The sequence below is a fragment of the Leopardus geoffroyi genome, chromosome B4, assembly GCF_018350155.1.
Source record: "Leopardus geoffroyi isolate Oge1 chromosome B4, O.geoffroyi_Oge1_pat1.0, whole genome shotgun sequence".
NCBI classification, from domain to species: domain Eukaryota; kingdom Metazoa; phylum Chordata; class Mammalia; order Carnivora; family Felidae; genus Leopardus; species Leopardus geoffroyi.
The window spans coordinates 51,268,049-51,328,996 of NC_059341.1; the positions used below are offsets into that span (position 1 = coordinate 51,268,049).

General features: G+C 34.9%; 1 protein-coding gene and 1 pseudogene across 5 annotated transcripts; one reads left to right on the top strand and one right to left on the bottom strand.

The window, feature by feature from the left end:
* The first annotated feature begins 20,335 nt into the window (after positions 1-20,335).
* Positions 20,336-21,721, top strand: LOC123591793 (annotated as a pseudogene).
* A 4,916-nt stretch (positions 21,722-26,637) lies between these two features.
* On the bottom strand, positions 26,638-43,769 carry RERGL (RERG like). 5 transcript variants are annotated; one of them, XM_045463582.1, is made up of 6 exons: positions 40,162-41,672; positions 39,059-39,115; positions 34,987-35,060; positions 34,575-34,723; positions 31,949-32,111; positions 26,638-26,685 (listed from the first exon to the last, which is right to left on the bottom strand). In XM_045463582.1, exons 1-6 carry the CDS (start codon positions 40,211-40,213, stop codon positions 26,665-26,667), a joined length of 516 nt encoding a protein of 171 aa, XP_045319538.1. In that variant the 5' UTR covers positions 40,214-41,672; the 3' UTR covers positions 26,638-26,664. The 5 variants fall into 5 exon arrangements, with proteins under 5 accessions (XP_045319538.1, XP_045319536.1, XP_045319534.1 ...); XM_045463580.1 differs by lacking the exons at positions 26,638-26,685; positions 40,162-41,672 and adding exons at positions 42,387-42,410; positions 43,234-43,769 and having other exon boundaries at positions 31,499-32,111; XM_045463578.1 differs by lacking the exon at positions 26,638-26,685 and having other exon boundaries at positions 31,499-32,111; positions 40,162-41,660.
* Between the last annotated feature and the right edge of the window lie 17,179 nt (positions 43,770-60,948).

The window sequence follows — 60,948 nt, forward strand, 5'->3', positions numbered from 1 at the left end:
ACATTGTTTTCAAAACTCTTGCCTCTCTTATAAAGGTATAAAATCTGTGTAGCGTGAAGGGTATGTGTGTATTATGTGTATGTGAATGTGTTCTAAATGGCACTTGTCTGCCATTAATATAATTACCTAAGTCTCCTTTAATTACTGCAAGTATTCTATGCCTTTTTCCACCCTTTTACTTATAAGTTATGTGTATTTTCTTTTTTCTTTTCTTTTCTTTTCTTTTCTTTTTCTTTCTTTCTTTCTTTCTTTCTTTTTTTTAATGTGCGGATTCTTCTTTACAATATACATGCTGGGTCTTGCTTTATAATGTAATCTGACAATCTTTGCTTTTAACTAAGATATTTAGATAATTTTAATTTAATGTGTTTATATATGTGTAAATTTATATTACCTTGCTATTTATTTTCTATTTGTCTCATCCATTTTTTCTCTTTTCCTCTTTTTCTATCTTTAGATTAACCAGTATTTTTTTTATGAATTCATTTTATCTCTGTTTCTTTCGTTACTTTCTTGCTTGGTCTAGGGTTTATAGTGTACAACTTTAACATGAAGGTATAGTCACCTTCATGTGCTATTATATCACCAATAACGTCGTATAAGGATTTCACATCAGTATACTTCCATTTCTCTTCTCCTGGCCTTTGTGACATATTTTAATGTCATATATTTTATGCTGCACATGTTATAAACCCAAAAACACATTACTATTATTTTCACTTAAGCAATTACCTTTTAATGAGATTTAAATAATAAAAAAGTACATATTTATCCATGTAGTTATTTCCAGTGTTTGTTACTCCTTTGTGTAGATCCAGATTTCTGCATGCTATCATTTTCTTTCTGATTGACAGGTGTGCCAGTGAGGAGTTCCTTTCATTTTTTTATGTCTGAAACAGACTCTTTTTTTGGTTTTCCTCTGCAAAATTTATTTTTGCTGGATATAGAATTCTATGTTGCCAGTATATTTTTTTTCTTTCAGTATTTTAAAGATGCTGCTTCAATTTCTTCTTGCTGCATCACTCCCAGTAAGAAATCTATCAGTTTTAGCTCCATTTTCTGTAACATGATTTTTTTTCCCCTTCTGGCTGCTTTTAAAATTCTGTATCACTCATTATCAACAATTTGATTATGTGCTTTGGTTAATTTTCTTTATGTTTCTGTGATTAAGATTTATTGAGCTTCTTGGAAAACATGACAATATATTTTATCAAATTTGGAAAATTTGGAGCTATTATTTCTCAAATATTTTTTCTGCCTCTTTGTTCTCTCCTTTCTTTTGGAAATCACCTTTATACATATACTAGGTTTCTTGAAGTTGTCCAAAGTTCATTTTTTACAATTTTATTTTTTGTTTTTCTCTGAGTATTTCATTTTGGAAAGTTTCTGTAGCTGTGTCTTCAAGTTCTCTAATTCTTTTCTCCCTCAATGTCAGATCTGCTGTCAATGACACACAGTGTATTTGTCATCTTCAAAGTTCTATTTGGGTCTTTTTATTATCTTATGTGTATCTCTACTTAAGTAATTTAGCACAACTGTTTTTATATCCTTTTCTACTAAAGCTAACATGCTTGTCCGTTCTCAGCCTTAATTGCTTGGTATTTTCCCCCCTTTTAAGGCTTATGTTTTCTTGAATCTTTTTTTTAATGTTTATTTATTTATATTTAGAGAGAGAGCGATAGTGGGAGAGGGGCAGAGAGAGAGGGAGAGAAAGAAACCCAATCAGGATCTGCACTGTCAGCACAGAGCCTAACATGGGGCTTGATCTCATGAACCTTGAGATCATGACCTGAACCAAAATCAAGAATCGACACTTAACTGACTGAACCACACCCATTTTCTTGAATCTTTGCACACTTGATCATCTTTAATTGGATGCCAGACTTGTGGATTTTACTTTGTTGGGTGCTGGATTTTTTTTTTATTCCTACAAATATTTTTTAATGCTTATTTTATTATTTATTTTGAGAGAGAGAGAGAGAGACATAGTGGCAGAGGGAGAGGAAAGAGAGAATCCCAAGCAGGCTCCATGCTGAGTGTGGGATTAGCAGGGCTCCATTCCATCACCCTGAGATCATGACCTGAGCTAAAATCAAGAGTCAGAGAATTAACCGACTGAGCCACTCAAGTGCCCCATATTCCTAAAAATATTCTTGAGTTTCATCCTGGGATACACTAAGTAACTCACAAATAGTTTGATCTTTTTGTGCCTTGCATTTTAAGTTTGTTTTATAGGACTAGAGTAGTATTTAGTTTAGAGTGAATTATTCACTACTGTTAGACCCCTCTCCATTCTCTACCTGTGAATTATAAAATTTTCTAGTCTGACTGGTGGGAATAAGCACTATTCCTGGCCTTGTGTGAGTACCATGTACACTTTCTCTAATACTTTCACGTTTCTGTCCTCTCTGTGAATAGTTTCCCCAGACATGTCAATTGATCACTGTTCTGCTGACTACATCTAAACACCTTTTTTTTGCCTTTAAAAAAATATTTATTTATTTTGAGAGAGAGAGAGAGAGAGAGCAAGCAGGGGAGAGGCAGAGAGAGACAGACAGAGAATCCCAAGCAGGCTATGCAGCTGTCAGTGCAGAGCCTGAAGCGGGGCTCAAACCCACGACCCATGAGATTATGACCTGAGCCGAAACCAAGAGTTGGATGCCTAACTGAGCCACCCAAGTGCCCCTATGTCTAAAGACCTTTTAAGAGTTCTTTTGTGCATTGTGTAGCTTTCTTCTCCTATTCTCTATTTTGTGAACACCAAGTGATTTTGTTTTGCCTTTTTCTAATGGCCAATGATGGGCATATTTTCAAATGTGTATTTTCCATCTGTATATCCTCTCTGTGAAATGTCTGCATGTATCTTTTGCCCATTTTCTAATTAGAATATTTTGTTTTCTAATATTGACATTTGAAAATTCTTTATATATTATAGATAAAAGGATTTTTTTCTCAGATATGTGACTCCAAAATATACTCTTCTGTCTTTTCTTTCTTGTAACAGAGTAAAGCTTTTTAATTTTGCTGAGATCCAATTTATCAGATTTCTCTTTTATGGATTATGATTTGGTAACAAGCTTAAAAATTATTTGCTTACCCATAGGTCCCAAAGATTTTCTCCTTTTTTTTTTTTTAGAAAATTTATGGTTTTTAATTCTACATTTATGTTCATGATTCATTTTGAGTTAATTTTTGTATAAGGTGTGAGATTTGCATTGAGGTTCTGTTCTTTTTTCTTATGGATGCTCACTTGCTCCAGCATTATTTATTGAAAAGGCTCTTTACCACTTGAACTGCATTTTCATCTTTGTCAAAAATCAGTTGAACATATTTTATGGGTCTGTTCTGAGTTCTCTGTTAGGTTGTATTGGCCTATGTGTCATCAAATTATGATTTGATGATAGTAATTCGGTTGCCTCATCTTAAAATGGCATTTTTTTCACAGAAATGAGGAATGATCTGTGCATCAGAAAGAGATATACATACACATATACATATACATATACATATACATATACATATACATATGTATATGCATACACATATACATTTACATTTACATATTCATATACATACACATAAGAGTTAGGATCAAAAGAAGTAGTTTCTTCTTATGGAAAATAATTACACAAAATAAGTGTGCTGATCATCGTTCCTCTTATGCTTTTGCAAAACAAAATTACCCTATAAATCTGATGCACTTTGTATATAACACTATTCCTTCAGAATCCTTATGTTATTTTTAATAAACTTAATTTAAATAAAGTCACATGGAAAGTATATAGTGTAATAGCGTACAGCTTGATAAATTTTCAGAAATGAAACCATAAGGTAACTGGCACCCACATAAAAAAATGAATTTATTATCCAAACCCCCAAAACTCCTTTTATTGTCTTCCAGCTACAGTGCCCAAGTTTATGCACTCTCCTCACTTACAATAGCATATAATGTGCATAATATGTGTGTACACTTTGTGTTAGGCTCCATTCACTCAAATTATATTGTGAGATTCCTCCATGTCATCACTTTGTGTTACTATGTGTAATCATCCTTTCATGTCATTGTGGGTAAGTGTGGTTTACTCATTGTTATTATGGTACCCTATTCCATTGGATGAATACACCATAATTTATTATTCCAGTATATCTGAACATTGGATGTGATTTCAAGTTTGTGGCTATTGAGAAATTGCTGATATGAGTATTCTTATTCATGACATTTTGTGTATAGACATGTTTAAATCAATATTTACAAATCAAATCAACAGCAGGTGCCATTTTTTTCAATAAGTCTTCATCAAATATATATTTCTGTTTTGTACAAGTTATTTGTAGAAATTTTCTTTCAGGTTAAGGAAGTATCCTTCTATTCTAGAAGTTTTTTTTTTGTGGATTGATTTAGAGGGTACACTGTAGAAAATGTATTGGATTTGTCAACTATCTTTTCCTTTTTTTTTTTTTTTAATGTTTATTTGCTTTGAGAGGGAGAGAGAGAGACAGAGCGTGGGTGAGGGAGGGGCAGAAAGAGAGATGGAGACACAGAATCTGTAGCGGGCTCAGGGCTGTCAGCAAAGAGCCCGACTTGGGGCTTGAACTCATGAACCATGAGATGACATCAGACGCTTAACCCACTGAGCCACCCAGGTGCCCCTCAACTATCTTTTCTGTAAATGTCAAGCTGATTGAACAAGTTTGGTCCTTTTTTTAATGTGATGGATTGTATGGACTATTTTTTCTGTTAAACCAACCTTTCAATCCTAAAATAAACCTTAGTTTGTCAGTTTTTCATATGTGTGTGTGAGTGTGTGTGTGTGTATCACATATATAGTAAATTTTAAGGAAATGTTCATACTATATATATATATATATATATATATATATATACTTTATGCACATATATATTTCTAAATTTTATGGTTATTCTTTTGCTGAGATTTATTTTGCCTTTACTTTGCTCAGCAACATTTGTTAGTAATTTTCTTCTTTTAAATTCCTTTGTCAGGCTTAATTGACCCGAGAAACTTAGGAAGTGTTCCTTAGTGCATTTGTGTGACATTAGAATTATTTTAGGAGTCATATCATCCTTCCATTTGCTTTAACTTTTTTCCAATTTCCATTATATTTCCTTCAATGACCCTTTGGTTATTTACTGGTATTTTTTTCATTTCTGACCCATTGAGAATTTTCTGATTATCTCTTTGATTAATTTCACTATAATCTGAGACCATGCTCTCAATAATTTAATTTATTTTTTTTAATGATGCAGGGTATAGTTAACTTGGGGAAGTACAATATATGCTCTTCAAAAGAATCCACATACTATCTGTATGTCTAAAAGTTTGAATTTCTTACTTACAATAAAGTCTTCTACATATTTCCTCATTTTTTGTTTTTTATTACAATATTCCATTATGATTGTACATTTGTCTGGCTCTTTTTGTTTGTTTCCTGTCAATTTTTATCCTTCATATTTTGAATCTGTGTTATAAGCGTATAACAATTTAAAGCCTTCTTGCTTTAAGTCCATTTTGTCTGGTGTTTGGCTTTCTTCTAATTAGTGTTTTCATGATTTGTTGTTTTCCATATTACTTCAATCACTCTGTGTTCTTATATTCAGTAGATATCTTTGATTGAATTCCAGACATTGTGTTTCTAAAATATTATAGTAATTTGTATAATATGTTTCATATGTTATTTTCTGTAGCTAGAAAAGCTCTCTCTTTCATTTCATAGCTCACATAGAGAAGTGGTTGATCATCTTAATCTTACCAGACATTATGATAAATCAAAGCTGGGTTGAAGTTCTAGTAAGGCTCAATCCATCTCTGATTCATACTGCTTCCCAGGTTGTGTTCTGTTTTGGTTTTGTTTTTGTTTTCAACTAAGAATACTATGTATTCTGTGCATCTTTCTTCTACCAGTAAAAACCTCTAGTCTCTATCCTCCTGAGAATGGTGAACACTCTCATGTTCTTCAAAATTTTTCTGCTAAACTTTTACCCCTGCACTCCATGTAGCTTCAGCATTTGGCAAATGTACTGAAGGAAATTTAGCTATGTACTTGAGTCTCTAAATTCCCGTCCATAATTCTTCTGTTTTCCCTGTCCTTTCTCATCCAGTTGCTTTAAATGCCTGAGTCTAGTAGACGCCCCAGGCTGTAAGCACTGAAGAGCCATCCCTTATCTCTGAATTTTCCTCCCTTCAGAATTCTCTCTAGTTCTTTTTACTTCAGCAACTATCTACTTCCTTCAAACAGATTCTTTTTCTGAATTTTATGCTATATATGTTTTATTCATTTTTATTTTATTTTATTTTATTTTATGTATTTGATTTATGTTTATCTATACTAGATGGGAATGCTGGTCCACTGATAACTACTCTCTCCACATTGGAGCTGAAAGTCCCTACCATAGAAATGTGTATGTAACAATATATGAAGTTCATATTTTTCTTTCATCTTCTCCTGGAAAGGCATGCTCTTTTCTAGATTTTAGTTGTGTTTTGAACTTTCATCTACTCCATTTATATAATATAATTATTGTTTTACACTCTCCTTATTTGTCTAGACGCAACCACATTTACAATATATCTGATGCATTACTGTTAAATCGTGGGCTCTCCTTCTGGGACCCTTTTTTCTCTCTGCATGATAAATATGAATTATAACTAAGTGATTTTTCTGCTATGTAACTGCATGAGTGTCTAAGTGTCACTTTATTCAAATTTGAAATCTAAATGAGAAATAGACAAGTGTAAAAAATATTAATGGGCACAAGCCCTCAGAGTTGGTTTCAGAACAAAAGACAAGTCGTATTCAAAATTAAACACAATATTGTTTGTCTATGTCTTTGGTCCGAGAGCTTTGGTGTTAGTTTGCAACTCTGAGACTCCATGAACTTAAAAGCCAACTTTTTTCTCATCTTTTTGTGAAACCAAAGCTAATGATGTTGCTCTTTAAAGTGCAGCTGAATCCATGTTAATAGAGTGCAGATTATTATGGAAGCTATAATAATCACAGAGAAATTGATAATGACTTGAATCAGTGTCTGGCTTGTTAATTGTAAAAGCTTTTACTATAAAAAGAAATTATTTAACAACTGCACTTAACTAGTTATGAAGTTTTATTAGAAATGGAGATTAATGGTTCCTATGGTGTCTAGTGCAGGATATAAAACATCATCGTGTATAAAATAAAACTGTGGTATTAAGATGTTGATAATCTATAACTAGGTAAAGATTTGGAAACCATAATGTTTCACTTTGCCTTCATGTTTCATATATTTAAATGATTTTATTGACAAGAATACAGTGAAAGAAGCTTTGTGACTAACAGAACCTAATATTCAAGTATTACCCTCTCCAACACATAAGATTCACTGAAATAAATTATATCTCGATTCTACCGGCTCAAACATTTTAGAATCCCCTTTAATATAGAATAAATTGGATACTTTTCTATTACTTAGAAAGCTTAAAATTTGAAGTCTCTCAGGACAAGCAATTCACTGACAAAACTTCTCCTTTTAGTGTAGCTTCCTGATATTAGACTTTTACAGGAAAATTTATTCTAATAATGAAAAGTAAGTGAGGAGGTAAGAAACATGTATTGACCAGTTTTTGTTTGCTCTACAGTACATGAAGTACTTTATATACACTCTCTGATTTAATGCCTCCAAACCTATGAAATAGACATTGTTACTTTTATTTTCAATATGTGACAATAGCAACAAAGAAAGGCAATTTACAGCTAGTAAGTGTGAAGCTCTAATTTGAAAAGAGGTGTGTCTAAATTTTTCCACCCAGTAAGCATTATATGTAAAAGTAACAGAGACAAATAGAAGGTGGAAAGATTCAAAGAACAGGGGGCAATGAGTGCAGAAAAACAGCCTCAATATCTTCACAACCTTCTGTGAAGCAGCTCTCTAGATCCCAGAAATCCAAGGATCATTTGTTTATTTTTTTCACATTTTTTTCTTTCAGTTTTTTATACGGTCCATTTACTCCTTAGAAGCATCCATCGAGAATGAACTAAAAGAAGTGGAGTGGAGAAAGAAAGAGAAAGACACACACACAGAGAAGAGGGAGTGTGCGTGTGCTTTGGGTATATTTAATGGGGTTCATATGACTAAAGTATTTACTACCACCCTAATACCAAGAATTAACTTCAGTTGCTTCTCAGGGGCTTTGCATCCTGTAACTAGATGAGGTCCAGTAGGTTGGCATGGGCATATAAGGTAGACAGCATTTCAGGCTATGGTAAGGATTATTGACACTATTCTAAGTGATGGCTAATTTGCAGTTTCACTCCTGTGAAATCTTTTGTGCTCTACCCAATGAAAAAACAATAAAGAAAAGAAAAGAGGATATAAAGAAAATGAGCAAAGGAAAGGAGAAAAAAGAATAGGAAATTAAAGGGAAAAAAGGAAAGGAAACCAAAAGAAGAGAAAAATTACAGGCACAAGGCATTTTTATACCACTAATATGTCATGGACAAAGAGCAAACTTTTTCCTCCTCACTCTGCTTTTTTTTTTAAGTTTATTTATTTTGAGAGAAAGAGGGACAGAGAGAGACAGGGAGAGAAAGAGAGAAAGAATCCCAAGCAGGCTCCACAGTGTCAGCGCAGAGCCCAACTTGGAGCTTGAACTCAGGAACAATGAGATTATGACCTGGGCCAAACTCTGGAGTCTTGACACTGAAGCGACTGAGCCACTCAGGTGTCCTACCTCTCACTCTGTTTTGCAAGGAAGTTTCTAGCTGAAACTATTGAATCATTTGTGAGAATGGATGCTGACATTTGCCTTATCAGAGAGTGATTAATCAATCTACAAAACAATATAAAAGAAAGAGGAGAGAATATTATGAAGTTGGAATTAGTGTTTTCAGAGAGAAAAAGATGTTTTGGATGAAATCCAAAATGTTAGTCAGGGCTGCGGACTTCTGTAATGTTTAGGACTTCAAGGAAGTTAGCAAAGGTAGGTGGACTTTTAACATATTTGGCTCTGTGGCAGGTTGTATACTTTCTTTTATTTGCGAACTTATTTGCCAACTTATTTAAGAAATTTTAGGAAAAATATTGCTTTTCAGTGCTTTATAGACTCCAAATTGATGACTCTTTTGAACGTACGTGCTAAATGAGTCTCAAGATGGAGTGTCACCTACACCAACAGTAGACCTAACACATCAGTTGTATGTGTTTTCACTGGCAGTGAATTCTTTGAGAATAGGTCAGATGCCATGGTGCCTATTTTCTCAATCCTTCCTGTTTTATACTAGAGGTGACATGATTCCTTCCTGCAGGCTTAGGTATATCCATGGGTAGCCCCAACTCTAACCTCAGTTTATAGGAATTTGAGAGACTATCAAGGGTTTCTTATTACTATGTGAGAGAATGACACATGCATGTAATCTGTTTTTATCTAAAATTTGCAGTTGCTTATGTAACTCACTATGTCTTCCTCCTTGTGCAGCTAATGACTTTTATGTCAAGGTATTTCTCCTAGGAACTAGTGAAACTGTTAGGTCCTAGTATGTGTGAAACCATAAACTTGGAAGCATACATGCAATAGCTACCACAAAACTACTTTTTGCAAGTAGTATGTGCATAAGATTTAATTAAAACCTAGTGAATGTATGGATTACGTGAGTGCTAGGGCATCTGTTCTATTTTTAATTCCAAGTTCTCAATTCTTAAAGAAATATATATTCCACTAATAATAAAACCACTCTTATTTCTCGACTACAGTTAAATTATTGGTTGGTATAGTTTATTTTGTGGCAACCACAGTAGGTGTTCATCTCTTTTATGGTTGCGTTCAGTGAGTACTTTTATAAAAGTATTCCACTTGATCTAAGTGTCTTATAACCTTAATTTTACTACATAAGTATGTGGTCCCAGCTTGAAAGGATGAAAGAACACTGAGGCCTAGGAAGAGAAAAGAGTTTCATTCTAAATAGCAGAGAGTTATTCTTCCCAAGCAGAGACAGCCATCCATTACCCTTGGCTTCTCACCCTCACTTGTCAAAGCATTGAGTACCCTCTCCTATGTGCTTCCTAATCCCCATATGAGATACATACGCCATGAGATTATTCTAGTAATAGCAGCTAATGCATTTTGCATGCTTTCTGGTAACTCAGTAGTAGCAAAGAAGGCATCTAGAATTGTTTGTTCTGTCTTATGTATGGATACATCCAAAATGAAATTACATTTTAAAGGAACTTTCTTGCAAACACTGTCACTTTTAACTACACATAATGCAATCATCCGTTCACCACTATAGCAGTTATACTACTACAGAGTGAGGAAGGAAGTGTTTTATCAATATTTAAAACTGCTATTAAGCAGCCAACTCTGGTGCATCAATAGAAAGCCAAGAATATGACAACCAAAATACTAAAATTCCTTACTCTTGTATAGCGCATTATGCCATTCAAAACATAGTCTCACTACTGCTCTCCTTAATGCCCAGAACTCCCATGAGATACAGGAAAAAATCTTATAAAAATGGTGACTTTTTCAAGGTGGAAAAAGTTCTAAAAATCACCTGTACAATATTGTACTTTTAGTTAACAATACTGTACTAACTTAAAAGTTTGTAAAAATATAGATTATATGTTACATATTTCTTAACTGAATAAAAAAAGTGAGTGACTTGTCCAAAACTATATATTAGTGATAACATTAGAATCTAGTACCCTGCCTACTGAAAATATAGTCCCTTCCTTCCTTCCTTCTTTCCTTCCTTTTTCTTCCTTTTTGCCTTCCTTCTTTTCTCTCTTTTTTCCTTCCTCTTCCCTTAATTCCTTTCCTTCAACCATACCTACCAAATTTTAAGCTACAATTATATTTTGTCTTTACCCCATCTTTTTTTATTTCTAGAATCTTCATTAATGTTTATCAAGGGAAGAGACATTACAATGTCATATTTCTCTGAGGAATACAACAAAAATGTAATTATATAACTTTGCATTCTATGAAATAATAATATCGATTATTATTAGATGTTTGTCAGGTGTCAATCACTTCTTAATATTTTTTTCTGAGCTAACAATTCTATGGAATTAAGAACTATTTTTATTGACATTTTATATGATGCTTAGGCACAGAGATTTTGAGTAACCAGCCCAAGGTCATGAAACTAAACAATTAGGGGCATCTTAACTCCAGACTCTGGTCTTATAACTACTACTTTATATATTAAGTCTATTATCCTTATCATCATTATAATAGTACATGCACTCCATAAGAAAACAAACAGTAAACAAAGAAATATAAAATACTGATCTTTGTTTCCATTTCAGACCTCCACTTCATTTCCATAGGAATATGAGCCTTCTTGTGTGTTTGTCAGAAAAATTGCAGGTATTAATACAGACACACACACACAAATACACAAACGTATAAGATTTCACAAAAGTGTATGTTGAATAAAGCTATGTCTTCTTTTTATACATATAGGAACATTCTACACACACTTTTATACCTTCTATTTTAAATTCCACATATTTTCTGAGATCTCTTTTTAATGGCTTCAGAGTATTCTTTTACCTCTTAATAGATATTTACATTATTTTAAAGGTTTTACTATTACTTTACACAAGTCTCTTTGTGTACATTTGCAAACATTGCAGAATAATTACTAAAAGTTGAATTACTGGATGAAAGATAATTTGTGTAAATTTACACAGTCATTAGTACATGTATTCCCATTTCTCTATTGGTAAACACTGTATGTTATTAAAATTCTTCACACAAACACCTAATAATGCTTAAAATGTATTTAAAAGTATTTAAATTTACAAGTGGGAAGGTAAGAAAATGTCATGTGAGAAATTATCTTAATACAAAGGTAGCCTCCAAGTACAAGTATGCCACCAGACAAGCTCCCCCAGAGATCAGGGAATGGAAAGGCTCACAGAACAAATTGAATGACTTGAGTTAAATTAGAGCACACAGCACAAAGCTGAGTGACAGAGATGGGTGCTTAACTGGCTTAGGATATAATGCAATTAAATCAAAAGGGCACTACCTGGCTCTTGGGTGTGTAGTGTTTGTGGTATGATGACGGGATGGACACAAGGACAAAAACTGACGTTTGAATGTTTCTTGCAAGGGCAGAGGACTCATGGGGCCATGATGGCAGTCATCAAATGTTGGCTGAATTAAGATTGCAAGGATATTGAATGTCTCATGTATATTTAGTGTGTCATGAATATTTAGTGTCCCAGGTGCCTCATGTATATTTAGTGCCTTGTGAATATTAGTTAGGTATTTCTGCTTTCTCCCATCCCCTTCTATATTCACAGATATATGATCTACTTTATCTTTCTAAGCCGCACAGGTTAAACATGTAAGTTATTCTATTCACTTTCCTTTCTTCCGTAGCAGAATGAATATTCTCAAATGTAGAAAATGAATTTTGTAGTAAGAAAAAGTCCCCTAAGGACCAAATGCAGAAGATATTGTAAAACCAAAGAAATAATGGATAAGCAAAGATACTGTTATACCTTCAACAGTACTGGAAATGGTATAAGTTGGAAGACTTACCTAGCAAGTAATTTGGCAATAAGTATCAAAAATCTTAAAACATTGCAATCGTTTGACTTTTTTCCTATTCCAGAATGTTATCCTACCTGTATAATAATCTTATGAAAAACTAGGTGTATCATAACACATACAATTGCAGTATATATTATAACAAAAATTGAAAAAACATAAATATGTGACTACAGAGCATTCATTAAATAAGTGTTAATACACACAAAATAAAATGACCAATTTAAGATGATTATGTCAAAAAACTATTATCACATTGATGGTTAAAATAATGAAATATAACTTTATAATTCACTTTGTGGAATTTTTAATTATATAAAACTGAAATAAGAAATAACATTTATGCTAAATACACACATCTATAAAATTAGTAATATAAATTAATTGGATAATTAGTTGAATACCTTAAAATTTCCTACTAATCCCATTAGATAAAAACAATTTGTAAAATGAATCCTGAAATACTAAGTATATCATGGCAAAAAAATACAAATATTATTTCAAAAGACTGAGTTGTATGTGTGTACCTCTTTGCATCTTGAAGGAGTTGAAGAGGAATAATTGCCCTATGTATTATTTCTATCTTGCCCTGTAACATCATTAGAAATTTAAAAGTTCCAAGTAGTACATTTGGTCCTTACAATATTCCACTGAAATAATGAAAGAATACCCCAGGGAAAGTAAGAGCTCTTACCACAAAGCCAGCTTTGACTAAGAATTGAAGTAAATGTGATCTTTATATTTTTAAAAATTAGAAACATAATGAATAAAATGCTGCCGATAATTCTGACCCAGGTCAGAACAAAGGGTCTTATGGAAAAAAAAAATTCTATAGTTTTAAGTATAGATCTACTCAAAAACATATTATTTAAACTTCAAAACAAATTTTTGCATACATTTCCAGTGTGTAATCAAGTGGACTGTAACTATGCATAGTAGAACAAGAAAATCAGAATTCATTTCTCCTTTCCACATAAAAACATAACTGAAATAACTTAAACATTAAAAGAAAACATTGTAGAAATTTAAACTAACCTACTTTTTGATAGAGTTTGGACTGTTCTAAATCTGAATATTTAGAGAAAAATCATAGGACTGCACAAAAATTTGAAAAAAGGGAATATACATATATTTTCCTGTCCACTCCCTCTCTAAATTTAATAATAATTAAACAGTTATGTCAGAAAAAAGTGAATAATGAGGAGTTATATAAAGCATTATTGTGTTTTTAATGTGATTTTATTTTTTAATAAAATGTACTAAATCTACACAATACCATGCACATAGAGAAAATCAGATTTTTCAGGCATAGACTCTTGATACATACTGACAAATTAATTTCCTGTAAAGTTTAATAAATGTGTATACTACCAGCAAGGTGCAGGAAATGCCAGCCTCACTATCCTGGTTTTTTCACTGAGTATTATTCTCATCTTAACATTTACCCATGTGATAGACCAGGCTGAATCTTTTCACTATTTTTATTTTAATTTTTTTTTGGTTACTAGAAACTTGAATAATTTTTGATCTGTTTGTTCGCTGGTTATTTATATTTTCTTCTTTGTGAACCTTACCCATTTTATATGGAGTAGCTGCTGTATTATTTTCCTTTGATTTATGAGACAACATCAAGTATTGAAGACATCACATTTGTTACATCAAAAGAAATATGCTCTGGAAGTTCACAAATGTCATCTATTTCATATCACATATCAAATATTTAAATTTTTATTACATTCCTACTCATCTTTAACTGTATTTCTTTTGCAGCTCTAGACTTTTATATTTTTTTAATACATATGTGAGACAGAATACTTTCTGATTACTTCTGTGCAAAGGCAGACCTATATAATGTCTTTTGTTATATTTTGCAATATTTCTAAGGATATAATAAACTTTAAATTAGAAGAATTTGCTGTAATTACTTTGTGAGATATTTTGATAATGCAGAAAAAAGAGCAGGGCATTTTAATATCAAGCATTGTTCTACAACCTACCACAGTACGTTATGAAGGCCAAGTTAAAATTTCTGTATCTACTTTATACAAAGTGTTATTCTATACTTGAATAATCCTGAAATTTAATCCCTTCAACAAATGTTTATTGAGTATTTATTACATTCTTAAACTACACATGTTAATGTCCTGAACCATTATGGACCTCACAATATTATTATGGACAAAAATACATATATCAAAGATTAATTTTTCCATGTATATATTTATAAAAACCTGAGTATATCTATAATAGAATAAAACCAGCATGATTAACAAAGAATATTTCATGTGTTAAGAGAAAGTTACAAAATAGCCCTTGTGATGGGGCACCTTGGTGGCTTAGTTGGTTGAGAGTCCACCTCTTGATTTTGGCTCAAGCTGAATCAATCCCTCACGGTCGTGGGATTGAGTCTTGCGTGGGGCTCCACACTAGGTGTGGATCCTGCTTAAGGTTCTCTCTCTCCCTCTCTCTCTGTCCCTCTCCCCTATTCGCTCTCTTAAAAAAAAAGAAAGGCCCAAGTGCTATGTGGGAAAGAATAACCACCAATACTATAGGGAATGAGAAAGGAAAAACAATAGCCAATTTGACTAGAGTGCGCTGGAAATGGTTATGTGAGAAGAAATTGAGCAGAGTAACTAGGTGATGATATTCCTCTTCTAATAAAAGACATAATGATCCTGAGAATATTAAGTCTCCTTTAATTGTAAGAAAATCATATCAGTAAGTTAACATCAGAACACCAAAAGGAAATAAGGCTTAACCCACAATTGGAAATCAGGATTGTAAAACTGCTCTGAAATAAATGCAAAAATAAATAACGATAGATGGTATCAGTCATCTGTAGAAATATTCCAGGGGTTGTAAACATGAGATCATTTCCAGATCACAGATGACAAATGGGGCAGCCTAATCTTCATCGTTGTTCCTTAAGCGGTTTTCCAAAAATGAAGATATTTTAACATCTTTCAAAAACTAATATGTGTTATTATAAGTTTTCACAACAAACGAAGAACTCTAAAGAAAAGTAGATGAAATTTTCACTGAAATAATCATTTATTTTTTATTTATTTATTTTTTTTAATTTTTTTTCAACGTTTATTTATTTTTGGGACAGAGAGAGACAGAGCATGAACGGGGGAGGGGCAGAGAGAGAGGGAGACACAGAATCGGAAACAGGCTCCAGGCTCTGAGCCATCAGCCCAGAGCCTGACGCGGGGCTCGAACCCACGGACCGCGAGATCGTGACCTGGCTGAAGTCGGACGCTTAACCAACTGCGCCACCCAGGCGCCCCTGAAATAATCATTTAAATCCAGGTAGAAGTTTTATCTTTATGTGGAATGTGACACTTAGGGAAGCCAGAGAAGACAACACTCTGTAAGTGATTTTTCCCACTCATGGTGCCCACACTGGGAAGACGGAAATCACAACTTAAATTATGGGCTTCCTGAGAGCAAATGTGTTTATGCACACCTAAGCCTTACAGGGATACTATAAATGCTCCTGGATTCAATGCTAACACTGTTGGCTGGCTTTCTGCCTGCCTTTTAAAATGCTCATTTCTTAGTCTCCTTAGAGAAGGGTGGCTTTATGTGCTGGCCGACCTGGGTCAGAACCCACTTATGCCCATCACCTCACTGTAATCATTACCAGTGTCTCCTTTCACTCTCAGAGGGACCAGTTTGGAAATACTATATGGTAACAGTTTTAGGTACTTCCTCCTCCCTGCCTGTTAGTGCTCTTAATGTTTTGCTGTAAGCCTTCTTTTCTTCTCACTGTATTCAAGCATTTGGATATTAGACCTTGAGTTTCTTCTATGTGCCTCTGCCTTTTCATCCTACAGTCTTATACTACATACTATAAATACATACTACAGAGATTTGTATCACAAACTCCAAAATGTTATATTCATCTGCCTATTGGACGTACCTACATAGATGTTCCAGAGACATCATAAACTCAAAATCCAAAACTGAAAATATTCTTTCTTTCTACCGTATTCGCTGACACCAGCGAAGAATACCACAATCCATCCCAAGTTCCAGGCCTCATCTCAGGCCTCCCTATCTCTTTTGTCATATAAGCAACTATCGATCCTGCAAATTGTTTTTTCTGTGGTTCCCTAATCTGCTGCTTCACTGCTTCTTACACAGTAACACAGCAATTAAAAATATGGGCAGCTGAGGGGCATCTGGGTGGCTCGGTCAGTTAAGCATCTAACTTTGGCTCAGGTCATGATCTTGCGGTCCGTGAGTTCAAGCCCCGCGTCAGTCTGTGCTGACAGCTCAGAGCCTGGAGCCTGCTTCGGAATCTGTGTCTCCCTCTCTCTGCACCTCCCCCACTCGCACTCTCTTTCTCTCTCTCTTAAAAATAAATAAACATTAAAAGAAGTTGAAAAAACATAGGCAGCTGAGTCTGACAGATGTGGAATCTGAATCCTTGTTTTACCACTTGCTAATTATATAAAGTACTTGATAACTGAGTTGAGGTTTTCTGTTTTGTCTGTATAAGGATAATAATTGTTCCCACCTACCTCATAGGGTAGTTTTAAAATTTAAGTGAGAAAATACTTGTAAAGCACTTTTTATGGTACATAGTAGCTCAGTACAGGTTAGCTATGGCTTTTAATATTGTTTTAATTATTATTAGTGCAACCCATGACCATCTTGGGGCTGGATCATTACAACCACCTCCTTCCTGACTATGGTTTCCCTGATTCCATTCTTTTCTGCACATTGCCCTTATTTACACTACAGGTAGAACAGTATTTTAAAAACACAAATATGTGCACATCATTCCCCTGCCCAATGGCCACCCACCATGTTAAGCAAAAACACCAAATCCCTTATCGTGAAGCCTAGGCCATCTTGACCTGTCTCTTGCTTACCATGCCAGCTTTCTTGATTCCTTCTTTAACAGAAAAGGTGTTTCAAGCTCCAGTGAGCCTAAGAAATACTAAAAAAAATATTAAGACTAAATCCTAGGATTTGCCCACAGATTTTAATTTAGTAAATCCAGGGTGGAGCCCAGGACTCTGCCTTTTTTAAAGTTTTTCTTTAATTTCCAGTTGGTTAACACACAAAGTAATATTAGCTTCAGGTATATAACATAGTGATTCAACAATTCCGTACACCGGACTCTGCACTTTAAATTTACTCTATCCCCTCACATCTACCCCCTTCCCCCAGGAGATTCTGCTATAGGGAACATAACTTCAGAAGCCTTGGTTTATGTTGTATTAAACTCCAAACGCCTTTATCAGCATTTTTTGCCTAACTGCCTCTTATTTTTCACTCACCTTGGCGGTCACTGTTTTTCAAGGAAGCAGTAAGATGTTGAGTTTCTTTTATTACAATTCTATGCAGAAGAGCAAACTTCTGATATTAACTTGGTGTCTCACACAGGTTTTTGTGTTGAGAAAATAAATTATTGACTAAAGTAACCACATGTCTCAGTCTATATTAACACATTGTTATCTTAATATTTCCGTTTCTCTGGGGTGCCTGGGTGGCTCAGTCAGTTAAGTGTTGACTTTGGCTCAGGTCATGATCTCACAGTTTGTGGGTTCAAGCCCCACGTCAGGCTCTGCGCGGACTTCAGATTCTTCTCTCTGCCCCTCCCCCACTTGCTGATGCTTGTTCTCCCTCTCTCTCTCTCTCTCAAAAGTAAATATTAAAAAAATTAAAATTTTTTTTTTCTGTTTCTGATGGGGCTTCCCTAAAATCTGAATACTATCAGACAAAGCAATGAAAGTGTAAATTAACATTTACAAATGAAGTGTAACTTTTTAAGTTGAATATCTTTTGAAGTATCACCTAAAAACAAAACAAAGCAAAAAGGACACACATCTCTCTTAAGTTTGGCTTATTTTCAACAACATCTGGGATGAAACAGGACCATTTCTTCTCCATATCCAGTGACTTTGTAACTTTTAGAACAGCAACAGTGTTTCTGTTTACTGAAATAGCCATTTAAGACATAAAACTTAACAGAATAAATTTTACCTATTGTTAGTTTTCCCGTTTGCAACAATAGTAATCCTTCATGTGTCCTTGATTTTATTTAAATTTTACTTTTTGGGGGTTATTCGGTGGCTCGGTCAGTTAAGCGACTGACTCTTGACTTCAGTTCAGGTCATGATTTCGCGGTTTGTGGCTTTGAGCCCTGTGTCTGGCTCTGCATTGACGGTGTGGAGCCTGGTTGGGATTCTCTCTCCCTCCTCTCTCTGCCCCTCCCCCATTCTCTCTCTGTCTCTCTCAAAATTAATAAATAAACCTTATTTAAAAATTTTTAATTTTACTTTTTGATCTGTGCTCATTTTCCCTCAGGTCATAGGTAATTTGATTGTCAAGTACATGTCTGTGTGTCTGTGTGTCTGTGTGTGTGTTAGAGAGAGAGAATTCGTACGTGTGTGATTTATTTTTTTTTAACAGCTTCCCGGTAAAATCTCAGATTTTGCTTTTATTCTCCCTACATTTGACAGATATAAACATGAAGATAAGAATCATGATAGGCTGTTGAATAGTTTATCTGTTTGTAGTTTAGCTTCAAATATATGACTCTAAAATTCAGAATAGATACATCACTTGGTGTAGTTCAGATAATTGATTCATAAGTCAGCTACATCAGGCAGTTTTTGATGGTATCTTTATAAATAGGCTGGAGCTTTCAAATGCCTGATGGTATCTCTCATGCTGACATGAAAGGCATTTAGAGGTTGGAATATGCTACCCGTACAACTTGTATTCTAGATACAGTTCATGAGGCCTATTAACTTCCTATCGTACAAGGAACAAAATATCACTGAAACATAATAAATTTAACGGTGATATAAGAAATGCTTTTATAATTGTGTTTTAAAAGGAGCAATGTTAGATACTGACTTTTATAATAGATATTTAGAAATATAAGCATAAGCAGTTTTCATGTTTAAAACAAAAACAAAAATAATAATAAATAAGAAGATTAAAAAGTCCAGAGATATAGCCAATGTGCATAGTGCTAAGATGGTTTCTCATCCATTTGTGAGTTAGATCGAGCCTGCCTTTGCAAAGTGCCATCACTCAGTCTGTCTTCATAATTCCAGATGCATGCATACCTCTTTTTTATCCTGAAATTGGGTAAATAATTAAGAGTTTTGTAGTGAGATATTTATCAAACAACTGTAAACATAAAAGATTCTGGGCTAGTAGCAGTATATTAAGCATTTATTTGGTAATTCTAAGCAGGTCTCCTGTATACGTTGTGAATTTCTTTATATGTATTTATATACATATAAATATATGTATATATATTTATATACATATAAGTATATATATTTATATATGTATATAAATATAAATACATATATTTAATGATGTTGGTATTTTTTAATGCTTTGTTTCTTTTTGAGAGTGGGGGGAGGGGCAGAGAGCGAGGGGGACAGAGCATCTGTAGTGGGCTCCTTGGTAACAGCAGAAAGGCCGAGCTGGGGCTCAAACTCTCCAGCCACGAGATCATGACCTGAGCCAAAGTCAGAAGCTCAACCGATTGAGCCACCCAGGTGCCCCTCTTTATATTTTTCAATTAGGAAGGCCAAGCATTCTACAACACATATTATGCCATCATTCTCTCTCTGACTGCTGTCCTATCCTGACCTCCCTGTCAGCTCTCAAACACACAGAGGGTTTTTTCACTAGGCTTGAAATACTTTCTCTAGGTGCTGTCCCCCCACTCTACTCTGTACTATAAAAATAGGCACCCAGCCCCTATAATCCTAGAAAGTATGTATATTCCTTTGAAAGAAATGGTAAAGTGCCACCTCAGAATCTGCCACTTTGGCACAGTAATTACTTTGAATTCAAGGCAGGTAAGAAACAGGTGAAAGAGGGGACACTCAAGACCTTCCTTTTTCTGCCAAAAAGTGCGTTAGCAAATAGCATCTAAATATTGACAACAGGAAACACACTGGGGAGGAACTCTTCCAATGTCCCAAATGTGCACAGGGTTTTTTTGGAACAGGAGAAACTCTTGGAACATGAAGCCCGAAATTATATCAACGGCTGGGAACAGGTCTTCCCAGGCTCCGTGTGTTGGGAGACCTTCCACCGGAGGCTGGAGCCGCAGCTGCACCCGGCGTCCCACACGGGGGAGATGTGCTCCCCGTGTTCTTCCTGCACCCAGCAGTTCACTAAGGAGGCCTCGAAGAGGTACGTGATCAAGCTGCAAGGAGCTGCCAAGCTCCATGCCCGTCCCGTCTGTGCCAAATGTTCATGTCCCAAGAGAACTGCAGCTGCGTGAGCCTTTTAAGCACTGCGGGGAGAAGCTGTTTCTGTGCAAGGAGTGGGGCCTCCGGCAGAAATGGCCCGCAGATGCGCATGAAGGCCAAGCGCAGGAACGAGAGGCCGTGTGTCTGTGAATTCTGGAGCCACGCCTTTCTCTAGAAGGCCGGCCTCGACCCGCACCTGAGCACGCACACGGGCAAGAAGCCCTTCCAGTGCCACCTCGGTGACAAGACCTTCTGTACCCCAAGCCAGCCCGGACAAGCACAACTGTACCCCCATGGGGGAGAGGCCCTTCAGGTGTGAGTTCGGCAAGCAGCGCTTCCCCTAAAAGGGATCCTGCTGAGGCACATGGCCCGCAGCCACCAGGAGGGTCGGCCCCACTTCTGCCAGATGTGCGGGAAGACCTTCAAAGTGGTGGGGCAGCTTCACGTGCACATCAGAAGGCCCAAGGCGATGAGGCAGTTCAAGTGCGCCAAGTAGGTCCACCTGCGGAGCACACGGAGCTCCGCAACCAGGTGGAGAAGTACAGCCCACAGCAGCTCGAGCCCTGGCACCTAGTCACTGAAGACCAGGTGAGGATGGTGGTGGTGATGCTCCGCCTGCAGAGCTGGACCGGGGCTCGGTGGAGGCCCCTAAGTCCCTTCCCAGGCCTGCCTGGCCTTACAGCTCCCCGGCCAAAGACTGCGGTTGGAGAGCTTTGCGAGACCAGGAGACATGCAGCTCAACGCCGCTGAGGACTGAGGCACGGGGCTCCTCCTACCCATTACAGCCCGCATGGTGCCAGCCCCCAATAAACCACATGGCTTTGGGCTAGGGGGGAAATGTTTTGCTTTTTCTGTGAATGCTTCTCTCCTGGTTTTCGCTCAAAGGATCTGCTCGAGAATGCCAAACCTAATCTTCTTTTAAAATAGCCACCACTCTGGGGCGCCTGGGTGGCGCAGTCGGTTAAGCGTCCGACTTCAGCCAGGTCACGATCTCGCGGTCCGTGAGTTCGAGCCCCGCGTGGGGTCTGGGCTGATGGCTCAGAGCCTGGAGCCTGTTTCCGATTCTGTGTCTCCCTCTCTCTCTGCCCCTCCCCCGTTCATGCTCTCTCTCTGTCCCAAAAATAAATAAACGTGGAAAAAAATAAATAAATAAAATAAAATAGCCACCACTCTTGGGGGCTCAACGGGCTAAGCCTCGGACTCTTGATTTCAGCTCAGGTCATGATCTCACAGTCTCAGTGCAGGTAGTGGAGAGCCTGCTTGGGATTCTCTGTCTCTGTCTCTCTTCTCCTCCCCTGTGCTCATGCTCTCTCTGTCTCATGAATAAATAGCCACCAGTCTTTCACTGCCCCTCCTGCAGCATGCCTGTCCTTCCTGGCTGACTTCTCACCGTAGTCTTCATGTATTTATCATTATCTGACATCCTGTATAATGTACATATTTTGTTTATCATTGTGTCTTCCCACTAAAATACAAGCTTTACGAAGGTATGGACTTTTATATGTCTCATTTGCTGCTCTATCCCCAAAGCTTAGAGCAACACCTGGCCCATAACACATTGTCGATCAATATTAATCACTTTACTTGTTTTTAAAATGTGTTTTACAGATGCTAGGTTCCACACACACTAGGCCCTAAAAGTTTCACTAGTTTCTCAGAAAGATACTTTGACATAAAGGTCATTAGCTGCACAAGGAGAAAGACATATTGAGTTACATAAACAATGGCAACTTTTAGATAAAGAACATATTATTTGGGGGAGGGGGTCTCTCACATAATATAAAACTCTTGAGGTCCACTAGCTAATAATCATTTGGTATATTTCTTTGCGATCCTTTTTTTGTGGTACTTTTGTCCTTAAGTGAAATCATACTTAACCTGTACTTTCATATTTTACTTTTATATTTATTATCAAAACATAAGGGGTGCCTGGGTGGCTCAGTTGGTTAAGCGACCAACTTCCACTCAGGTCATGATCTTGGAGTTCACGAGTTCAAGCCAGATGTGGACAGTTCAGAGCCTGGAGCTTGCTTCTGATTCTATGTCTCCCTCTCTCTCTGCCCCTCCCCTGCTTGTGCTCTGTCTCTGTCAAAAATGAAAAAAAATTAAAAAAAGTTATTCTCAAAACCTAGGCATCTTCCTGTATAACTCAAAACCACTTGTAGAAATGATTTAAAATGTCTATATATTTTTCAGTAGTATTGAAGGAGGGTATTGTGGTGGGGAGAGCTGTTTAGAGCCAATTACATTTATTTGTGAATTCTAACTCAGACAATAATTGGCCTTTGATCTAGATTAATCTTTTTAATTATATTGAGGTGTATAAAAGATTCAACCATGTAAAATAAGATAATATCTTCTTTGCAGGGCACTTTATATATTTAAATAAAATATATTTAAGCCATATAGCATGTATGTACTCAATACATACATACATACATAGTATGTACTCAATAAATGATTATATAGTCTACATATCATAACTATTTTTATATCATAATTATTTTAAACATATTGTTAGACAATAATATTGTTAAATTCTTTCTCTGCTCTAACAAAGTCTACTTGAAATAGTTTGTTTTTCTGATTAATCATATGATTAATCATAGCCTAGATTTCCACAAATGTCACTTCAGTCATTGATAATAAATAATATCACATACCTCATTCTATGCATATAATTAGACTTATCACAATTTCTTTTATAGCCTTCTAGTTCCTAAATTCTTCATTTTGATTATTCTCTGTTTTTTGGAATTGAAACTTTGATAATTTTTAAGTAACATTGAGTGTATTTTTTCAGAGCACTTGCATACCTGAAACTATCTTTCTTTTGTCTTATTTTAACCAGAATTTAGCTGTCTTTATAATTAGACTTTTGCAAAACCTTCCCTCTAAACTTTTTAGACTTTTTACTTTTCTTAACTAACTTCTGTTCATACAATTGCAAAGAGTTTAAGTCATGCTGAATTTTTTCAATTGCTTTTACTTGTTTTTTTTTTTCTGGGAGACCAGAATATGGTTTTTTTTGTTTTGTTTTTTTTTTGTTTTTTTTTTAGTTTATTTATTTATCCTGAGAGCGGGAGAGAGAGCGGTGTAGGGGGAGAGAGAGCTGAAAAGAAAGAGAATCCCAAGCAGGCTGGACACTCTCAGCAGGGAGCCTGACAAGGGGCTCAGACTCATAAACCCAGAGATCATGACCTGAGCGAAAATCAAAAGTCAGACGTTTAGCTGACTGAACCACCAAGGCGCCCCTGGAATGTTTTTTTTTTTTCTTTCTGAAACACACTGAATCATATTTGAGATGTAGAATTTTATCTCCTTACACTACCAGGATAAGGACTATTGCTTCTATATTCCAAGAATATGTATTATTATTATTATTATTATAGTTAGATTCTAATCTTCATATCTATAATATTTATACTATATGCTTTTTAATATGTTCATTTATTTGACTGTCTTCATGTTCTTAAAAAATCTTCTGTTTTCTATCAATGCCATTTAACTGATTTTCTGTAATCCAATTTGACTCTTCATTAACAAAAATGAAGATTTTAAAGTCTGCTCTAGACTTCCAATTTTCATTTTCATTTTTAAAATTATCTTCAGACATATACCTTCCTCTTTCATATTACTATTGCTGTGTTTTTGTCTTAAGGAATATTTTCAAAAATCCATTATTTTTTATGTATGTGTAAGGTGGGGGGATTTAACTGTGTTTTATGTTTCTTGATCCCTCTAAAAAGAAAGATGTCTATGGCCTGGATTGCCAACATATGGTGCACCTACCTTATCCTATCTTCATCATCCTGTCAATCATTATTTTGGGAAGGGAACGGTGTGCATTCTCCAGCACTCTGGCTGTTGTGTTCATCTCAGCATAATTTCTATGCATAACCAGGACTGATTTAGTTGGCTGTGCTCTTTGAGGTGGGAGGTGGTTCCTAAACTTGCCATCTTCATATTACAGGGAAGAAATTATATGTAGTGAATAACATGACACAAATTGTTTTGTTTTGTTTCCATTAAACAAATGCTACACACACAAATAATAGTAAACCACATCCCTGAGCCTCTGCCCTAACATTTCCAACAACCAAATCTCTATCTCATCGGAGTTTGCCTTTAATAAGCACTGTTCTGGCCAGTCCTGCTTTTGTTAATCTTCTGTGAATATTGATTGATTGATTGATTGATTGATTAATGTTTATTTATTTTGTGAGAGAGAGAGAGAGAGCAGAGCGTGAGCAGGGGAGGGTCAGAGAGAGAGGGAGACACAGAATCTGAAGCAGGCTCCAGGCTCTGAGCTGTCAGCACAGATCCCAACGTGGGGCTCCAACCCATGAATTGTGAGAACATGACCTGAGCCAAAGTCGGATGCTTAACTGAGCCACGCATGCGGCCTTCCTATTATTATTATTATTTTTCTAATGTTTATTTATTTTTAATTTAAAAAATTTAAAAACACATGCCAATGTGTCCAAATTAAAGTTTTTTTTCATAGATACCACTTACTAGTGGTTCTATAAAGGTAAAATAAAATTACTAAAGCTATGTTGTTTTATATTTTCCTTATGAGAGGAAATTATGTTGTTTAAAGATATTTTAATAAATATTTAATAAAATGATCTTTGATCATTAATCAAAGTTCTGGGTTTACCTTTCATCATTTTCCATCAACAGTGTTTGGTGAGTGTCCTCAAATAGATAATTGACACAGCAGCAGGTGTTACTAACGGAAAAAGAAGTAACCAAAGCATTTGTTGCTCTATTCCTGATTTTTATAACATTGAATATCACAAACTAACATACTGATTTTAACAAGTAAAAATGTAGTAAGAGAAAATACATTTTCCAAAATATCTTTTTTTCATTTTACATAGTTTCTTGGTTACATGTTATTCACTGTTATAAAATAAGGTACCCAAATTGCGTATATTTTGGTTTTGGTACAAAATTCCCCTTTTGTGAACTTTTCTCCTAGATTTAATTTTCTAATACTTTATAGACATCCACTAATTCTTCTTCAAATTCTGATGTTTGCTAAGAACAATGGGGACATTATCTCATTCCTCAGTTATATTTCAGTTTCATCTGAACTGTTCAATCTCATTTTTGTCTCATGCCCACTTATTTTAACTATAATGCTGTACTAATGAACAACTATTCATTTTTTGTAACTACAAACCTATTGTTCTAACACTTATATGTATCCAATCATTCCCCATGGGATGGGATCCATCCTGGAATCTGTCCCCAATTTTATAATTTTGAATGCAACTTTTCTCACATATACCAACCCTCATTTTTTCTCTTATTTTGTTGTTTCCTTTATTTCTCTGCCTTTAACTCACTTGATATTTTGTATTCCTTCTGACAGAATGGGTTATTATCTGATTAAATAATAACATATCTATGAAAACATTATTTACGTATATGGTAGTATATCTATATACATATACACAAAGACATGTGTTAATCTTATCTACAAAATGTTAAGCCTTAAAAAGACATTATTAAAATAATAAATAGTAATTTAGAATGCTCAAACCCATAATTTTTAAACTACTTTTTAGCAGGGTTTGCTCAAAACCTCTCTTATTGTGGAGAATGACAACGTAAGCAAAATACACACTTCTTATAGTCTAGGCTTTAAAATTTTCTGACAAAAGTCATCCAACTGGTTATTTTTAAAAGACTTTTTGTTTAGGGGTACCTGGGTGGCTTAGTTGATGAGCATCCCACTTCGTCTCAGGTCATGACCTCGCAGTTTGTGAGTTCGATCCCCGCGTCGGGCTCTGTGCTGACAGCTCAGAGCCTGGAGCCTGCTTCGGATTCTGTCTCCCTCTCTCTCCGCTCTTCCCCTATTCACACTCTGTCTCTCTCTCAAAAATAAATAAAACATAAAAATTTTTTTTAAATAAAGAATTTTTGTTTGAATGAATTAAACATTCTACCTCCAAACCAACCCAAGAATTTTAATTCCTAGATGTGTTTACATGTAGAACTGTACCCAAATCATCCAAAACTAAATAATTGATTACCTTGAAAATAAATTTATGTCTGGAAAAAACACCAGCTTAACTTAATATCTGTTTGAATGTTTCCAAGTGTCTAGATATTAGTCATCTTTAGTCCTATAGAATGGTCTAGACGCTACAGCAGTAACTCATGGTCATACTCTCAAATAATGGCAAGTAATCTCATATCTTACTCTTCTTCAGTGGTCTGGTTTTTTTCTCTTAATTCTTCATGCCTTAGTGGTTCCAGGATTATTAAAATGTTGGTAAAATTCCACATTGCAACTAGTACTATAGAGTCTTCTAATTCCCTCCTTGGAGGAACTTACATTCCCATTATTAAATTGTATCTCTATCCAAAAGAAAAAAAAAAAAAAAACAATCTGTTTGGTAGTTTATACATTTGAAAATTATGATGACCTTCTTCTTTACTTTGAAATAATATGTTGTCATTATAAAGTATATTTCCAATTTATAGTGTGTCTTTTTTTTTCTTTGGGAATTTAAAATACTTTAAATAATTTGGGCTTTGCCTGATTCCCCCAGAATTGTAGAGTATGACTGATAACTGCCTTTAGAATCCTTAATAGCTAAATTACAATTATTATGCAAAGTCCTACAATAGACAGTTATATGGATTATTAAATGACTTTGCCTTTTTTGCAAACTATAATCATTTTCCTTTATTAGCTGAAGGATTTCATAATTTAAGGAAGATGAGAAACCTATAAGTCACGCTTTCAAATAAGGAACATGGATATTGCAAACATTAAATTCCCCCATAAAAATGTTAAGGCATCATTAAACTAGGTTCAGATTAATACAATTCAGTCAACTCTAGATAGATATCTCCCATAATAAGCTGAAACAATACCTAGTGATCTAAGATGTAAAATATTTTACTACAGCCAATTTATAAACCTATAAAACATACAGGTATCATTCAACCTCTTTATTAATAGTGCATGCCTTGTATTAAATCAAAACCATTTTAAAGGCCCCTCCCTTTTGGCATTCCCTTCCTCAGCTGTTGCCCCTCATTATGTGTTATCTCACTGAAGCTCATCCAAAGTGAATGACAGCATCTTTTTTACTAGAAGCAGCTTAGGCAATTCCCAGCCTAGTGATACAGCTTAACTATCTCTGAGATTTATAGACACACTTGCTATCCTAAACCTACAATATTCTATGGTCTCATGTTGATGTATTTGTTTCTCTGTAAGCAGATGTGGTTTTCTCACTTTGGAAAACTATAATTTATTACTTTTTAGGTTCTTGCAAGTTGCTTTACGTGTGAATTACATTCATAAGAAAACATACTGCGACAACTTCAGGTTCTAGACTGTTTTGAAGTGGCTTAAAGCGGGTTTGTTCTTTTTTTCACATTTTTCCCCGATAAGAAAGCCAAATATTTTGTATTGTCTGAACTGCCAAGAGTTTTAATAAGTTATCTATTCTGGTTATCTATTATCACATAACCCCAAAACAATGGTTTAATAGCCCCCAACAATGGCAATTACGCTCACGAATCTGCAATTGGGGCAAGATTATGTGGGTTAACTCATCTCTACTCTACTTGGCATCAGTTAGTCCAAGGGTAGAGGCTGGATATGCTCATATATTGAGTGGCTGTGTGGTTACTAACCCTGTGTGGTATCTCCAGCCCTGTGCCTTCAGGGCAACCAGATTCATATATGTTGACTCATGGCTCCCAAAGCTAAATCCCAGGGAGGAGCCGATGGGAACAGGTGAGAACAGATGATGTAGGAACAGATCAAGCTCAAGCCCCTTTCCCAACCTGGTCCCCTTTTTTCCAGGTTTGGTAAATTGAAAAAAAAAAAGTTGTAATAGATTTGGTATACAACATAATGATTTAATATATATATATATATATATATATATATATATATACACACACACACACACACATACATATGTATATGTTGTAAAATGATTACCACAATCAAACTGCAATCACATTAATTAACATATCTATCACCTCACAGTTATCTTTCGTGTGTGAGAGAACATTTGTTTGCGTTACTCTGTTCCATTGACTCCTTATAACAAGATGTGTCATCCCAAGTCATCTTGACAAAAATATCAAGGTACAATAAATAAAATTGTAAAATATATTCAAATATTTGTATCCTTAACAGAGGAATTTTGAATTCTGACTCATCACAGACAGGTATGTATGGATTAAACTATTAAAGAATTTTCATACCATATCGACATTAGAGTTCTTGCATACCACATAAATTAACATGTTGTTTTTCCCACCAAATCATCCCAAAAGAATCTTTTTTGAACTGGGAAAATAATTTTAAAGAATGAAGACCAAATCTCTAAAAAGGAAATTATAGGAATTAACGGAATAATTAGAACAAAATAAAACAAAAAATTAAAATATAATGGTTAAACTGATATATATATATAAATATATATGTATATATATGTTTACCTATGTACATATATATATGAAGACAATATTGAAACTATAAAATATTAATGAAATCCTTGCAAACAGTTGACTAAAAAAGCATAACATTGAATTTGCTAGAATAATATTACACAATAAAATTTATTTCTAATTTACATAGCAATCCAATCTGAATGTACCTAGTTGATAGAAATCTTTCCTAAGCTTGAGATATTAGTGCCAGCCATAAGAGGACTGTGCCTCATTACACAGAGGTTACCATGAAGTTCTTTAGTAGAAGGAAATTATCCCATTTGCCAGTTTCAAGAAGTGCACTATGTTGTCTACCTTTTGTATGTTATGAAAAGTGGCCCATGGTACAGATTTCTAGGCAGCAATCAGTGGTTTTGCCAGTTAGCTAGAGATCAGTACGAAACAAAACTGGGTGATGATGACAAAAAGGACCAGAGGAAAAAATGTGTGAATGGATCTCTTAGAGAGAACATAAAATATTCATATCTTTGTGTATCATGTTTATGCCCGTCAGAGAGCATTCACCAAGGAGAAGTCACTTTACAACCAGAGGGACAGGATGACCTGTCCTGCAGATATCAACCTGCCTCTTGGCCATCTTTGTGCTTACAACAACGATCCAGGATAACAGTGGTCATAGTGGCATGGATGGAAGCAATGCATGGGCTTATAATATGGATTTTGCCTCAATATAACTGATTGAATATGTCACTTCTAAGTTTCCAACCAGCCACTATTAGAAATGGAACCTCTGCCCTGGATATAGCACCGTTTCTTTGTGGGCTGAGTGGGTGGGTAACAGGAAACAAGTTAAACACTGGTATCCAGGGGCACCTGAGTGGTTTAGTTGGTTAAGCGCCCAGCTCTTGATTTCGGCTCAGTTCATAATCTCATGGGTTCGTGAGTTTGACCCCAGTCAGGCTCTGTGCACACAACTTGGAGCCTACTTTGGGTTCTCTCTCCCCTCCTCTCTCTGCCCCTTCCCAACTCCCACCCTATCTCTCTAAAAATAAATACATAAACTTAAAAAAAAAAATGCTGGCATCCAGATTCTGCTGTTCCAGGATTCTTTCAAGCAGCACAGTTTGATGACAACATTCCTACTGCCGACTCTGACCTATAGAGCACAGTCACTATTAAGCTTCTCAAAATTGTCTGTGTCCCCTCACCAGTGCATTCCTCACTTTGTTAGTAAAGGAAATTCCTCTGAATTGTCCCAAGCACCACCATTACATGGTGGGTTCCTGGGCAAACCTACCATATCAATTCTAACTTCCCTACCTTTATGATTGTTCTGAACTATTTTGTATTCTACCACACAATGTTCTATTATTTCCACTACTTTTACTCCAGTCTATCATCAAGGCCAGACTTCTAAGGAACAGCAAAACTACACTGATGAGCTCTAGATGTCCCTCCTATAATGTGGAATCACAGTTCATGGTGACTAACACCAAGTCAATGAATTCTCTCCTATGCAGACTAACGTTCTGTGTTACTGGTCCCCCACTTGCCTACCAACCTCTACTCAAGATCTTCTTCCAGCTTCACCCCCAGATTCTCGCTGATACATGTTAACTGGGGTACGTAGCACTGCTTGCACTCCCACTTTAATTTCTGGGAGATGTAACCTTAATTATCAGTGATTTGGCTGAAGTTAGGCCGAGGGCCCCAACTTAAAAGGCAGCGAGGCCAGCGGCAGGGGCACTGAAGTACAGAGGGTAAACAGTTGATTTCTGAAGGAAACTGTACTCTGAGAAATCTGAGAAGGCCCAAAATGTTTGTCTAATACAATATTTCTTTCAAGGCAATAAGGTCTTCAAGGTTATATGTGTGCCAACCAGCTTTTACTTTTCCCCTGTGATGTATGGATCTCTATTATTCACTAAAAACAACCAATCCTTTTTATATGAAAAGGATCTTAGCTGCATAACTTAATTTGTGCTAACTACCCTTCTTATATGGAATACATGGAAGGCAGAATTTTTCATTATCAGACCAAATACAAACTATACTTACAGGCAGAGATTTCAACTTCTTAAGGTCTAAATTATAAGTGAAATAAGTAGTATGAGCAGTAAGTAATATGAAGATGTAAACGATATCAAGAACTCACTGAGTTACTGGAAAGGCACTTTAAAAATTAAATTCATGCATTTCTACCAAATTGATGAAATATAACTACATATTTCTTTCAAAGAAATAAATATAATAAAAGTAAACTGAGGCCTGTGGAGGTAGTTTAATAAAATCATTAAGCAGTTATACAAGCAAACTATACAGCAATGCATTGGTAAGTTATAGCGAGTGCCATTTTGTGTAATAAGGAAAAGGCTGGGTGTGAAGCATGAGTGTACAAGATACAAACAACCAAACGGCAAGCTATATATTTGAAAACACAGCTGTGGTTTATGTTCAGTCAGTTCATATCTCTAAGAGAACTATTTTTTTTAATGCATACAAAGGGCAAATTTCATTATCATGTGAATATTTAAAACTCTCTGATATAATAAATCCCCTAGGATTACATGTCTGCTAAACAGATTTCCGTCTCTTTCCAAATACATTATTGATCAGTTTAGCCATTGATTTAGATCCACTGGATCTTCTCTTTTCTTTGAGTTTGAAGTTTGTCAGGATGTCCTTGATAATTCTGATAAACATCATCTCTACCTCCAGACACTGTTCTGCTGCAGACAATTCACAGAATTGGCAGCGGTTATCCAATGCCAGCTTTTGCCCTTCTTCCCAGCCAACCTCTCGCACATGACAGAGATCTTGCTTGTTACCAACCAGAAGCACCGCTGATTCCACAGCTCTGAAATGTAGAAGACAACTTTGGCAAAATTATTTTACATCTCTTTTTTTTTTCATTAGTAGGTTTATATAAAAATGAATTAAGGACAAAAAAATTATTGTGTGTGTATATGTGCTTCTTATTTACAAAAATTATAGAATGTGGTATGTGACACAGAAGTAACAAGACTATTAAAGCATAGGATTTGCATTGATACAAACCTATTCTTGAATAATGGCTCTGTTTACCAACAAGGCATGATTATTAATTTTCCCAAGTTCCATTATCCTATATGTAAAACAATCGTGAAATAGCACATGTTACACAGAATTCTCATGGAGATTTAATTAAATGATGTACATAAAAATACCTAGCACAGTCAGCAAAAGATGCTTACCAAGTATTATTTTTCATTTCCTTATCAATTGAAAGAGAAGGACTAACTAATGTGTTTTTACTGAATAGCTACTATAATTGAACAATTTAGATATAATTTTCCTAGGGAAAAATATTACTCAATACTCATTGCTGTTTGTTCTTTGTTATTATCCATTATACCATAGTCTAGAGATAAATGTTATAATCTCATGACCTTGTGCAATTTTTCTACTTATTTAAGAAATATGTTTCCAGAGCTCCTGGGTGGCTCAGTCAGTTAAGCATCCAGCTCTTGATTTCGGCTCAGGTCATGATCTCACAGTTTGTGGGAGTGAGTCCCGCACCGGGCTCTGTACTGACAGCACAGAGCCTGCTTAGTATTCTCTTTTTCCCTCTCTCCTTGCCTCGCCCTCCCTGTCTCTCAATATAAATAATTTTTTTAAGAAAAACATTTCTTTGTTATGATAATGTCTTCAACAAATATCAATACTTTTTCCTTGGTTACAGAGACAAATTTCTAAAACAGGGTTTCATTTGAAAGATAGAGTAAGACAACTCGTCCTTATAAATGCCATGGAACTCTGCCAAGTTATCTACTATAGGGAAGAAATGAATAAATGCAGTCTTCAACTCTATCTATAAAGATACTGTCTTTAGATTCTGCTAAAAGTCAGTTTCATTTGCATGATGGTGTGTGTGAGTGGTGAGGGGAAAAGCACTATGTCTGTTAGACTTTTCAGGGTATTAATATTTTTTCTATAAAATTCAGAAAAGTATTGTAAAGGATTAATGGGGAAGGATAAGTGAAATATTTTGAAGGGTGACTCATAATCAGATGTAATTTTATAAAACAGTAACATATTTTGCTATCCTAGACTATCTACAGATTGAGAAGTGGAAATACTCTAAAAATTACTTAGTACATTAAGAAGATTGCCTGAAAAATGTCAAGTATAGGTGTTTTCATTTTTATGTTTTGACTATTCTTAAGTGATTCTTTTGATTTGGAAGAATAGTGAAGGAATTTTATTATTATCCCTTACCTAAGTCATGCTGCTTAAATATGAGGCATTTAATGCTTAAAACAATGAAGTTCAAAACAAAAATCTGTAATATGAGAGGAAATCAGAGCTGCAAGTTACCTCAGTAAAATCAAATCCTTTCTCCTACCATGTTTCTATCAGTTTTATAACCAGAAAAATGAGGTCTAGAGATTAAAGTGGTTTACCTAAGGTCAATCAGATATAAACAAGAATTTACATCAATTGACTTCAGGGAAACAACCTTTATCAATCATTATCCCATGGTTTCTTGATAGTGGGCATTTAAAATAGATATAAAAACACATATACCAATTTTCAGTAATAATATTGTGCTTCTTGCTTCCCAGATTAAAGTGTTATTTTGGATTCTAAGGGCAAATCTTATCACGAGCACAAAGAATCCTTTATATCAGCATGTCAAATAAAAATAAATATTTTAAATGGGAGAGGCTCAAACAAAATAATAAAGAAAATGGGAAATTCATATGTGTAAATGTATATCTAATAATACAATAATGGTTTAAGGCAGGTATGCCTTCCCTCATAGTTTCTTTGTGTCAAGACAATTAACAATGGGTAATCATTGATCAGTTCTTTATTTTCGGAGGTGAAACAGAGAAAAATGTATTCTCATACTTAGAATTCGTAATGGTTTGATTATTCAGTCTATTTTGCTTTGATAGATTGAACAACCCAACGACAAGGAATTGGATGCCAAATGTAACAAATTTGGATTTATTTAATATCCTTAACATTTTTGTGGGAATGAAAAGAAAAGGTTGAAAAGTGAACTATCTTGTGTACAGAGAACCATTTTGCAAGTGAGTGTCATGTTAACAATAGAAGCTGTCTTGTAAAATAGCCATTTACTCAGAGCAAGTAACTGTTTATGTCAGCCAGGATATAAAGTATTCTCATCTTATTCCTTTTACTACATGTGTAACTCCTGTGGAATGGAAGGTGAATTGTTCAGGGCTGTTAAATTTTGTAATTGGAAGGCTGTATTAAGCTCTTTCTAATGATGCTTATAGCTATGATGATTTACTAAAAGGAAAGGCAAGAGGAATGGAGAATATCTTACCTTTTACAATGACTAGTTTGTGGCTCCCGAATTCTGTAGACCAGTGCTTTTGCAAAAGCAAATGAGGACCTGTCACTGATGTCATACACAATAACAAACCCATCTGCCCAATGCAGTTCACTTGTGAGGGAAAATTTTGCTTTCTTTGGCTGAAAATAAATCAAGCAAATTGAAACTGGTGGGATATTCCACCTGTATTTGACACTTCAGACAATTAATTAATGGTAACCCATTTTATCAAAAAATAGATAGATATTGGAGTTTATAATATTAAAAATAATCTCTTAAATTTTAATTAAAATTGAGAACACATTTCAGTTTTAAGACTGGCAACTTTACATTTACTCTTACCCAATCTTCTTCAAATCATGATTGAAAAAAAAAAAATAAAATAATACTTTGTTTTACTTACTTGAGAACAAGGGTCATATATTTCTAGGTTCAGTTGCTTCCCTTCCAAATACAAATGCTTACTATAGATAGATTCTGCAAAATATACATATATTCAGTGCCATTATGGAAATACTCTAGAATTAAAAAAAATAAATTCATATTTGTATTACAGTCTTGCAAATTCAACTGGTCAGATTTTAGTGGAATAGAACAGTGGCTTTTTTTTAACTGTTAGTGATCAAATACATGCATGTTATATTTGCTCATATATATATGTATTTCTTACAAATAAATTTTTCCACCATATCTATTCAACTACATGCTTTTGTGCTTATCTACTTATCTTCCATCTTACAACTATGGACGAATTATCTGTGTTTCCAAGGCCAATCCATTCATCATGAACTAGTTACCATTTCCTCTGATCTACTGAAAGACATAACCATACCAATTCCACCTCTCTCTTCTGCATCATAAACTGTTCCTCTCTACTATATCATTATTAACCGCTGAATTTCTCCTAACTTAACAATCCTTTAGAACCCCCAATCTCTTCAACTATTGCCACATTGCTCTCCTAGCCTTTTAGTAAGTATCTACACCTCTGTGTCCAATTTCTGTTTCCATCCAGCTCTTTGAATCATTCCAATCAGGCTTTAGTTCCAAGAACTTAAATAAACCTGTTCTTATCAAGGCTATGGTTTTAGATTCAATGGATAATTCTGTCTTGAGCTTATGAGTCCTAGTAGAATTAATAGAGCTGATCCCTGCTCCCTCCTTATAATGTTTTTTTCTTTATTCTTTGTTGCTCCGTATTAATCTTTTTCATTTGTCCCACCATGTCTTCTCACACTCCAGACATGGGTCTAGGTTATGGATCTCTTCTCTATCTATACTCCCTGGCTAATCTCATTCGATTTTTATACAACAGTTATTGCTGATGAACCCAATTTATATCTCCAGCCTAGACCTCTTCCTTGAACCTCAGACACAAACAACTACTGCTATCGGACACCTCCCTTTAGATACTTAATAGACATCTCACCTTGAAAATACTTAAAATGGAATCCCTGACTCCCCTGAAAAGATTGTATCTTCCACAATTTTCTGTTTCATTAAATTATATACCCATAACTCCAATTTATCAGGTTAAAAGCCTTAAGTCATCCCTGATCCTTTCTTTCTTTTACCTCCCATATTTATCCTATTAAAAATTCCTTTTAGGGGCACCTGGGTGGTTCAGTCGGTAAAGTGGCCGACTTCGGCTCAGGTCATGATCTCGCGGTCTGTGAGTTCGAGCCCTGCGTCGGGCCCTGTGCTGACAGCTCAGAGCCTGGAGCCTGTTTCAGATTCTGTGTCTCCCTCTCTCTCTCTGACACTCCCCTGTTCATGCTTTGTCTCTCTCTGTCTCAAAAATAAATAAATGTTTAAAAAAATTCCTTTTATTCTATCTTTAAAGTATATTTTGAATTTATCTGTTTCTCATTATCTCCATTGTTAGTACTATGATCCAAGCCATCATTAGTTTTTATTTAGAGTATTACAAAACCTCCTCATTCATCTCTCTGTTTTACCTCCTTCTTAACTCCCTTCTTGTGCCTAGTCTATTCTCAACACAGGAGCAAAAGTGAACCTTGTAGCCAAATCATATCCCTTGTCTGATCAAATCTTTCCAATGGCTCCCCATCTCACTTGGATAAACCAAAGCCTTTAAAATGCCTGAAAATGTCCCTCTTTGTTTAGTCTCCCATCACTTCTATGACTTCTTTGGCTATACTCTCTCAAATTATTTGCACACAAACTACACCATCCTCCATAGCGTTCCTCAACTTTTTTCAGAAATTCCCTCCCTCAGAATTTTGGTAATTGTTTCTTCTGCCTGGAATGTAATCCTCCAGATACCTTGATGGCTCAATTTCACCACCTTTATTTCTCTATCCAAATATCACCTTCTCGGCAAAGTCTACCCTGACTACCCTATTTTAAATTTAAATTTTAACATACCATATTAGTGCCATTCCCCCATGATATTTTCTTTTTCTTTATAGCAGTTATCATCATCTGAAATAACTTGTACTTTTTTTTTTTTAATTGACCTTTCCTTCCAGAATATAAATCTTATGGGGGCTTGGATATTTGTCTATTTTGTTCAATACTGTAGCTTCTCTATCTAGAAGAATACCTGGAACATGATAGGTGCTCAATAAATATTTTTTTAATGAATAAAAGACTTCCTTTCTGTAACTGTTCCTCCAGAGTTTAATAAAATACCTATCTCTCTCCAAAATGGCACACTGACAAAAAAATCATGACCCATTCTGGCAACATAACCCATAGTTAAAAATATATAGCAAGATTTGGGGAGCTGACTTCAGGGGTTAAGGATGCATTTTAAAATCCTTTTAGGTTACATTTAATGAAATTTGTTATAGTTTCATTAAACCTTAAAATATGTTTTCAGACAGTTCCTTGTAACTTCATAGGTTACTACTGACTGTGAACCCTACAAGTTCCTTCTAGACATTTAAACATATCTACTCAAAAATCAAAAACTGCCAGCTGGGGTCACTAACTCTTAACTTTTTAGAATTTTATTATTTCCCTTTCTGGTCTTACTTACAAGATGGAATCATTTTCTGCCAGTTTTTCCTCGTGCAGTGATGATCTTTTTGCTCATTTGTTTGTCTTTTCAAAATGTCTCTAAGTCACATATTTTTTAATGGAAATGTACCAGCCTGGAATGTATACACTTCATTTGTTTATATAACTATATCTTATAAAAGATTAAGGTGATTTTTGTTGTTGTTGTTGCTGTTGTTATTTTTGGGTGTGGTTTTATTTGTGTTGGTTTGGTTTTGTAATTGTGGAACATCTTCTCCTGCCTGACTCTTTGTGTTATATTGACTTTTTTGGACAGAGGTTTTTCACCTGAGAATTTAAACAATAGGAATTTCTTTTTCTATGTATTTCTTCTATCTTTAATCAGTTTTCAAGCACTTTCCCTAAAATATTCCCAATGTCATATGGATTGAAGTAGTATGTTAGATACATGTAGAAAGTAATACAATATAATACCTTAACATTAGTTTCTAAAATTCTGGAATAATGCTACCTCATGAAAGGAGGCTTTCTTGCTTGCTTTCTTTCTTCCTTTCTTTCTTTTTTTGGTGGAGGAGATTATTTCTTATGGAAAAACACGTTTTCAATTATAACTTCCTCTTAATCTAAGTAAGAGTTATTGCACAAAAAAATCAAAATCATTCCCCTTTCTTCCAATTCTCATAATTTTTTTATACTCTGCTGTTCTTGTTTGAAAAACATAAAGCAAAATCACTTTTCCCTCATGTCTTAAATCAGGTGAGATATTAGTACTAATTAGTACTAATGTTGATTATTAATATTAGTATTAATATTGATTAATTGCTGAGCCAAAAATATACTCAAAACTCTGGCAAAGTTCCTCACTTTCTATTAATGCCTCACTCTGATATTTCCCATATGTCATGCTAATTCTGAACAAAATAAATTTAGAGCAGAGTTAGTAAAATTATTCTAAGATTATATTAAGACACTTGTTTTAGAATTTCTCTGAAACTTAGATAAGCAACCTAGATAATTTTGATATGATCTTTAATCAAGGTATAATTTTCCCATTATTTTCACATGGGAATAAATTAAAATAAGCTTTATTTTGTAGTTACTAGTGCTTTTATAATTAATATGTCTTCATCTTTCAACAAATGTTTATTTAATTTCAAAACTGTTTCATGGTTTACAAAAATATTCACACTGACACGCTTCACAATATTAGGAGAGGGGGATCTTAGTTTTAATGTTATTCTAATTCTAGACTGAAACAAACTGACTTCCTAATCCATCTCACTTAACATCAAATTGGGTGAATTTTACCATAAAAGCACATTCTACTCAAGTACCTATTTTGATATTTCCAACCAGAATCTGAATAAACAAGTTGCTGAAAAATGCAAAAATGGAAAATTCTACCAAAATGCCCCAGTGACCTTAATTGTGGTTTAATTAAAATGATGAAATTTTAAAGGTTAAAAAAAAAGTCTAAAGTGGTGACTTACCAAAATTAGAAGCATATTCTCCAATGAATCGCTTGGTAAGAAACCTTACTGTAAGTGCTACAAGACAAACAGGCTGGACTTAGGGTCTTTTCTGTTTTAGGATACAGATAACTTAGTTATGTACATAAGGTTTTATCTTTCAGCTCAAAAATTACCAAGCATTAATGCAGACCTTAAAGCTTTATTAAATTCTAGTCTAAATAATAGTCATCAAGATTTTCACTGTACAACCATAAAGATTAAAAGACTAGAAAGTGATCTGCCTATTCAAATCACTATGTAATTAATTCATGAATGCAAACAGGTAAGACAGCTTACTTTATGTAACAGAAACAGAGTTCTCATTAAGTTTCAGATTCAAGAACTATACCATCTCTTTATATTCTTTACCAGGTCAAATCTGGCTCTAATAGTAACAAGGACAATATCACACATTTGTTTATCACACAGTTGTTTGCAAGGATAGAGGGACTTCAAAACCCAGGAAACAGAAAAAAGACCTCTAGTGTGGGTTTATCTTGCTGCAGCTCCTGGGTCTGGACAGTTATCATCGTTCATTGAGATCAGGTAGCTCTATTGATGGCATCCTCACCACCATCATAATGGAACCAAAACCAAAATCCGGTAAAAGAAAACTAAACCGTGACTTCCAAAGTCAGGGGCACCTGTTGCTCAGTCTGCAGGCATCTACAAAGCCACGCCCATCCTGTTTTTTCACCTCAGGAATGTTGCATTTAAAACATAATCCACAGGTCTCCCTGCATTCTTCTCCACCCTTAGGCTCCGAGCAGAAGAATCAGTTCAAGGCCATTGTTTGGCCACTAGTGGATGTGAGGGCAGGTGTGTGAGAGTGAGAAGTAGGTGGGATGGTGATGGAGTGATTTACTGTTATTCCTACAAATTAATACTTCAAACAGTTATCTTTCTCAAAGTGCCTATAAGTTCTATAAATATACAGTTAATTGCATTACTTCCTCATAAAAATGAAAACTCCTAATTAAAAGTAGTATACATAATTATGTAGCTATATTTACCTATTAGGTCAATATATTTCTCACTCGTTTTACACTCTGCACCATGCCACAGTATGCAACACCACTCACCAGATTTGCCTGTTCCTTCGCCACCCAAGACAGCAAGCTTCACATCGTTCATCTTGTCTTTCTGATCCTTCTTGCTCAGTCCTGTCTTTTGGAGCTATACTGACTTGAGCCCAGCATGTGCTTTTTAAAATCCTTTTTACTAATGCTGTTATCATTTCTCTAAGGCCAACTCCGCCCCATATTCCTCCCATCCAATAATAACTTTAAAAATGTTTTCCTGGAGTCTTTTTAAACATATTCCATTTAAAAAAATAAACATTGCAGTTACTATTTAGACATAAAGTCTTCGTAAGTCAATAGTTAAGAATTTCACAGAAATTCTGCAGAAGATTCTTAAGTCAGCTAAGAAAGCTTAGTTCCCAATCCTCTACTTTTTGTGTACCAGGAATTTACCTTTCTAAGACCTAGAAAAATGATTTCTCTAAATAAGAAAATGAGGTTTTAGAGGATGAGTATACATTCCTGTAAATCTACTTTGGATCAGTTTTGATTTTTCTATAAAACCTGAGCCTATATTTTCTTGGACTTTTTCTGTGAAAGAAGAAGGGAGTAAGTTTACTCAGTCATGACAAGAAATGAGAGAAGGAAGAGGATGGCTGTCTCAGATGTAGTTGTTTAGGGGTGACAGCAGGGCACATAAACACACAGCCCATGTTTTTGAGTCATATGAGGCTTTAATGAAAAATATGGACACTACAGAGTTTTATCTCTCCAATGTCTTTCTTAATAAGCTCTCTCTCTCTCTCTCTCTCTCTCTATTTTAGGTCCATAGACAATAGTATGGTTTCTGAGAAAAAAATAAAGCAAGCAGCTTCATGTTGTTTAAAAAGCAATAAGCAGAAACCTGTCATGTTTCCTTCTGTGGTACTGTGGTACCCCACATTACTTTCTTTCCTTTCTCTCTCTTCATTTGTATATGTATAAATTGGAGAGTTGAGAAAAGAGTACAACAACAAATAGAAGAACTCAACCTTGTGTACTAAATTTTGAGACCCAGGTAAAGGAGTTTCATTTCTAGGCTGGGTTGATCACAGGTATAATATGCTTTTTAAAAATGCATTTATTTAGCAAACATTGAGCAACTGCCGCTTTTTATTGAAGATGTGTTGAGTTAACAAGGTCAACAATTAAACAATTCATTAAGATTCCTTAGTGAATCTACAGTCTACTAAGATGAAAATTGACATAATTAGAATTAAAATAGACATGATCATGGCTAAAACAGAGCTATAACCAAGGGCTGAGGAAAGCAGAGCAGTGCATTGAAAGGTCTTCAAAAAGTAGGTAAAGCTTGAAACATGAGCAGGACCCAACAGAAGAAAGAAAAAGTGATTGGGAATTAGGGAGATGTGTCTATTCCAAAAGAAGAAATAGACTCTGTAAAGAAAAAAAAAAAAAAAGGAAGATAGAGTATGGCAATTTGTGATATCAAGGTTAACACATGAACCATAAAAAAAATTAAAAATAACCTATGTTCTCTCTGTAATCCATACACCTATTTTAAGAGTAACAGGTAATTATTTTTTTTTTATTAAGGGAGTTTACTAGCTGATTTATTATATTATGAAATTGAAAGTTTTTTCCTCTATTTGGAGAAATTATATTTTTATCTTAAGAAAGTTCTGACTGATGTCTTTAGAAAGTTTAGTATATCTACTGATATGAAGGAAAAGCTTAATTTCATAGCATGCATGATATTTAAAACAATATATAGATAGTTACATATATATACCTACATTTTTTTTGCCATATCCTGCTTCTCCCCACTGCCACTGAATTCCAAAAATAAATCTAATAAAAAAGCAGCCTAAGGGCACTTGGTTCCAGGGATCGAGCCCTGCCTCAATTCTCTCTCTCCTCTATGCCCCTACCTCCAAAAGCACGCCCACTCATGCTCTCTCTCTCTCAAAATAAACAAACATTAAAGAAAAAGCAGCCTAGTGTTGGAATAGAGTGAATATAATTATGTACATGCTTTTCTAAGAAACAGAGTGTCTATATATTTTTTGGCCTCAGGTAAAGGGTGCTAAAATATGAATGTTCTGATAGACATATTATACTACCGAAAATCCTTTCACCTTTCCCTAAATAAATATTTATTCACAACCAATATAATTTTTTGTTACTTTATTCATTTATTGAATGAACAAAAATTTATTGAGTGTCTACTATAGGCTTGGCACTATTTTCAATGCTAGAAACATATTAGTGAATAAAGTACTTACAGATTCTGTTCATTGGAGATGGACCTTAAATATTAAAAAATAAGTAACGATTACATATCAGGTATTCATTAATGCTATAATTTTATCTGTTTAATTTTGAGGTCAAGTTAACCGGCCCTTTTCAACTAATCTCATTTCCCTGTAATTTCTGTTAGAATAGATGCAAAGATTTTTCACCAAAAGCTGCGGATTCAGAGGGTGGAGTGATTAAAAAAATCTCCATGAAGAAAGATTATCTTTGTTCCATTATACTGTTCTAGAACATTAAAAAGATGGACTACTTCCCAACTCACTTTCTGTGTCTACAATAATCTAAAATAGACATGAATGGTGTACATAGACAAACAGAAAACAAAGAAATCATAGAAATACAATGTTATTTATGAATATAGATCCCCAGGTCTGAAGTATATTAGCAAATCAAATCCAGAAGTGTATTTAAAGAGCCAATTGTAATGAGCTAGTAGAATTTATTCTAAGAAAGGCAAGTTGATTGAACAACAGGAAGTTTGGTAAAATATTCTAATACATTAGCATGATAAAGGAGAAAAACTGTATGAATAACCTGCTCCTAAAAGCATTTCAGGAAATTTAACAACTGCTTAAAATAAAATAGTAATCTAAAAATACATCTAACTTGATTAAGTTTATATATTTTTAATCCACATATCAGAAAAATAACAAATACATATAGAATTTTTACTCTCTATTTCCTCTAAAAAGAGTATTTTGTCTGTTAATTTTAGCACAGAATTGGTAGTCCTATTCAATACAATGAGGGGAAGAAATTACATATATGAAAAAGGGGAGAAAAATAGTTACAACCTACAAATGATATTTTCCTTACCTGTATTTTATCTACATTATTAGCATACGTAAGATCATTCAGTAAGCTGGCCAAGTAAAAGAAAAACATAGAAACAATAATTCCAGATGATAAAAATAGCAGCTAACACATGTTTTACACAGTGTATAACAGGTAATTTTTTAACATGTTTTCCAAGTATACTACATTTAATCCTCTGAGAAACTTCAGATAGGTGCCATTATTATATAATACAAATACAGTCCTTTTTCACAAAGAAAGGAAAAAAAGAAGTAAAAAGAAGAAAACTAAAAAGGAATGTATAGGATTTATATGATGAATTCTCTTACTGAAGATTATCAAATAAGACTTGAATACATGGACAAACATAAATAGAATGGCCCAATGTTATAATTATTACCAAATCAAGCTAAAAGTAAAATGCAATGACAATTAAAAGCCCAACAAAGACGGTTTGATTGAATGTAGACAGCTTATTTTGAAAAAGAAAATATGTAAAAATAAATGAGGAATTTTTAGGTAAAAGAGTGACAAAATACCTCTCATGAACCAAATAATACCAAAAAAAAAAAAAATACTATTCTATTAAAATGTGATTGATAGCCTCATTAATCGAATAGATTTTTGAGTATAGAATTTGAGTACATAGAAATTTATTTTATTATGAATGCAATGCTTTTAATACATGTTATTTTTAAATTATGTTGATGCTATTAGAAAAAAAAATCTTAGAACAATGTGTTATATCTGTACCTCATGCCACACAGAAAAATAAATTATGAATACTAAAAATCTTAGTGTGAAAATTAAATTCAGAGAAGTTTACATAGCCTTTGACATATATATGAGAATCTTCCAAATAATTGTAGAGAGGGAAAAGTCTTCTTAAGAAATAGATCCAGGGGCACCTGGGTGGCTCAGTCGGTTAGTGTCTGACTTTAGCTCAGGTCATGATCTTGCTGTTCATGAATTTGAGGCCCGCATCAGGCTCTGTGCTGACAGATCAGAGCCTGGAGCCTGCTTCAGATTCTGTGTCTCCCTCTGTCTGTCTGCCCCTCCTCCACTCACGTTTTGTCTCACTCTTTGTCTCAAAAATAAACATTAAAATATTTTTTTTTAATTTTTTTTTCAACGTTTATTTATTTTTGGGACAGAGAGAGACAGAGCATGAACGGGGGAGGGGCAGAGAGAGAGGGAGACACAGAATCGGAAGCAGGCTCCAGGCTCTGAGCCATCAGCCCAGAGCCCGACGCGGGGCTCGAACTCACGGACCGCGAGATCGTGACCTGGCTGAAGTCGGACGCTTAACCGACTGCGCCACCCAGGCGCCCCTAAAATATTTTTTAAGAAAAAAATCTAAAGACAGATACAAAAATATATACAGAAAAAACAATATAATGAATTTTCATAATTGATCTTTAAGTGTTGGTTATGTTAGTCCCATGGGATTATTTAACAAAGTGTGTGAATTTGTACGTTTAATAGAAAATAAGTTTCTAGCTACAAATGGAGTCTTTTTAATCAGAACTGAGGTATTTGTTTCACTTCAAATTATAATCCATGTTTCTAAAAGAAAGTTCTAGCAGAAAACAAGTGTTTTTAAAATGGAATTACTTCTGGATAATGTTATGTGATAATATGGAAATTTATAATGGAAGAGTAGTTTTGTTTTTGTTTTTTAAGAAGAAAATGGTATTATTCTAATCTCACAAAGCACATGTTTTCAAACAGCTAACAGATTTAAAGTGCATTAAGAGTGTTCAGGTGTTTCCACATTATGTTGGGGTTAGGTAAGCAATCTAGGGAATATTTATAGAAAAAAAGAACATTTGATTGCTAAGCTCTATCTCTTCTTGTTCTCAAAGCACTTTATGTTATGTTTCATGACATAAATAGCACAGATAGCATTCTCAGCCAGAGATTAGGAGCAATTTCTCTGCAATCATAAATCCTCCAAAATCTCTTGCAAAGGAATTATTCAAACGCGGACATTTGCCTAAACAAATAATGAAGATATAGGAATGGTGGCTACTATACAAAAGCTCTATTAATATTAACAGTAGCTAGCATACAAAAACTTCTATTAGTCCACAGTCTGATTTGGGGGGCTATAATATATGTATTTTAGAACTAATATTTGCTTAGTACATCAATTTATGTTCTAACAGTTCACTTATTACACTTTCCTAATAGATTTCTTTTTTGTTTGTGTGATTATTTTTGATGGATTGGCTATTTATTTGAACAAGTATGTAAAACAGATTGCTATGTAACAAAACTACTCCCACATTATTTGGTCTGGGAAGACTATTTTCAGAGTCTACACCTATTTTCAGTGTAGAGTCTATACTAAGTTTTTGGCTTATAGCCTCTTGAGTGTCTGTTTAAAATTTAACAAATCATACCTGAATACTGAACACCTACCTATTCTACAAATTGCAACTAATCTGAGTTTATCTTTTCTTTTTCCTCTTCCTCTTTGTGCCCCATTTCCCTTCCTGTTGGTGTGAATGTGTTTCTCCTTGCTTGCTTTCTTCCTTTATTCTTGGCTGCTTTTAAGAGGTTTTAGGTGCCTTTCTTCATCAGCAGTGTTCTAAAATTTCACAATGTTATTTTCTGGTGCATGTCATTGTTTTCATTAATTGTACTGACACTCACCTCACCTTCTAAATTTAGAGATTCCTGCATCTCAGTTCTAGGGATTGTTTTTGTATTATGCCTTTAACAATTTTTTCAACTCTAGTTTTATGTGTTCTTTCTGTTTGAAATGGGCATTAATCAGATTTTGAAATTACAAGATCCATTCTTTTTTTTTTTAAGTTTATTTATTTATTTATTTTGAGAGAGAGAGAGCACGAGCAGCAGAGGTGGAAAGAGAGAGAAGGAGAGGGAAAATCCTTAGCAGGCTCCGCACTGTCAGCACAGAGCGTGATGCAGGGCTCGATCCCATGAACTGTGAGATCATGACCTGAATCAAAACCAAGAGTTGGGCACTTAACCAACTGAGCCACCCAGGATCCCCCAAGATTGACTCTTAATGCTGACATTTTCTCTCCTATTGACATGTTCTGTATCTTTAATTTCTCCTTTATGATTTATTTCATAGATTCTACCTTGAGTATGCATATATATATATATATATGCATATATATGTATGTATATATGTATACACACACACAATTTTTAAGAGTGCTTTCTCATTTGTTGCTATCGTGTTGAAATAGTGTATACATTAATTTCAATTTAAAGAAAAAGTTTGACATATGCTGCAGTAGAATTTGAAACTATATAATCCCTTTCATAGTTAACTTCACCTTTATGAATTAGTTTTGTTCTAAATCACACTGTAATACAGTAATTCAAAATAGGAGAGATAGTTTACCAGACCAAAAAAAAACAAAAAACAAAAAACAACAAAACTAAAGGAGTTCGAGGAGTTCGTGACCACTAAGTCACACCATAATACATAAATATATGATTTTTACTACATGATATATGTGTGTAGGAATTTCAATTAAAGAAGGTAAAGATGCTTATATCATTCCCAAACAACTTGAAAACTCAGTTGACATCATTAATAGAACTGACCTATGAAAGTTATGCCTTTCTAATCCTAAATCACTTTTAGAACAAGTTTTGAAAGCTAATCTTTCATTTGGGTATCATATTCTAAAGGAAAATTTTATTCAATATGTAATGTTAGTAATTCACTAAATTACATGGGACTTTTTTTTTTTAAGAAAAATAATGAATACCTCACCAATTTGCAAAGATTTTCAAAGCATATGTGAACTAAATAATTGAATGCCTTTGCTAATTTTTCTCAGTGTGCATACTTATAATTGCAATTATCTTTTCAAGGTAACAATTCAGTATTTATCTTACTCTTTTAAATTATTCTTGAGGTGTTTATCGTTTGATGAGGTTTTAGTTTCCGGCTACATATATAATAGTTGAAACATGATAGCTAATAGTAATTACAACTCAGCTATTTGCCCTCTCTCTTCTCTAAAAATGTATGTCAGTCTTTCTGTAGGCGCTAGTAATTTCCCTTGAAGTTACTTTAGTTTTTGTCAAAAGTTTGTGAGTAGACTAAAAAAGAATTTTGTTAGCTCTTAGCTGTTTCCTAATCACTTTAAGTTGGTCAGTAGAACAAAAGTGACTATGGTCTTCAAGAACTGTCTTCCTCTGTGATGTGGCCGCTGTATCAGGAAGCTTGAGTGAGCAGCATGGGGTTTACTACAGTGAGGGCACATTCTGCAAAAATAGGCATTTAAAAGGCTGAGCAATGCATTTGTGAGAAGGATATGTTACTCATACTTTCTCAACTCCTTTCATTATCCTTTAGAAATAAATAATCCAGGGGCACCTGGGTGGCTCAGTCGGTTGAGCATCTGACTGTTGGTTTTGGGTCAGGTCACGATCTTGCAGTTTCCTGAGTTCAAGTCCGGTGTCAGGCTCTGTGCTGGCAGTGTAGAGCCTGCTTGGCATTCTCTGTCTTTATTTCTCTCTTCCCCTCCCCTGCTCATGCTGTCTCTGTCTCTCTCAAAATAAATAAATAAACTTTAAAAAGAGAGAAATAAATAATCCAAAATTAAATGTTCAGAATTCAAATTGAATCATACAATTAAATGGAATTGAATGAATAAAAAGTATGATTCCTCTGAAAGACTATTATAAACAGACCTCAAAATATGTAAAGCTTCGGGGCGCCTGGGTGGCGCAGTCGGTTGAGCATCCGACTTCAGCCAGGTCACGATCTCGCGGTCCGTGAGTTCGAGCCCCGCGTCGGGCTCTGGGCTGATGGCTCAGAGCCTGGAGCCTGCTTCCGATTCTGTGTCTCCCTCTCTCTCTGCCCCTCCCCCGTTCATGCTCTGTCTCTCTCTGTCCCAAAAATAAATAAATGTTGAAAAAAATTAAAAAATATATATATATGTAAAGCTTCAAATAGAAGAAAAGTATATTTCCTGCTCACATAAAATACTAAATATGTGTTCCTGATCAGTGAAACATCTCTCCTCCAACATCTTCAATGTCTGGCTTCCAAATATCGTGCCCCAGGGCACTGGAAAGGGAAAAAGAAAGACAAATCATGTGTGGGAGGTTTGGGTGGGCTAGTCTGGAAGTGGTGCGCTTCTCTTCTGTTCACATAAACCTGAATCATAAATGAAACATCAGTTCTTTGGCTGTTCTTGTGTCTCAAATGTTCTAGCTTTTGGACTAGCAATCATGCCATCAGTTCTGGTTCTCAGGTCTTCAGACCTGGACTGTAACTACACCATTGATTCTCCTGAATCCCCAGCTCACTGACTATAGATCTTAGGACTCCTCAGTCTCCATAGTCATATAAGCCAGTTTCTTATAACATGTATATTATTTATGTGTATATATACACACATAATGTATATGATATATATATATATATATATATATATATATATATATATATATATATATCAGGTCCTATTGGTTCTATTTCTGTGAAAAACCCTAATATAATTTCCAAGATGAAATTTTATTTTCTCTAATAGTATATCTCAAAATGTAATTTGCTCAGGGTTACACAAAGAGTAAAGGCAAGCTGGCCTAAAGCCTACAGTCTTTCCACTATAACACCCCACAGATCTCTCCTTTCCCTGCTCATTGATTCTTATGTGAAATAAAACAGATTTTTCTCTCTCCAACATTTTTTGCAAGATTTTGATATTATTGCTTCAGCCTCAATGATGTTATTCCAATAGGGTTATGATACATGTTTATATTTGGCTTTTTTTTTCTTACCTCATCTCCTTGGTTATGTTTTTGAAAAGTTGAGCCCATTAGAGCACCATCCCTTTATATTCATAAGTATAAAACCATGGTTAATTTTTTAGATATCTATTTTCTTTCTCATTTGAAGTAAATGTAATTGATTTTTTTTTCAGGCTTGCTTTACACCAACTATTTTCTTCTATGGTTTTTTTCTAACTTAAAATTCTGCAATGACTTTCTTACATTTCTGCCAATTCTCTATTACAAAGAAAGCTATGTCCCACATTAGTTTGTTATTGCTGCAAAACAATTTACCATGGACTTAATGACTTAAAACAACCACATATTTATTATCTTGGAACTTCAATAGATCAAAAGACCATGCAGCAGTGTTTACCTGGGTTTTCTGATTTGGGATCTCACCAGCCTGCAAGCTAGGTGTCAGCTGGGGCTGTGATCGTCTCTGAAGCCTTATTGGTTAAAGTACTATTTCCAGTCTCCTTGTGGCTGTAGAACTCTGATTCTTCTCTTTGTTGTCGTAGTTGGTGGTGGTGGTTGTCAGCCAGGGACCTCTCTGAGTTCTTGGATACATACTGCTTACAGTTCTTGTCACTTGGGTTTGTCCATATGACCTTGCAGATAATAGATGGATAGATAGGTAGATAAATAGATAGATAGATAGATAGATAGATAGGTAGATAATATAAACATATAGACAGATATTGATCGTGTGTTTGTGTGAGCCTTATACATATTTATCTTAATGTAATTATAGGACTGATATTTCATCATTTCTGCCATACTGTACTAGTTAGAAGCAAATCCCAGGCCCCACCTGCACTCAAGGGGAGGGGATCACATGGGATGTGTCTCACTGGGGATCACCTTAGGGTATATCGGTAATGTGCCCTAACTCTTTATTTGATGTTTGTTCTAAACAAAGTATATCTTTATTTTGTTTTATTTATAGATGGCAAGTGTTAATGGTGATTAGATCACATTTCACATGAATAATTAAGCATGTGTGGACCTGTTTTTTAGTGTGTTCTATATAATTTTGAGTCAATGTGCTCCATATAATCCCATTAGCCAGTTATGTCTTGGAATTTCATCTTAAGAAAATGAATTAATAAGCCAGCATTTGAAAAGTGATGCATTTTTACTTGCATCATTTTGTTAGATATGGTCAGGAAGTAGGCCACACTGGTTATGAGTGCTTTGGACAGTGAGATAAGCTTATACTATCTTTCTGGTTCTTTCCCACTCGGTAAGTCATCTAGTTTGAAAATAAAAGAGCAGAGCTGCCTTCATTTCAAACGATTAAGAAATACACAGTGAGTGCTTACTATGGGCCAGACATCATGCTAGGACATTGACAGTAAGAAAGGGAAATTAATAAAATCATTCATCCTCTGCCCTTGTAAAGTTTTCATTTTAGTGAGGAAGATTTAATATTTATATATCAAGTATAAATTGAGGTAAGTACAAGGTGCCTTGTACTTGCACAGATAGGAGAAACCTAGCTAAATTCTAAAGGGTAGGTGGAATAGGCTGAATAGTGGCCCTTTAAGATATCAGGCTCTAATTAATCTGGAACCTGTAAATGTTAGAATATGTATAAAAAAAGGATTTGCAAATGTGATTAAGTTAAGAATCTTGAGATGGGGAGATTATTGAAGTGGGCTCTAATATAATCACACGCATCCTTATAAGAAGGAGGCAGAGAGGAATTTGACATGGAAGAGAAGACAATGGAACCACAGAGACAGAAATTGGAGTGATCCATCACAAGCCAACGAATGCTGAGCCACCAGAAACCAGAAGAAGCAAGGAATGGATTTTCCCTTAGTGATTCTGAGGGAGCAGGACCCTGCTGACACATCGATTCCAACCCAGTGAAACTGATTTTGAATTTTTGGTCCCCGGAACTAGAAGAGATACTTATTTTGTGATTTTATGCCACAAACTTTGTGGTAATCTTTTACACAAGCCTTAAAAAACTAATAGAGAAGGTATTACAGACAGAAAGAACAGCTTGAACAGTCATAGAGTAGAAAGTAGATGGTAGATACTGGGCACTGGAGTACCTCTGCATTACTGGAAAGCAAAAACTGAGTATAAATGGTGAGAATCAGGGCTCCTTGACAAAATGAATACAAATTATGGTGGCCTTACATGGCATGCTAAACACATTGTCTTATAGGACATAAAGAGTTATGAAGGATTTTTAAGTAGAAGGGGCACCTGGCTGGCTCAGTCAGTGGAGCATGCAACTCTTGATCTTGGGGTTATAAGTTCAAGCCCCATGTTGGGTGTAGAGATTACATAAAAATAATTTTTTCAAAAAAAGAATTTTTAAGCAGGAGAGTAATACATTATTGTTAAATGCTCCATTCTGGGAAGTAATATAAGACATGGTTTGAAGTAGGGAAATAGAGAAGGTAAGAGAAACTAAATAAGTAGAAGCAATAACACCTGTTATGTTATTTGACACTCTCAAAGGGTCTCAGTTAGAGTGACAATGGGATCAAGGGAATATTGTTTTGAGAAATGCTTGGCCAATAAAAATTTAAAATTCAGCAGGATTCGGTGATTAGGGAGGTGGTATGAGAAAGGGAGAATAAACCTAAGATGAGTACCAAGTTTTGACTCAAAATTATGAAGTTGATAGTGGTGTAACTGAGCACTTGCTTTGTTCAATTTCACTTATGAGAAGCAGTTTGAAGGAGCAAATGCTTCCCGTTTTGGGCATGTGAAGTTTGAGATATCCTTGGGGGTGTCCAGTAGTAAGCTGGCTGTACAAGTCTAATGTGAGAAAACAGGCAGAGCTGAAGGGAAAAGCAGTTCATCTTATCAATACACATTCAGCACAGAGTTAAGCTTGTTTTTATGACAGGGATTGCAAATTGATATGCGATTTTCTGGAAAAAAAAACCCACTTTGATCTCTATAGAAGAGAGAAAGCTATTTACAAAGAGTTTTCCACATTTGGCTTTTTTAGATGATTTCTTAAGCCAAAATGCCTTAGATATTTTGGAGATTCTAAAAAAAAACACTAAATAAAATATTTCTGCTTATTTTAACAACCCCATAAATAAGCATTATGGATCCTATTTGTCCCAGTTTGTAAGCATGCATTCTGAGGCTCAGAGGGGATTTTAAGTATGCAACCCGGAGAAATTCTCCTAGTAAGTAGAAGCTAGAATTTAAGCTACAGTTTCTGTGATGAATAATTTAAGTAATTTTTCTACTGTATCATGCTATCTCTTGCTTTTAATATACCTCTTCTCTAAGCTAGATGATTCTTATTGGTAGCATTTCTTGAAACTGATTTTTTAAATCAGTTTGTAGTACCATATAACAAAACTGAAAATGTTACAGAAATTAATTTTCAAAACAAATCATAGTCCTATAATGTATAGCATAGCACTAAACAAAGAGTGGGTGTCCCAAATGTCATATATTAATTGTTGGCTGACAATTTTGATTGTACCAATCAAGCCAAGATTCATCACCAAATTTTCATTTTAAAAGATGATGAGTTGTGTAAAGCCAAAGTATTATTTTAACTTCTGTTACACAGAAATCTTCTGTCTCTGATAGACTTTTTTTTTTAACTTATTTAAGCAAAGACTTGGTCTCTGTCACTCTAATAATTAAATTCCTTCCAAAGGAACTCTAGCTGAGAACAGAAACTTCCCTATTTAGAATCTGAAGTGAAATATCCTTTTGCAAATCTGTTTTAATTTTGTGATCCTTATTCTTACACTTGTTTTTCTTATTCAATGGTGACAATATTTAGCTATGTTCTTCTCTAGTTGCAAAGGGAACTGTATTTTGTTAGGATTCTTTGAAAATACATTCACAAAAAGTGTATTTGATTAAGGAAAAATGTTGACAATTTTCTTCCTCAAGAACAAATTTTTTTTTTAATATTACCAATGCTTTGGTTGGTTTTCTGCCCTATATGGACACATATTTAAAAGCCATTTCCATCATTAGCCTGGTTCCTAAGAACTTGGATTTGTTCCCACTATTCCCTGTCTACCAGGTTTAAAGTTGTAATAGTGACCATTTGGAGAATTCTAGTTGAGCATCAGGCTTCTCTGAACTATAAGCCTGGACAGGCCAGCTGCTCCTCAGGAACTCGTCTCTAGGGTTGGGTTCCACATGTTCATTTCTATCGCAACCGAGCACATCCCTCTGTCTGGGGTATGCTCTATTCTTTAGTGATCATTGAAATCAAGTAGGCTTTAATACTTCAATCAAGTCATGCTGAATCAGAAAAGAATTAATATATATACAAGCATACCTCAGAAATATTGGAGGTTTGGTTCCATACCACCACAATAAAGCAAATACTGCAACAAAGTTAATAAGGGTGTTTTTGGAACATATAAAAGTACAGTGCATATAAAAGTTATGTTTACACTATACGGTAGTCTATCAAGTACACAATAGCATAATATCTAAAAGCACTTGTATACTTTAATTAAAAAGTGCTTTCTTGCTAAAAATGCTAACAATCATCTGAGTTTTCCATAATCACTGATCACAGGTCACCATAATAAATATAATAATAATAAAATTTGAAATATTGTGAGAAGTACCAAAATTTGATGCAGGCACAAAGTGAGCATATGCTGTTGGAAAAAAAAAATGGCGCTGATGGACTTACTTCAGGCAGGGTTGCCACAAACCTTCAATTTGTAAAATCACAGTATATGTGAAGTACAATAAAATGAGGTATGTCAGTAGAAACAAAAAATATTCAAAAATGTCCAAGATAACTATGCACAGTAATAACTTTGGAGATGATCAGTGGTAATGAAAACGAATGAGCAATTCTGAAAAACACTTAGGAAAATTTGTTTGCAAAGACAGATTCGGTTTAGCATGATGACAACTTATCAGGTCTATAATATTGGTATACTAACTGCCTTATTAACAGCAGTGGGGAAACTGATTAGAAAAGATAATTTTGGTTTCAAGATATATTACATTTGAGAGTAATCTGATTATTAAAATAACTATTAAATTTATTATGAAAGAACTATATTACCTAGGGGCGCTGGGTGGCTCAGTCGGTTAAGCGTCTGACTCTTGATTTTGGCTCAGGTCATGATCTCACAGTTCATGGAATCAAGCCCTGTGAAGGGCTCTGTACTGACAGTGTGAAGATTGCTTGGGATTCTCTCTCTCTCTCTCTCTCTCTCTGTCTCTCTCTGCCCCACCCCTGCTCTCCTCACATGCACTTTCTCTTTCTCTCTCTCAAAACAAGTAAACATTAAAAAAAGAAAAGAAAACTACATTACACAAAATCTCCGTGATATTACTCAGTTTTAGAGAAGAGAAAATAAGAGTGTCTGAGTGTTAAATGTGAACTAGTATCTCTCAGTCAGTCCATACAGAGAGATGGCCTGTGTTTCATTTTATGTTATGTTTATTTTAAAACTTTCTGATATAACAATCCCACTTATAGTGCCCATATAATACACATGGTAAAACAGATATAAAACAAAAGGGGATTCTTAACATGGTAGCTAATTAACTAAGGAGTGAATTCCCACCCCATTTAAAGGTATTCAAATACAAAGTTAGTACAAAGACAAGCTAAAATTCTCTGGCTGGACTGGTGCCCCAAATTGCCAGTTTATATTTAATTAATTAATTAATTTTATTTATTTATTTATTTTAGTTAATATCCCATGATGTTCTTTCCCAGCAGGTTACGTCCTGGTAAGATTGCTTTCTCCTGAGGGCAGGCTTTGTTAAGAAGAACAGAATGATCTGGCATGTTTAAAAATGGTTCATTTTCTTCTCTCCTTGCCAGAAGCATGAGGGCATTTTTCTCTGGTGTACACTCCAAATATCTGGTAAAGCTCCTAGAGGTAAAACTCACAAAAGTGTAGAGCTTCCCTGTACCTGGGTCACCCTGGAGACTTTCTCACACTTGTCTGAAGTGAGCCTCCATCAATTCATCAACCACAGTTCAGGTTTTCCTATCCTGGCACTGGTTCCCACAGAGGGTTCTGCTCTGGTAAGTTGTGATTTTCCAAATTTGCCTCTCTGTCTCTCCACCTAACGCTCTGCCTTGTGACTTCACTTTTCTAATGAATTTACGAAGAGTTGTTGATTTTTTCAGTTTGTTCGGTTTGTTACTTGTTATTAGGAGTGAGTGACAACTTCTAAGCTCCTTACATAACAATAGCAATATTTCATTTTAGGGGGTGGGAAATTACAGAAATCTGGGAACAGAAATCTACACAGCATGCCAGTTGAAATAAGGTAATTATTATACTTGTTTTACAGATGGTTAGCAGACTCAGAGGGATTACATAATTAGCTTATGATTTTACATCAACAATTGGCAAATACACGTTTTAAATAAGTCCTGGCATTAATATTACATGCTAGACTTTCTTAGAACAATGAAAGCAAGTTTATGGAATTTCCATTTTTTAAAGCTGGAATACACATATCTCAGATACTCGTCATCTTGTAAGTCACTAATCAAGAACTCAAACACATTTAAGTATTAGGCATGTAACATAACTGTATGAAATGGCAAGAAATGGATAGATATAAAAAAAAAAAAGGAGATACTTAACATGGTAGTTAACTAAGGAGTGAATTCCCACCCCATAAAGGCGTTCAAATACAAAGTTAGAACAAAAATAAACTAAAATTCTCTGGCTGCCCCAATTTGGTGCCCCAAATTGCCAGTTTTTATTTCTTTCTTTCTTAAAGATTTTATTTTCTAAGTAATCTCTACACCCAGCATAGGGCATGGACTTACAACCCTGAGATCAAGAGTCCCATGCTCTACTGACTGATCCAGCCAGGTGGCCCCCTCTCCAAATCGCCAGTTTTTTTAAAAACCTTCTTATAAGCGATTAAATTTTAGGTTATTTTGTGAATTTTTCAATTTTTAACACTACATAAAACAATTTGATTATGATTTTCAATCATTTTGAATTCACCTAAACATAAGAAATCAGGATTTATGTCCTTAAACTATTGGTTCAAATCCAGGACTAAAATATCTCACATAGAAAACCAAAAAAGAAAACGAATACATACCAAAAATAAAGTTGAAAATAAATTATAAGACAAGCTAAAAATAAAACATATGGGAACAAAACAAATATACTTATCCTGAAAGTAATCTGATTGTAGAGTTCTAACTCTCCTGAAAGTAATCTGATTGTAGAGTTCTAACTCTCACTAAATATTGTGTTAGGTAAAAATACAAACTTTTGCAAACCCTACATCATTCAAACCTCACAATAATGATATCAATAACAATTCTTTTCCCTAAATCCTCAAAATTACACGTTATTATTGTTATTATTAGCAGTTTTAATGGTCCAAGTGACTTTTTAAAAGACTTATCCTCCTAATACAAATGTTCACCATTTCCTCTTGCATTTCAGGTTTCCTTACAGAATATTTTCCTTCTACTGAAATGACATCCTTAAAAGTTCCTTTAGTGACCATCTCTTGGACATATGATAATTTTGTCTGAAACTGTCTTTATTTTTCTCTTGCTCTTGAGAGATAATGTCTTTGGATATTTATTGGTTGCTTTAGAGTGAGTGTGGCAAAATTTTCTTTTGCAAAAATATAGAAGCCTAGTACTCACCTGTTTCCTCTTCATTTTTATTCATTCCCTCAGTTGCTACTATCATCATCATCATCATCATAACTGTGACTCTCTGTTTCTGAATTTAAATTTAAGAAAAACATTTCAATATTTTTTCATGTAAGATAATTTGACTAATGTCATAGAAATTTAAGATACTTAGTTTTATTCTTTCATTTAAACTCTAGTTTGTGGCAATTTATCAGCTTAGAAGTATAAACCTTAAGCTGTCTTGATGCAGCTTCAAAAAGGTTAAAATCTGGATTCATGAAATTAATTGCTCTTTCCTTCTTCCCTTGATCATTTTAACTCTGATCCAAATAAATAATTTAAATCTATTTGTGAAGAGATAATTATGCCAATTAAATTCAGTTGACTGCTCTCAAAAACTTAGAGCCTGGAAAATTAGTCTTTACAAGTTGTTGTAAATCTTTGTAATTCACAGCTAAGTTATCGGGGTACCTTGGTGGCTTAGTTGGTTAAGCATCCTACTTCGGCTCAGGTCATGATCTCGCAGTTTATGGGCTCGAGCCCCACGTTAGGCTCTGTGCTGACAGCTCAGAGCCTGGAGCTTGCTTCAGGTTCTGTGTCTCCCTCTCTCTCTGCACCTCCCCCCTTTCTCTCAAAAATAAGTAAACAAAAAAAAATAACTTGGTTATTTTGAAAGTCTTGTGGATACTGAGAACATTATGGGCTTAGCATTAGATATGTATCCTATGTGTTTTGTAATTTTTACTATCTAATTTATATTGAGTAATCTTCAATAATCTAACTTTATTTCTGTAGGAATCATGGAATAAAAGTCCATGGTTGTTTATTTAAAAAAAAAAAGAAGAAGAAGAAGAAGAAAGAAAGAAAGAAAGAAAGAAAGAAAGAAAGCCTGTCTCTTTAATTCCCCACCCAAGCTTGGTGGGAAAGCCAAAGAACATGAGAAAATTTCAGAATCCATTGTTTCAAATACTCATTTTTTAGGTTTATTTATTTGTTTATTTGAGAGAGAGAGAGTTAGTGAGCATGAACCGGAGAGGTACAGAGATAGAGGGAGAGACAGAGAATCCCAAGCAATCTCTGCACTGTCAGAGCAGAGCCTGACATGGGGCTTGATGTCATGAATCATGAGATCATGACCTGAGCCAATATCAAAAGTCTGATGCTTACCCATCAGTGGGAAGGCCTTTCACTTCCTCTTTCCAGAATCCTGCTTACCTTTTTTTAAACACTTCTTCTGGCCTTGGCTCTGGTATATATAATTTCTGACCTAATTTTCACTTTCTTGCCCATAGTTCATCTCTCTTCAAAATTTGTCCATACTTGAACTAAATTATTAACCAATCCATCTATTAGCTTTCACCTTCGGCAAGTCTCCTAAATTCTCTTTCATGTGGCTTTTGTGAGTACGGACAACTCTGGTAAGACCAAAACCTCTCTTGGCTTTCAATCTAATAGACTCAGTTTTTTGACATTTTTAAGGCCTCTATTTCACAGATCAATAAGACTTGGAAAACAAATTGAAAGCATTAATGTCATTTCAAATTGACAACTTGTCTGTTCAAGAGAAAGTATCTGATCTGTGGGTGGAAATGTGTTAAGGAGTTTACAGAGAATATGCTGATAAAGTTGACTTTTTCACAGCAGGGCAATGGTGTCCTGCATTTGATAAAATGACCCCTCAGATAATAGAAGACCCAACAAAAAATTGTAGTAGTTAAAAGTTTGAAGTGCAAATTCTCAACATCCACCAATGATAACCAAATAAATTCAAAAAAGTTTCTTAACCTTTTTTGTGTTGTGACTTCTTCATCTATAAAATACTCATAATAATAACGAATCAGGCAAGTAGCTGATGGAGGGATAAACAAATTCATGCACAGAGTAAACACTCAGTAAGTGCCACCTTGTTATGATTTCACTGTTCCTTTTGAAATCAGAAACATTTTGATTCTGCAAATCTCCAGCTCCTATCTACAAATCTCTCCAGTCTGAGAGATTGTTCCTGTCCTTCATTCTCTTAGCAAAGAATGTTGTATCAAAAGATATCAAAGAATGTTGGATGTTGTATCAAAATTCTCAATTACAAACAAACATTCACTCTAGGTTCTGGAGTCTGAGCCTAACTATAGAATCTACTCATATATTAAAAATAGCAGATGACACATCTGTATTATCTGTCCCAGAGGATGCAAAGTATAGTTAAGTGCAACTCTAGCTGGCTTTGTTGTGATAAAGGCTCTGTGCCATTGAGTTACAATCTTGAGCCAAGATTATACCTGGAAAGATGATTTCCTCTGTGTTAGTGGTCTTAACACTGGAGTGCACCTAAACTCCTTAAAGTCTTGTTAAATGCAGCTTCCAGGACCACTCTAAAACCTACTAAATAAGAATTTCTGTGGGGCTATGCTTCAAGAAAATGCATTTTAACATGTACCCTAAGTAATTTTGAAGCAGATGGTAGTTGGTTACAACAGGATTGGAAAACCCCTCTCAAGTGCTATAACTAAAGGCCCAAGTGAGATGACTACAGAAGCCTAATGAACCTATTCACCCAGTCAACCCAATGTAATGTGAGATTAGTCCACCACTTACACATGCATGCCAATTTCCAAAGTAGTAGCTGTCCAAGTATATTCTGTGGCCATTGCCATGGAAGATAACGCACATGGTGCAAGAAGCATGATGTTCCTCAGTTGTATTTCACAGAGTGAACATGAAGTTTAAGCCATGCCCTATAGAATGGGGAGCCAATCTGCATATTTGACATGTTTGAGGAACTGAAAACTTATACTCCTTAATATCGTATATCAGGGAGGAGAAATTACACCAGATAACGTAAAAATAGACATGGAGCAGATCATAGAATGTTTTGTAGGTTAAAGTAATGATTTTGAATTGTATTTTGAGAGCTAGGGGAAGCATTTATAGATGACCACTTTTGCCGCTGTGTAGAGAATGTGTTACAGGAGGCAAGAGTGGAAACAGAGGGATGAAACAGGTTAACACAGCAATTTAGGCAGGAAAGAACAATGGCATGATTAAAACAAAGCAACAGAAATGAAAAGAAGAGTTTGTCTTCAAGATGTATGAAGACAGAATAAGCAAGAATCTAGAAATAGTTGAAAGTAATGAAAAAAGGTAAAGGAAGAAATCAAGATCCTTTAAGGATTTTGAATTGGGAGAAATAGGATTTATGGTACCATCAATGGTATTTTTAAAAAAGTTGGTGAGATCTGGGAACAACTTAGACGAGATGAAGAATCAAGAACTTGATTTGGAATCTCTTAAAGTTTAGGATGTTAGATGTGAGTCAGCTTCTCAGAGGAGATGTCTGGATAAAGATGTATATTTTGAATCATCAGCATAAAAACGGAGGATCTATATAAAAGGAAATATTTCTGCCAATCCATAGAAATTTGAACTGCTTGAGAAACAACTATTGCCATTCATCTGGCTTATGTATTGTTTCTTGTAAAATTTCATTTTCAAATGAAGAGAGTTTCCTTTCTAAGAATGCTTTTGCCATCACACCAGCAGCATCAGCATAACCTGGGAACGTGTTAGAAATATAGAATTGCAGGCCCCATGCCTGCCTTATTGAATTGCTATCTACATTTGAACAAAATTCCTAGGTTATTCATTTGCACAATGAAGTACAAGATACAAGACAGTACCACTCTATGGTATGGTGGGGAAGAGGAAAAAGAATTAAGGAAAAACAGTACTACTGCTATACATGGGAAGCTGCAGCCACTGACCTGGCCTCCAGGGTTTTAAAACAACTCTGATAGAACTTTAGGGGTGCCTGAGTGGCTCAGTTGGTTAAGCGTCCCACTCTTGACTTCAGCCCAGGTCATGATCTCATGGTTCATGAGACTGAACCCCACGTTGGGCTCTGTGCTGACAGTGAGAAGCCTGCTTGAGATTCTGTCTCCCTCTCTCTCTACCCCTCCTGCCTTGCTTTCTATCTCTCTCAAAATAAATAAAAATAAACTTTAAAAAAATAAAATAAATAAAATAAAACAACTCTGATCAAACTTTAATATGCATTTGTGTATTGCTGTTGCTACACACAATTACACAAAAGGATTCACCAACCAGTACGATAAGAAAGGCATATTCATCAAGGTCAAGAATATTTTCTTCATCTATACATCCTCAGTACTTATCTAGTATTTATATGTAATGTCAGTAGGTAGTATATCGAGGGGTAGTATATCGAGTTTTTCAACTACTCTTTTAAACTTCCATGATTTATGAAGTCAATACAAAGTCCATATGCTTCATGGCTGTTGTATCATTCTCTTTAAATTACTTTTATTATTATTCTTTAATATTATAATGTAATT

Bases quoted from the DNA above. Each gene is read 5' to 3' on its own strand.
- RERGL (XM_045463578.1), bottom strand. From the start codon at position 40,213: ATGAACGATGTGAAGCTTGCTGTCTTGGGTGGCGAAGGAACAGGCAAA. The intron at 39,116-40,161 runs GTGAGTGGTGTT...TTTGTCTTGTAG, and splicing joins CGAAGGAACAGGCAAATCTG to CACTTACAGTAAGGTTTCTT. The intron at 35,061-39,058 runs GTAAGTCACCAC...TATATTTTGCAG, and splicing joins AGAATATGCTTCTAATTTTG to AATCTATCTATAGTAAGCAT.